The 72,089-nt window shown below is 43.7% G+C and overlaps 2 long non-coding RNA genes across 2 annotated transcripts; one reads left to right on the top strand and one right to left on the bottom strand.

Annotated features, from left to right (window-relative positions):
• The first annotated feature begins 11,844 nt into the window (after positions 1-11,844).
• LOC147029574 (uncharacterized) lies at positions 11,845-58,081 on the top strand. The gene is made up of 5 exons (XR_015055951.1): positions 11,845-11,934; positions 33,739-33,852; positions 37,719-37,809; positions 54,104-54,185; positions 57,193-58,081. It is a non-coding gene; the product is annotated as an uncharacterized LOC147029574 (long non-coding RNA).
• Positions 33,293-46,439, bottom strand: LOC147029575 (uncharacterized). Its single transcript, XR_015055950.1, has 4 exons — positions 46,311-46,439; positions 36,374-36,434; positions 35,565-35,686; positions 33,293-33,476 (listed from the first exon to the last, which is right to left on the bottom strand). It is a non-coding gene; the product is annotated as an uncharacterized LOC147029575 (long non-coding RNA).
• Positions 58,082-72,089: the final 14,008 nt, after the last annotated feature.

Below are 72,089 nucleotides of genomic sequence, written 5' to 3' on the forward strand. Positions count from 1 at the left end.
GTGCGAGGGTCCAGCGCAAGTGAACATTGGCCCAGTTCAGTCGGGTCTGACGCCGGACTGCAGTGAGGTCGAGTCCCCGGTGTGGTCGGCGGGCTCGGAGGTTGGCCTCCCTCAAGTGGTTACGCACCGTCTGGGCTGAAATTCACCTGTTATGCAGCCCGACAGTCTCATCGGCAGTCCTCGTGGCCGGTCGGAGTCGATCCCGGAGATGTTGCAGCCTCATGTGACGATCCTGACCGGCGGTGGTCACACGTGGTCGCCGGGCATGTGGGCGGTTCACGGTGCTTCCAGTCTCTCTGAGGCGTGTTCTCAGGCGGCTAATGGTGGAGTGGTGGACATTGAAGTGTGCTGCAACGGCCCGTACTGACGTCCCAGCATTCAGCCTGCCAATAGCGCGCTCCCTCAAGATTTGTAACATCTGTGGCATGTTGACATTTGGCACCAGTCCACATTTTGGGGAGGCCTTTTATAGGGCAAGCTATAGGGAGTGTTTGTGTCCTGGTCACGCTCACTGACCATCACTCTGTCAAGCCCCATGGTGCTCATGGGAAGGATTACTCAACGTGTGAGTCCACACACTCAGAGTGGTCAATTTCAATGGGAACATCTGTCTTGAGCAAAACAAAGGAACGATTGCTCAAACATATCATCGGTTTGACCATTTTCCCATAATGGCAATCTTGACTTAGATATTTAGGTTGGTGCGTTTATATTTTTGTTCAGTGTATATATATATATATATATATATATATATATATATATATATATATATATATATATATATATATATATATATATATATATATAAACATATGCATATACATACACTGTATGTATATACATTCATATACACATATATCTATATCCATACATATATACATATAAATATATGTATATACATATATATATATATACATATACAGTATACACATATGTATATACATACATATACACATATATACATATAAATTATATATATATATATATATATATATATATATATATATATATATATATATATATATATATATATATATATATATATATATATACATATATACATATAAATTATACATATGTGTATATATATATATATATATATATGTATATATATATATATATGTATATATATATATATATATATATATATATATATATATATATATATATATATATACATATACAGTGGGACCCGCTTAATAGAATCACTTTGGGCCGGACAAATTTGATTCTAATAAGCGGGTGATTCTAATATCCGAGTTCACCAGAGTTGTGGAGTATCAAGCGGATCAAATGTCGAGTACACATACGGAGACAAATACTCAGCATTTAGTTTAATTTATATGACACACTTGCTCAAAACAATGTAACTTACTACTGAAAATAAAACAATTACACGTACAGTACATATGTACTTTTCAAAGCAAAACAACATAGGTTTGTCGATGAGCCTACTCTGTAATGAAAAAATTGTCGATTGTTGCCTGTTTTAACGAGTCTGTGGCAATGGCGGTGACCTCCTTGTCAAGTTTGCGCAGGAAGGCCATGTCACTGAACCCATGTGATAGCAAACCAAGCCTGATCGTCTTAGCTGCAGACATCATTTCCTTGATGGTCGGGACAGAGATCTCCTCTTCCTCCTCTTCCTCCACTTTAGTGTCGGCGTCAGTAGAAATTCCCATTTCGCGTTGGACTGCCGAAACGATGGCTTCGTCTGTGACATCATCGTCTGTGGTTTGGAGAGTGGCGTCCATGTTGACGAACTCCTGCCATTGGTCGGGATCCATTTGAAGAGGGTTGGCTAACTCGTCGTCGTCATTGCTCTCGACCCTTTCGCCTTCGCTTGCTGCTCCGATGAAAATTCCTCCTTTGCGCCAGCAGTTCACTATGTCGGTAGTCTTCACATCATTTCATGCTGCGTCCGTAAACAGCATAGCGTCGAGGATCGTTATCTTTTTCGCCAAGTCACTCGCTGTCATTGCTCCATCCTCGTTGTCAATCTCAGTGAGCACTTTTCCTAGCATGGCACGGCGGTAATGAGCTTTGAATGAACGGATAATTCCCTGATCTAACGGTTGAAGAACAGAGGTTGTGTTCGGCGGGAGAAATGCCACAGTAATGTTCGACAGTTGAAGTGATTGGGGATGTGCCGGACAGTTGTCGATGAGAAGCAACGCTTTCTGGTCATGACGCCGAAGCTCGCGATTCCACTCATCGAACCATTCAGTGAAGAGGAAACCTGTCATCCATGTGGAGGAATTGGCTCTGTAGCGAACTGGAATTGTTTTGAGGCCTTTGAAACACCGTGGATTCTTGCTTTTACCAATACCGAAAGGAAGACGCTTAGCACCAGTCATCGAGCAGCAAAAAAGCACCGTGATTCTTTCCTTTGGCTTTTTCCCACCCCAGTGCTGATCTCCCTTGAAGAGGAACGTTCCGTCTGGTAAGGCCCGAAAATACAACCCGGTTTCATCAGCATTCCAGATCTCATCAGCCGTGAAGCCTTCTACGAGATCCGGAAACACGTGGTCCAGCCATTGTTGTTTCCCTCCTACGTCAGCCGCCGCTACCTCTCCGTGAAGTTTCTTGTGGACGATTCCATGTCTTTTCTTGAACCGGTAAATCCAGCCGTTTGTCGCACTGAACTTCTTGTTGTTGAACTTTTCCGCGAACTGAGCCGCTTTCTCCCGCATCAGAGGTCCAGAAAGTGGTGCTTCCTTTTCTCTAGAAGTTTGAATCCACTTGACCATTGCTGATTCGACATCGGGTGCGTTGCCGCTTCGCTTGCGTTTCTGAGAAGAAGACGAATCCACTTGACCTTTCAGAATGGCCTCTCGATCTTTCAGAATCTTGCATAGGATCGGCTGGTTAATTTCCAACTTGTCTGCAACTTCTCGTTGGCTCATTCTGGGCAAAGCGTCATAGTCCCTCAGGATTTGTGCTTTATCAATGTTTGAACGATCCGTCCGCTTTCGTTTTCTGTCCATCGTGGAAATGACGACACGCCTAGTGCTTAGACTGCAGCTGTCAGCCGTCTGCCTATCTGTACAATGACTACCGAAATCACTGTAGTGGCATAGCGTTATTTTTAGCGTGACGTCAGCCGCCTGGTGGCAAAAGTTGGAACTGTGCGGCCAGTAGGCGCTGAACTGTCGAAGTGGATTGCCAGCAGCTGATTCTATTAAGCGGGTTTTTGATTCTAATAAACGGGAAAAATTGTGTACATTTAGATACAATGGAATCAGTCTCAACGATTTTGATTCTATAATACGGGTGATTCTATTAACCGTGATTCTATTAAGCGGGTCCCACTGTATATATATATACCAATATATGGGTTGCCTCAGCCTGTCATCCATCCGAGGTCGGCAAAATGAGTACCAGAATACTGGGCCGGTGTATACCCCAGTTAAAATAGGTGTACCATATCCCTGTGTCATAAGAGGTGACCAGGGTTGCGTCAGGAAGGGCATCCGGCATAAAACATGTGCCAAATCACGATGCGGAGAATACGGATGATCCGCTGTGGCGACCCCTAACGGGAGCAGCCGAAAGAAGAAGATATATATATATATATATATATATATATATATATATATATATATATATATATATATATATATATATATATATATATATATATATGCTGTGATCTCAGTTTAGATTCTCATATCCAATGTCGATTGGTCAATTGTCTCATATTTTACTTTACATTTTTCCAAAAGTATGTTACGTCATTTCGCATCATCATTATCATCAGTCTCAAACTCCATACCAGAGTAACATTGCTCATAAGTTCTGAATGATTTTGTGTTTGAGAACCAACCCCAAAGAGGCTGGGTTGCCACTTTGTCACAGACTGATATTATTGTCCTGCATGAATTATGTTTGTAATTATTGTCCTACATCAGATTTGTGACATTGACGATGTGACCGAGTGTTTGAGTAAAACGTAAGCTTCCGGCATGGATGAAAAAAGACGGCACAAGCTTTTTCTTCCTTTCAAAAAAATACCCTGGCTGAATACTTTTAAATCATAGAATCAGAACATTAATACCTTCATCAAGTCCTTTTTTATTTCCTGTCAACACAATCCCAACCTGACTATCCTCTTCATGAATACTTTACAATGACACCAAGCTTCAAATGGATATTTCTCTCTTATTATTGTTGTCTCCTTTTTCTCTTTTGTTCACTTTCTGCTCAGGCTGTGCAACTCAAGCTATCTGGCTGAGGATGGTACTGTAAACAACATCCCTCTTTACCCTTTTCTAACGCGTAGTTTTATAGAGATACAATAATACACTTGTACATCTATGTATGAAGTGTTTGGTACTCTGATTCAGACAATTAGACTTTTAGCCTCGCCCAACATAGATAGACTATTGTAATTGGTGTGTGACAAAAAGAAAGTGTGTGTGTGCACGTGTGCATGTGATGCCGCATGCAGATCAACTTTAATCCAGCTCGCTGTGTGTAAGAGGTTGGCGAGACAAATACTCTAGCGAGGCTCTACATTGTTACGTGCTCTGTCTCATCATACCTGTTGTAGGCAAGCACCCAAAGTGAACATCCATGTGACAGATGAAGTGCTTGCATGAGTGAAAATTTTGTGTGGTTCCAAGTTCAATGCACTGTGCAATCCCCCTGGTGACGTCATATTCTGCCAAAGCAGCAATCATTGAAGCAAATAACACATTGATTGGTTTATAATTGCTTTCCCAAGAGGGTCAGCATTTGAACATGCAATGGGATTACAATATGTTTTCAAGAAGGTCAACCTGTTTTGATTAAGGTTACAATCCCTATTTGGCCTTTGCATAGCTCATAAAGGAGTCTGCAATTCCTTCTTTATGCCTGGTGTTGGCTTAATGGTTAGGGTGGTGAACTTGGGATTCTAGGATCCTGAATTCAAATCCCACTTGTATGCTGAATTAATACCAGGTGGGGTTGACTCTGCCTGTCATCCTTCCGAGGTCGGCGAAATGAGTGCCAGCATGCTGGTATACTGTGTTGGAGTGATGACCCGTCCAGGATGTTTTCAATCGCCAAGGAGACTGCTTCTGCAGCACCAACGCTCTGCACAGAGTATGGTCCTGATGGATAGATGGATGGATGGATGGAATTCCTTCTGCTGTCACAGTAAAATAGCTTTTTCTCTTGTTAGTTTTAGCCTTTCCACCCTAAATTCGCTCAGATTCTTGTGACTTATGCAACTCCAATCTTAATATTGTACGTCTTAGTCTATGTCTGGTGTCGGTCTTAATTCTGGTTTGGAGCCAATAATATATACTGTTGCGGATTCCGCGCCCGCCGGCGTGCTGACGGCCACGTAACTCGAATCGCGGCATGTCGCCCACCGGACGGACAATCCAGTCGTGACCCTCTCGGACTAACGCCGGGAACCAGTCACGGGTGGACCTTTCGGTCTCACCGCGATCGAGCCAATCAGCCCCCGCGTGGGATAGGGTTGCTCGCCAAATTCGACCTACCTAAGTACCCACGCGGAGGGTAGACCGGGCGACCGCACCTCGCCGCAGGTCGACTTCGGACACGGGCCACTTAAGCGACCCGTTCCGTACTATCAGAATAACCGAGCGGTGTTATCGTCGACCTCGACGGTTCGATTAATTATCGGGCGTATTCAGCCCACTACCAACCCTTTACCTGAAGCAAGATGGGGATTCAATAGAGGAAAAGACGAAGCGAAGCGGGAAACAGTTCAACACAAAGCACATTTATTCGCGGCACACGGGAGCACACATATACAATTCCACCAAATGCACACAGAAAAGACACAATGTAATTTACACAAAAAGCAAATGTAAAAGCGAAAACACAATGCAGAGCTAATACCGACTACCGAGCACACGGCAACACTTATACAATTCTACTTCACAGACGGCGCCGACAACACATACCCAAAACCAAGGAAAAGAATACCCTCAAGGATGAGGCGGGCCTGAGGCCGAGACCGGGTCGCGCCTACCCGTCTGGTGATGAGACGCGGAGCGGCGATGGCGCCTCAACCCCGCGGGCCTCGCGGACAGTGTCTGGTAGGGGGTGGGAAAGGGGCCCCCTTGGTCGCACTATCTCAGCGCGGGGGGGAAACAGGAGGGGGTTGCTGATGCTCGGGGTATAGAGGATTTTTATTATCCCGCGACGAGCGTCTCCACCTCGGCCAGGTCGCGCTGTCGGCCTCCCTGGGGTGCAGCTCCCGACGCGAGCACCCCCTCGTCTGGTGTCGCTGCCTTTCCACAGCTCCGTCCCCTCCGTTCCGACTCCAACGCACACGACGACCAGCTCCTTCTTGCCAACTCCACCGCCCGCGAAGTCTTGACTCTCTGTTTCCGACTCTCCTACTCTCCGCCTCTGGACTCTACTGGACTGACGAACACGGTCCTTTTATCAGCCCCGTAGCTTCGCCCTCTCATCTTTGACCCCCTCCCTTCGACCTTTCACCTCGCTCCCCATTGGCCCGAGAAAAAGTGGGCGTGAAGGCTTTTTGATCCATAAATTTGCATATATCGATCGCCCTGGGGGCGGGCCACCCGCCCCTCGCTCACCGATTGGACGGCAAAAAGTGGGCGTGTGTCGTTTTTGATCCGTTTTTGAAGCACAAAATCCGTGATTTTGTACACGCTGTTTGGCGCGCGCCCTGCACGAGTCCAACACCGGTACCCACAGCGGGGCAAGAACGGTGGCGATGCGACGGTTGCGAGGTGTGACGGGAAGGTCGTGGCGGTTGTGGTGAAGCGGCGTTGTGGTTGGTGGTTGATGTTGTGGTTGTGGTGGTAATCATGGCGGTTGGTCCAAAATAAAGATAGCAAAAGAAAAACGGCTATCCTGAAGAGTCGCAGCACGCATAAATGACATGTATTCCCACTAGACAACGGGTTTGGGCCTAACTACACATGTACTTACCGAGATACCTCACCTAAGGGACCTGAATGGTGGTTTGCGAATTTGGTAACCACAACAATACATTATACATATATATATATATATATATATATATATATATATATATATATATATATATATATATATATGTACATACATATATATATATATATATATATATATATATATATATATATATATATATATACACACATATAAATATACGTATACACACACACACACACACACACACACACACACACACACACACACACACACACACATATGTATATATATATATATATATATATATATATATATATATATATATATATATATATATATATATATATATATATATATATATATATATATATATATAGATACATATATGGAGCCTGGTGTTGGCGCAGTGGTTAGGGTGGCTGGCTTGGGATCCAAAGGTCCTGAGTTCAAGCCCCGTTGGCTGCTGAATTAATACCAGGGGGTTGACTCAGCCTGTCATCCTTCTAAGGTCGGCGAAATGAGTACCAGTGTACTGGTCCCGGTGTATGCCCCGGTTAGAATAGGTGTACCATATCCCTGTGTGTCGTAAGAGGCGACCAGGGTTGGCGTCAGGAAGGGAATCCGGCCATAAAACATTGCCTCAAGAAAAAGCTAACCCCTGCTGTTGTTGTTGTTGTTATATATAACGGCTGTTATATATAAACGGCTGTTGTTGTATATATATATATATATATATATATACATATATATATATATATATATATATATATATATATATATATATATATATATATATACATATACATACACACACATAAATGTATGTATATATATATATATATATATATATATATATATATATATATATATATATATATATATATATATATATATCATGGAGTACAGTCGTACTCCATATGGAGGGATGAGATGGGGGGGAAAAATGGCTGTACATTCAAATGTGTGCACAATGATAGGCTTATAAAAGACTACAGAATGAAGTATTTGCCATTGAAAAGCCATACATTTTATTCTCAAGCGTTTTCTGAACAACAAAGACTCAAAAAGATGCAAGAATACATTGCTAAAGAACATCGGGAGATCGCTAAGGCCGAAGTCACATTTGCTCTATGGCGAGGATACGGCAGCCGTACGCCCTCTGAATTGACAGAAACGTGCGGCGGCCGCAGAGTTTCTCTGGTGGCCTCAGGGTGGCCCTACGCCGTTTGGCTATCTTTTACAGGCTGTAGGGTCGCCGTGGAATTATAACGCGGAGTTATAAGTTTTTTTCATTTCTACGTTCGCCGTAGCAATTCGACAAGCCGAAAAAAAAAAACTGGTAAAAAAAAATAAAAAATAAAAAAAATGAACCCACTCGTTACCGTCCGTCTGGCCGCACGTTCGCCTTCGGGCCCCCCTGTGGTCGCCTTGCGAGCACCTTCAAGCTACCTTGCGTCTGCCTTGAAAATTCTATGGCCGCCGCAGGGCCCCCTTAAGGTCACCGTGCGACATCAAATCAAAGACCGTACGGCAACCCCACGTTTTCGGTCTCCACAATTTCTAAATACCACGTGCGGCTCCCCGGAAAAATAAAAACATATGTGACTGCTACATTGTGTGACCGTGGAAATACTGTGGCCGCCGTATAATTGCTAGTGGCCGTAGATTTTGGAGACCCCACGGCCGCCGTGGCAAATGTGACTTTGACCTTAATCACCAATTTGTACTTCTTCTTTCTATCCTCTCAAAACAATGTAAATCCTACCTCAATAACTGCTTCAGCCATGATGGTGATTCCATGGCGAGGAAGTTTCTTTGTCTCTTATCTGGGCTGGGGCACGCAACCCAAAATTTAAACATTAATCGTTCTCATCAGAAAAGAGATCTCACGTAAAGGTGGACTCAACCAAACCAGGCCAGGATTGTGATGGGTGGGGGGGTGGAAACTGACAGTGGACAGAACCATTCCAAAAACGATACATATCCAAATAATCACCCAAATCAACCAAATCAGTATAAAAACAATTTAATAACAGAGATGGATTTAATGCATACCAAAATAACAAAATATACAAAACATTATGCATTTTATCTTCAACTCACAGGATATCTATATTGGACGAATTGTCGGCTTTGATCATCACTGATTAAATCAGGCTTATTTTATGTAAGAACTTTTGGGTATACCACATTCCTGGTTCGTCCATCATATGCATGCATGAACAAACTCATTCCAGTCCTAACTCTGAAGCATTGGACATAAAGCTGGCCATGTGAAAAACATGGTCAGGTGAGATAGAGTCCTGCTTGGTGCAGCGTTTGTCCTTGTGCCTTGTGAATGACAGAGATTCGGGAATTGGAGCCGCTGAATTCAAATGGACAGTCGCTGGGAAGGAGTGGTATACGGGGAATCAACACATTCTCTCCTGAGAACTCTTCGATGGAGATCATAGCTTATATGAGATTTTTCATTAGCTGCCGCATGACCAACTGAGTTCCGATGCATAATTTTGGGCCATCCAGATTGCGAAGAAGCATGATCGGTGTACTGACTTTCAAGTTCAGCTCATGAGGTGGTACACCCGGAGGATGTAGCGAGTTCAGAAACTCAATAGGGAAGTGAACGATTTGATCCACATCTTGAACGGTGTCAGTGGATTTATTGGTGACTTCTTCACCGGGCACACATTCTAATAGTCATCGATTCAGTGTATGAACAACGTCATTTGGGGAGGGGGGGGTAGTATTGCCCGTTGCGACAATGAATCAGTGTCTCCATAATTTGGTGAAAAAAAAATAGTAAACACTTTATCAAATCGTTGTCAGAACACACCACAGCAGCTAGATTTTTGTTAATGGTGGATGAGACAGTCACTGGTATCAGGCTCAATTTTACCATCAGCAAAGCAGAAGAGTAGCAAACTGCTGCACACTATGATCTCCTCGTAAGTGCATGTGAATAGTGGTACGGAGGGTCATGATTTAAACATCTCACCACAGCACTGACAATTCGCATTGACTTGATCGGCTTGAGTACCCCACCAAATTATGGGAAAGTTTGTCTGAAATCACCAGCAAGAAGAACTGTCACTGCTCTCATGGGTGAACATGGGTGAAAGTTTGGTTAAGTGCCTCGAATGCCCGCTTGGTCGGCATGGTCCATGCATCGCACACGATCAAGTTACAGCGTTTGAAGAGCATACCAAGACTGGAATCATTTTTGCCTAATCTGGACTTTAGTCCAGTGACCTTATGCGATCGAGCAGTATCCATAGGTGAGTTAGTTTGTCAGTCAGTCAGTCAGTGAGTCAGTAGACATTTCAATCATTCTCACCAGAACCAAACACACAATTTTCATGAAACTTGGCCACAAGCTAGGATTTTGATGTTGATAAAAATCGCCCCAAAAAAACTTCATCATTTGTGATGTACCAAAGTTTGTTCATGGCATAAAACACAATCAGGGTGTATGTATGGGGGTTTGCAGGGGTTTGACCCCTCCCACCAAAATAGGTATTTTCTCTCTTCTATGAAACAACACACACAATTTCAATGAATCTTGACCACAACCTTCATCGCCCATGATGTACCAAAGTTTGTTCATGTCATTAAAAAAAAAAAAAAAAATCAGGGTGTGAGAGATCTAAGGGGGGTTTGAGTGACTGTAGCTCCTGATCCAGGTGAGCTTCAAGACTCGTGGTCTATTTTTCACATTTCCCTTAGCTTTGTCATCCGTAGCCAGATTGAGGGGTAATTGAAGTTGGAATGTGCCGTCCTCCCGCCTTTGAGCAGCATCGCCGCAATACCCGACGATGCTGATAGGGATACAAAATCAAATACACACACACACACACACACACACACACACACACACACACACACACACACACACACACGACTAATTTTCCACCTATCTGGATCATCAGCTGGGCTTCCACCTCTTCATGAAGGTTTCAATCCCTAAAAACACAATTGACAACATAATATAAATTTATCAAAAACGTGTCCAGTGGTAATAATAAAACAACCTGGATGCCAAAGATCCTGGATAATTACACAGCTGTCTACCCAGATGATTGTCGGAAGCACCGAACTAACAACAATTGCAGTGAAAGGGTTGAGCCTTATGCTCCAACACCAAAAGAGTATCAGAATAATGGGAATAAAATACGATTCGTCCTGATAGTAGAAATAGAAGAAAATGTAGAATGAGCGTTTTCCATTCCCTGAAGAATTTTTCTTTACGGGTCCACATCGAATCGCCCCCTGATCACGTGGTACCTTCAAACATGATACCCGGTAAACCTGCCGAAAACATACTCTCCTCAAGAATCGAGGTTTTCACATCGTGATGTTGGCGAATTAGCAGCGATAGCTTAGGTTACGATGAACACACAGAAACGCCTTTGTCTTTTTATATCGACATGAATAAGTGTGTGTGTGTGTGTGTGTGCGTGTGTGTGTGTGTGTGTGTGTGTGTGTGTGTGTGTGTGTGTGTGTGTGTGTGTGTGTGTGTGTGTGTGTGTGTGTGTGTGTGTGTGTGTGTGTGTCAATGTGAAAATTTTCAATTTTCCACGATCTCCTCTCACGGACTAATAAAAGTAAATCATCAAAATATTTTTTATTTTGGTTCGTTCGCTTTGTGTGTGTGTGTGTGTGTGTGTGTGTGTGTGTGTGTGTGTGTGTGTGTGTGTGTGTGTGTGTGTGTGTCAATGTGTCTCCTCCATAACTCCAAAACCATCAAACCTAGCAGCCTGAAACTTTGCACGCACACTAAAAAAAAAAACTCCAAGAAAGTTCAAGAGTGAAAATTGGGTGTTTGTGTTAATTAAATCATCCCTTTTGAAGGTAATTACGGCCTTATTTAATTATATCCTTCATCAGGCGATCCTTGGCCACCTCATTCTCGAGGGTCTTAAGGCGTTTCCTTGGTAACCTCGCTGGGGTCTGAAGCCGCCATGTTATTTCGCCTGCTCAACCATGCCGTGACTTGGAACAGACTGCAGTGATTTCTTAATGATAAAGGTTTATTTTTTTTTTCACTTTCCTCACTCATATTGTCTTATTCTTATTTTATATTCATATTGCTTTTGTTAGTGCTGTAGTTTTCAAATTAGGAGCTTGGGGGCGATTTCATGCATTATTATTATATGATACAATTTTCCACGATCTCCTCTCACGGACTAATAAAAGTAAATCATCAAAATATTTTTCAACCAAAACGCTTTGCGATTGGTTCGTTCTCCGTCACCCTGAGCAAGTGGTTCGTGCTCCGTCACCCTAAGTGAGTGGTTCGTGCTCCGTCACCCTGAGTGAGTGGTTCGTGCTCCGTCACCCTGAGCGAGTGGTTCGTGCTCCGTAACCCTGAGCGAGTGGTTCGTGCTCCGTCACCCTAAGCGAGTGGTTCGTGCTCCGTCACCCTGAGCGAGGGGTTCGTGCTCCGTAACCCTGAGCGAGTGGTTCGTGCTCCATCACCCTAAGCGAGTGGTTCGTGCTCCGTCACCCTGAGCGAGTGGTTCGTGCTCCGTCACCCTGAGCGAGTGGTTCGTGCTCCGTCACCCTGAGCGAGTGGTTCGTACTCCGTAACCCTGAGCGAGTGGTTCGTGCTCCGTCACCCTGAGCGAGTGATTCGTGCTGCCTCACCCTGAGCGAGTGATTCGTGCTGCCTCACCCTGAGCGAGTGATTCGTGCTGCCTCACCCTGAGCGAGTGATTCGTGCTGCCTCACCCTGAGCGAGTGATTCGTGCTGCCTCACCCTGAGCGAGTGGTTCGTGCTGCCTCACCCTGAGCGAGTGGTTCGTGCTGCCTCACCCTGAGCGAGTGGTTCGTGCTGCCTCACCCTGAGCGAGTGGTTCGTGCTGCCTCACCCTGAGCGAGTGGTTCGTGCTGCCTTACCCTGAGCGAGTGGTTCGTGCTCCCTCTCCCTGAGCGAGTGATTCGTGCTCCCTCACCCTGAGTGAGTGGTTCGTGCTCCCTCACCCTGAGCGAGTGGTTCGTGTTCCGTCACCCTGAGTGAGTGGTTCGTGCTCCCTCACCCTGAGCCAGTCGTTCGTGCTCCCTCACCCTGAGCGAGTGGTTCGTGCTCCCTCACCCTGAGCGAGTGGTTCGTGCTCCCTCACCCTGAGCGAGTGGTTCGTGCTCCCTCACCCTGAGCGAGTGGTTCGTGCTCCCTCACCCTGAGCGAGTGGTTCGTGCTCCCTCACCCTGATCGTGTGGTTCGTGCTCCCTCACCCTGATCGTGTGGATCGTGCTCCCTCACCCTGATCGTGTGGTTCGTGCTCCCTCACCCTGATCGTGTGGTTCGTGTTCCATCACCCTGATCGTGTGGTTCGTGTTCCGTCACCCTGAGCGAGTGGTTCGTGCTCCCTCACCCTGAGTGAGTGGTTCGTGCTCCCTCACCCTGAGCGAGTGGTTCGTGTTCCGTCACCCTGAGCGAGTGGTTCGTGCTCCCTCACCCTGAGCGAGTGGTTTGTGCTCCCTCACCCTGAGCGAGTGGTTCGTGTTCCGTCACCCTGAGAGAGTGGTTCGTGCTCCATCATTCTGAACGAGTTGTTGTGAAATAACTCCCGATTTCCAAGCAGTTTTCCGTATTTACATGTTTTCTAAATTACTGAGCCAATATTTTTTCCATCCGTCACACACAGCTCTTTATGAAGAATAATGTTTGTGAACATATCCGTGAAACGTTGATATAAATGCAACGTTGTTTTTTGGTGAAAACTACTCAAGGTTTCTGGGTTGCATGCAGTGAGTACTGTCGTTGGTAATCAAACTGACTCCAACCTGCTGATTCCCGAAAGATTGCCGATATCGGCCAAACACGTGTGTGTGTGTGTGTGTGTGTGTGTGTGTGTGTGTGTGTGTGTGTGTGTGTGTGTGTGTGTGTGTGTGTGTGTGTGTGTGTGTGTGTGTATGTGTATGTGTATGTGTATGTGTGTGTGTGTGTGTGTGTGTGTGTGTGTGTGTGTGTGTGTGTGTGTGTGTGTGTGTGTGTGTGTGTATGGCATAGTTTTTCTCTCTTAATTACATACGTCTATTAATTAATTACGCAGTATTGAAATGTACCTTTTGACCTTTTAGACTGTTGTGACCGCTTCGACCTCTGAAGACCCCAAAAGATCCAAAACATCCAGAAGACCCTGAGGACCCAACAGACCCTAAATAACCAAAATACCCTGATGACCCAAAAGTCCCCGAGGACCCAAAAGACTCAGAAGAAACAAAAGACCCTGATGACCCAAAGAAACCAAAATACCTTGAGGAGCAAAAACACCCAAAATACCCTGATGACCCAAAATACCCAGATGACCTAAAAGACCCCAAAGACCCACAATACCCTGAGGATCCCAGAAGACCTAAAAGTCCCTGAGGACCCAAACATCCCCAAGGACCAAAAAGACCAAACTCACCTGGAGGACCGAAAAGCCCACAAAGTCCCTGAAGACCCAAAAGTCTCCAAGGACCCAAGAGACCAACAAGTCCCTGAGGACCCAAAAGACCTAGAAGACCCAAAAGTTCCCAAGGACCCAAAATAACGCAAGGTCGGCAAAATGAGTGCCAGCTTGCTAGTCTCCTGTGTCGGAGTGGAGACCAGCCAGGATTGTGCTTAATAGCCAAGGAAACTGCATAGGCAGCAACAATGCTCTGCACAGAGTATGGTCCCAATGGATGAATGGGTGGACCCAAAATACTCCAAGGACCCAAAAGACCCAAAAAGTCCCCAAGGATCCAAAATACCTAAAAGTTCCTGAGGACCAAAAATACTCTCGGACCTCAATGACCCAGAAGACCCAAAATGACCCAAAATATAAAGCAGCTTAATATGTCCATCCTTCCACCATGGCATGGCATTCTAATTACAAGAAAAAGAGCAATCAGAGATTGCAGACCCTTGCTTGGACTTGTTTTGTGTGGTGTTTGTGTTGTTATGTGTGGTATATTTTGTGTGGCGTTTGTGTACTGGTGTGTTACGTAATTAATAAAAGACATAATTAGAAATTCCACTTTACACCTGCTGGCAGTGATGACGGGGTACCAAGACGTTCCACTTTGATGCAACCCCGCTTTGAATGGACACCTAATTCTGACCCATGACGTTTATTATTATTATCGAATTGAATTAAGAATGGGATTAAAATAAATTCAATTCAAATGAAATGGAAGACCAAAGAGGTACAGTCCTGCATTGGAGTCATCAGAAGGAACCCAAACAAGCAAAAAGCAAAGATGGAGTTATCACGAGGAGCCTGGATAGGATTCGCATTTCAACTGTTACTCCTCTACCATAAAACCCATTCAATCACAGCCAAGTGAGCCTCACTCAAAAAAAATTTTTTTTTTTTGTTTTTAAACCAAGATCAAAAGAAAAAAAAATTTCTGGCCGCCAGACCATGTGTCCGATCAAGTTCAAATTTAAAACATGTATCCCCCATCGTTATTCGACCATAATTGTGAAGTTTAATGTCAATTGATGAGGTGGTTGGAGAGAAAACAATTTAATATTTTTCTTCAATCAAATATGGCTATCAAACCATGTGACCTATCAATTATTCCGAAACAAACGTGTACAACCATGGCTTGGGGAACATTTGCGTGAACCTTCCCCTCGATCTGTCAAGCCGTTCTGGAGAAAAAGATTTTTTTTTCATCAGTTTTTGGGTAAATCCAACATGGCTGCCAAACCATGTGATCTATGATGTCATATGCGTGATCCTTTTGTTCCACATGATAAGGTGGTCATATGGCTTAAGTTTTGCCTCGATCTGTTCACCCACTTCAGTGAATATGTTTGAAGGTTTTCTTAAAAAAACAAAAAAACAATATGGCTGCCAAATCATGTGACCGATGACGTCAGCAATTTCTTTTTTTCTGTGGACCATTTTATCCCTGTGTGACCCACAAAAATTTTCATCCTCATTCGATGTAGAATTTTACATGTGCAATTATGACGTCATCATGAAGACATCTTTGATGTAATTTCAAAAAATCACACTTATTCGCATGAGGAGTATTTGCCATGTGCCAAGTTTCAATTTTTCTCATCGTGCGGTTTCAGAGATACAGAGGTCGAAAGTTTTTTTTTTTTGTATACCTTATCGAGGATCGTATGAGAGTTAACACACAACACACAGCAAGGGGGGCATGAGACTAGGGAGGCGGGAGTGGGAAAGACAAAGCAGTGGGGAACAGAGACATTAGGAATTCTGTGGAGTGAGAGGGATGGGGCGGGGAACATGTGGAAAACAAGATGGATATTACAGGGACTTTCAGGGAGGAAAGCAGGGAAGATGAAGGAGGTGGGTTTGGGGTGGATTAACGGGGGTAGAAAAGATCGAGGATTTGGATGGGGGATGATAAGAGGTGGTGGGGAACAGCTGGTTTAAAGGCTTGGAGGGAAGAATGGGATTGAAGACAGTGAGGGAGTTTATTCCAAAGGCGGGAAAAAAGAGGAATGAAAGAGTGAAGGTGAGCAATGATTCGTGTTTTTGGTAGTTTTACCAGAAGGGGGTTGTTGGCAGTCCTTGAGCACCCTGCAGAAATATGGTGGGGACAAATCGCAGACAGAGTGGGGAGGGGGGGACGAGACCAGAGAGGAGACAGTGGAAGACAGAAAGAACACTGACCTGCCTGTGGTGAGAGAGTGAGAGCCCCAAAGACTCAGCCTCATCACTGGAGATGCCAATGATCTGAAATGCCTTGGTTTCCACAGCGTGAAACCAAGAAAGGTGGGATGCAGGAGTACCAGCCCAGAGGGGAGAACAGTCCTCCATCAGGCTGCAGACGAAAGCTTTGTATGTGGTCAGGAGCTCAAGTGGGCCAAAGAAGGACTTTGCACGATGGAGGACTCCCAGTCGGCGACTGGCTTTGGAGGCCAGAATGGAAATGTGGCTTTCCCAGGAAAGATCATGGCAGACAGTGAGACCCAGAAGCTTGAAAGAAAGGACTTCTTCCAGAGGATTGTTGACAAAGTATTTTGGGGGGGGGGGAGGGTGTTTTCCAAATGGTCCTTTCAGAGAGAGAAAGTGAGAGTGTGAGATTTGTCTGGATTGAAAGACATGTTCCACGTGTTGGACCAGTTTGTGATTTACCCAGATCTGCCGGAAGCCAAGAAGCTGCTGCTTGCTGCTCTGAGGGATGACAGATGGTACGGCAGAGGGTGGAGTCATCAGCGAAGAGATAAAGAGGATTTTCCAGAGAATCGGAGAGATGATTGATGAACACCAGAAAAAGAACAGGGCCCAGAACGCTGATTTGAGGAATTCTAGCCTGGACAGGAAGAGGGGATGAAAGAACTCCATTACGGGCCACACGTTGACTGCGACAGGAAAGGAATTCTGAGAGCCATGAGTGGAGATGGCCTTGGATACCATCGGAAGAGAGTTTGGTGAGCAGGGCAGGGTGCCAGACAATGTCAAAAGCATGTGATGTATCTTGGAACATGGTTCTGATTTCATGTCTGGCATTGAGGACCTCCATCCATTGTTGGGACAGCAGAAGCAACATATCCAGTGTGGAGTGACCTGGTCTGAAACCAAATTGATGATCGTAACTCAAGCCATTGGAGAAGAGGAAGGATTTAACCTCTGAAGCAATGATGGATTCCATAACTTTGCTGATGATTGGGAGAAGGTTGATTGGTCTGAAGTTGCAGGGATTTGTTTTTGCACCTTTTTTATGCAAGGCAGTTATGTTTGCTGATCTCCAAGCAGATGCCAGATGACCTTGAGCAATTGAGAGGATGAATAGAACAGAGAGAGGGTGAGCAAGAGCAGAGGAGCAGGTTTTGTGCACATGTGGGCTGATGCCATCTGGACTGGTTGCAGAATATGGGTCGAGTTTTGACAGCAAGCTCTCCACTTTCTCAGATGAAAAGGACAGAGTCTAGGGACAGTTAGGTGTGACTGGGTAAGGTGGGTACAGAAAGCGATGGGTTTTGGACACAAGATTTTGTGCAAACACCGAGTTTAGGCATTTAGCCTTTTCACGTGCGGTATCAGCAGTGCGGCCATTTGAGGTAAGAGAGGGGATGGAGGGGAACATACACCAGAAACAGATTTGATTAGATGCCACCAGGATTTGGAGGAGGAAGAGGTTTGAGAGTTTAGACTTGAGCTTAGAAAGATGTTTTCTGGCTCTCCTCAGGGTAGCTACACACTTGTTCTGAGCTTTTTGGAAGTAACTGAGATTGCCCTCAGTTGGGATTGCTTTCCATGAGGCAAAGGCAAGTTGTTTCAGGACAACTGCCTTGCCACAAGCTTCAGTGAACCATGGGCGGGAGGAAGGGTAGGACAACAGAAGACAAGAGGGGATAAATCTGTGCATGACGGAGAGCAAGTTTCTTTGAAATAATTCCCAGGATGAGTTTATGTTGGAGAAAGTAACGATGGGAGACCATTCGAAAAGGTTGATGGTTGCTTGGCGACCCTGCCAGTCGGCTTGAGTGAAATGCCAGACTCGACGGTGCTGAGGTGGTTCTCTGAGAATAACCACAGATGTTCACTTTGACAGGCATGTGGTCATTAGTACCGGTTTGAGCGGAGGAAGTACAGCAGATGTTTTCAGGGAAATTTGTCAAAATCAGACCCAGAAGAGATCGAGTACTATTGGTTGAGATCCGGGTCAGAAAATTGACTGATTTAATCAATCCCAATGAGTCACAGAAGTCTTTTGTTGAAGTGCCGTGACAGGTGAGAGAGGTACCCACACCCAGCCAACTGGCTTGATGACAATTGAAGTCACCACACATGAGGAAGAGAGAGTTCGGATGAGAAGATAGAAGTTGGTTCATGTTTTCGGATCGTGAGGTTTAAATGGAGTCATCACTGTTTGGTGGATGGTACAGTACACATATAAACATGAGTTGAGAGTGGAGGGAAGCCGTAGCCAGAGGTATTCCTGGGGGTGTGGGGGAGTGAGGGCAGTGCATGGAGAGTGAGGAATAGAGTCTTTGATGAAGAGAGCAACTCCTCCACCAGGACAAGGCTCGGGTCTGTCCTACCAGAGGAGGGAGTAACCAGGGAGAGATATGTGGGAGTCAGAGAGTCTTGAGGGAGGAAAGTTTCTGTTAGGCAGCTTATGTCTGGTTTTTCAGTTGCAACCTGTATCGAAAGATCTGTAAGGTTTGAGCGAAGGCCCCGGATATTTAAGGTCCACACTGTTTCTGAAGAGGGAGGGGACGAGGCTTTGGGTGCAGGGGATGGGAGAGGAGGGGGAGGGTAGGACAAGGGAGGAGGGGGGGAGGTAAGGAGAGTTGTTGAAAGAGTGTGGGGGATTGCAGAATAGCTCGGTGAGTGGCCGTATGAGGAGGAGAAAAGGCTCTGTGGTGCTGGGGGAGAGGGGGGCAAGAGAGGGGAAGAAGGCAGTTGAGGATTTGAGGAGGTGGAGTGATGAGATGGAGGTGAGAGGGCAGGGGAAGGAGGCAGCTTTGTGGATGTGAGGGGGAACTTTAAGAAGGGTGAGTGAGGGGGGTGAATGGTGGGAGAATGGTGAGTGGGGAGAGTTGGGAGAGAAAGGTGAGGGGGGAGTTTTTGAGAAAGGTTAGAGGGAAGCTTGGAGGGAGAAGAGTGTGATGGTTACTTTGAGAGGGAGGGGTGAGTTGGCACTGAAGTTGGAAAACAAGAATGGTTGATGGAAAGCGAACATTCATAGCAAACTGTGGTTTTAATTTTTTTTCGGTCAGAGACGCGATGAAAGACATTTCTTGATGGATGCACAAAAGGCAAATTAAGAGAATGGAGAGAAGAAACGCTGTAACAGTTGGATTTTTTTTGGCAATTTATGAGGAAAAGGTCGAATTGAGAGCAGTCTGTTGAAATAGAAAAGGGAGAGAATACAAATAAAAACGATCGTACACCAAGAGGGGAAAGATGGGTAGGCCTCAAAGAACCCGTAAAGACAAGGTTGATGAAAACTCACAAAACAGCACGATTTTTGAAACAAAACCGAACTAGGAACACACACAGAATCATGTACGTGAGAAAATAAACAGTTAAAATGGGACAGGTAACGACCAGAAACTTAACTTTGAGAAAGTCGGCAAAGACCCCCGAGAGAACCTGCCGTTGCTGCAAACCCAGAACCGGAACTGAAGTTTTTCCATTTTTCCAACATGGCTGCCAAAAGACGTGACCTATGATGTCATAATTATCAACAAAACATTCTACATTTGTTGTTGCTCCTTTGGGGAAAATTTTGTCTCAATCCGACAAGCAGTTGAGGAGAAAAACACTAAAGTTCTGTGCGGACAAACAGACAAATACACAAACAAATGGATCCAAATGCAATACCATGTCCTCCGGCGAGGATAAGAAGAAAAAGACGTTGGGCAGAGCATGATACTTGCAAAATCCACTCCTCTCTCCTAAGGTTGCCATGGATACATCAACTTGTCCATTTCATTAACATTAAAATTGATAATGTTAATCAAAGCTCAGGTCAATCGGATGAAAATTGACGATTTTTCAGATGAAATTTGATGATTTTAGAAGTTTGACCTTGAGTTGACCTTTCACATTTTAACATCAAAAATATTTGTTTTCCAAATTCAGTAATGTACTATGCAAAGGCTGTTTAATCTTCAAATTAACAGGATGAAAATTGATGATTTTTCATTTGAAGATTGATGATTTTAGATGTTTGCACTTGAGTTGACCTTTTGATCTCAAAAATAGTTTGTTTCTAATTTCAGTAATGCACAATGCAATTGCTGTTTAATTTGTTAAGTCAATCGGATGAAAAATGACGATTTTTCAGATAAAAATTGATGGTTTTAGAAGTTTGACCTTGAGTTCACCTTTGACCTTTTGACCTGAAATAGTTGATTTCCCAATTCAGTGATGCAATATGCAAATCTTGTTCAAATTCCAAGTCAATCGGATTTTAGAAATCTAAAAGCCAATTTTAGAAAAATGACTATTTTAGAAATTCGACCTCAAGATGACCTTTGAGCTCAAAATCAATAGGCTTCTCAGTTGAGATTACCTCATCAACTTGGTAAAGTTTCATGACGATCGGTTTGGAATTGTGACCTGTTTGGAATTAGAAATCTCACCTAAATTGTTGACATTTAGCCTATGTTGACCTTTTGGTCTCTGTTGACCTCAAAAACTAATTGACTAGTTGAATTCATTGACCTGATGTAAATCCTCTTCAAATTTCAAATCAATCAGATGAAAATTGAGGATTTTAGACATCTCACCCAAGTTGTTGTCCTTTAGCTTATATTGACCTTATGACCTCCAAAACAATAGGCTTTTTCCTTATGACAAACTTCACCACGTGGTGAAGTTTCGTGAATATTGGTTTAAAATTGTTACCTGTAGATGATAGACAGACAAACAGACAGACAAAATAACAAAATCGACAGACCAATATACTTGAAAAATGTTCGATTTTGCAACTAACAAACAAACACACAGTCAAACGGACCCAAATGCAAATCCCTCTCCTCAGACAGGGTCATAACACAAACAATGATAATATTGTAACAAAGCAGATATAAATTTATGCATATATTTTCAACAATAATAATAGTAGTATCATATGGCAATAATAATAACGAACATATAATCCCCATGCTGGTCCCAAGCACATCTGGGCTTGGTGAAAGGAAAGCTAATACTCCAGCAGTACAGCAGGCGGGTACGCAATAAGGCTGGGAAGACCAATGAAAATGTGGTCCATCTGACCAGCTAGTTACTGAAAAAAATTGCAGAAAAAATAAAAATAAAAACAGAGATGAAATCTCAAAAAAAACAACCAAATAAGGTCAGAATGATACCACATAACAATGCCACAATAAAACATCACAATCCTCTTCTGGATTTCCATCACGACATCTTTTGACATTTCACTTTTGTTGTGGCATTGTGATTTACAAAGAAGAAGAATAACAATGAATAATGACACCACATTATGATTCCACAATACGACACCACAATCCTCTTCTAGTTCAGCATCACGATAACTTTTGATGTTTTACTCTTGTGAGATTGTGATGAAACAATGTCAATAGATATTGTGATGCCAAACCAGAAGAGGATTGTGGTGTCGTATTGTGGAATCGTAACGTGGTGTTATACTTACTGTTATTCTACTTCGTCATTCTTTTTCTTCTTCATCCATCAGAATCCCAAAACAAAAGTAAAATGTCAAAAGATGTTGTGATGGTAATCCACAAGAGGATTGTGGTGTTGTGTTGTGGCATCATAATGTGGGGTCATTCCTACCTTGTTTGGTTGTTGTTTTTTTGAGATTCTATCCCTCTATGTTTTTACATTTTTTTTTCCATGTTTTTTTTTTCTTCGAAATAGTATAGTACAGAAAGAATAGATAGAATAAGATAGATAGATAAATAGATAGACTCAAATAGAAGATAGATGGATAGATAGAATAGATAGATGTGTGTGAAAATAATACACAATCATGCCTCTCACCTGTAGTTAGATGGAATAGCCAAAAAACTGTCATCTGAGCAATTACCCCAGGTGGCTCGGATTATAAATAAGTTGACTCCTCCCATGCTCTTCTCGATGAAGAAAACTGCATAGAGCAACCATGAAAATCTACACATGGTTTGCCCTTTGCTGTTTCAAACACTACCCACATTCCTCAACAGCTGCAAAACATTCACAAGTAGTACATGCATGAAAATCCCAATGCCACACAGTACACACCTCCACAGTTGCCAGACCGGTTACATCGCTTATTGGCGAATCATCCAGGACAGCGAAGACAGAAACGCACAATACCGAGGCTCCCAAGCATGTACCACATGCAATATCAATAGCAGTCAACATAAAAATAACAAGACCCAATCATCTCTCACCATAATTGCATTGTACCAGAACGTACCGTGTTACCCTCCCTGAGTATAATATCAATACTCACCTCCATTCATTCATGATCATCAAAAGGATGTTCACGCCATTGTTGTGGAGGACTTGTCCATCAATGCCATAGCTGCTGGCAAGTCACATGCTCACAATTCCCCATCTTGGTCAGCATATCAGGAACCTCTTCCATCCCGGCCACATGCAAGCAGTGCATCGCAGGGCCAGCTACAACAGCAGTTTTTGTCAGGGATGTTGTAGTTCGTCAGTTAAAAGCTCGACAATATGGCCAGCAAGCATTGGTTGTGGTATTTGTGGATAAGCATTAGTGAATGCCTCTAAATGAACAATTAAAATTGACGGTTACATGTTATAAGTTTGTTGTTGCATGAATCGGTGAATTGTATGAAAAACCGTTTGATGTAATGAGCTAATTTTGACTGTTGATTGACAGTATTGTATTGAAAACTGTCTGGTGAGATTCGTGAAGTTGCTGGAATGTTCTGAAACGAAACTTCCAGTATAGATGAGAATCACATTTGCTGGAAGGCATGGGATCATTCTGTTACTAAAGAAACCCGCAAGAGGGAAGTGCAGAGAGACAGGTGATATGTGACGAGACGTGTGCATCAATCATTCCGTGCTAGATTTAACACTGATGAGTGAATGACGTGTTAATGTCCGGAGTGGTTGTTAACGCGTGGAGCCAATTATAATCAGGTTTATTAAAACTCATTAACATTATGTATCGGGAAAGAATTCCTTTGAGCTCTTCAATTATCTTGAACTGGTCAGCGTATGAGAGAGAACAACGCGACATGAGTCGATCGTTGGACAGCCCCGACATACGCTGCAAGGACACCGAGTGAGAACGACGCATCAGGACTCAATCGTTCGACACCTCGGCAGATGTGGTGAACATGCGTGAGTTGAGTCGGCAGGACAGGGACACTAGGCAGAAACAACTTAATATGGAAATCTGAGTTGGACATTGTATGTAATGGTGAACTTCTCATTTGACGTTGTATCTGTTTATTTGAAATACAAGTTTCAAAAATGTTGTACTGTTGATGTGGTAACTGTAACGTCACTCAGAAGTCACAGACCTCAAATGACAAAGATCCATTTGATTGATAGCTCACCTCTATGATCGTCAGACTTGGGAAGCACAAACCTTGGATTGCAGTCGTGAGAGAACGAGCTGGGTTCGGCACCACAAATAACATACGTACACCAAAGGGAAGGAAACCCCAAGGTGTGGACATCAACTTGGTTCACACTCTTGGTGGAACTGTCCATTTTGGATGCAGTGTGTCACTGGTGTGGTAGGACAGGCCAAGCACCATCATTGGTTTATGTGATCAAAGCTAGCAGTGAGGTTGATCAACTTGGCATATTTCGAGTGACAACAGCTGCAAATGATCCATTTGAGGTGTCCGTCAGTTTGAATGGTGGTAGCCTGAGTGCACCCTCCACTTCGTGCCTACATTGGGGAGTTGATCAAGATGTTGGGTTTGATGGATCTCGTGGTTCATTATTGGGAACAGCAAGCAGTGTTGCCCTTGCATGTGCTTGATGGTCCTGGCCCATCTCTCCTTGGTCGTGAGTGGTTGCACACAATTCGTCTCGATTGGGCAGACATTTACAGTGTTCACATGTCCTTTCCATCTTCCCAGTTGGATTTGATGGAACAAGCAGCATTCGAACGAGTCAAATTTCACCTGACTGCAGACACAGTTCTCGCACATTACGAAGCTTCACAGCGTCTCATTCTTGCGTGTGACAGCTCGTGGTACGGCATCGGTGCCATGCCGTACTTGCGTGTGTCTCAGGTAATGAGTGATGGTACTGAGCATCCGGTGTGTTTTGCGGCACATGCTGTGACGGCTGCAGACCAAAATTATGCTCAAATTGAGCATGATGCGCTGAGTCTGGGAAGGGGCATGTTGAAGTTTTGTCAGTACTTGATAGGTCGACATTTCCTCCTCCAAACTGATCATCAGCCACTTCAGTTCTTGCTCAACCCTCGGAGTGGCATTCCAGTCATTACTGCTGCTTGGAAAGAAGGCATTGCACACAAGCGACTGTTTCACTGTGTGGTGCAGTGAGGTTTAATTATCAAGCCACGTGGTGGTTTCAGCATGCACGTGGTTTAAAACGGGAGTTCCATTTCACTGGAGGATGATCCTGCAGCTCAAAATGCACAGATTTATATTTTCAAAGGAACATATTCAATAAATTATGGAGATCAAGACGCAGGAAGCAACCATGAATAAAAATGATGGAGAAATGTGATCGGGCATGCTTAACTGTGACGGTAATGGTTTCAACAGCTCTTAAACTATTCTTCAGTGGACAGACTCGGTCAGGGACACAGCATGAACAGAAGAGTTGAAACCTGGGTGGTGTAGGTGTGTGTGGTCTTCTTTGTGGTGTAGCGCTGGGAGGCATGACATGGGTTGAGCAGAGACGCCAATGGTGCTTTGCAGCAGGCTCACTCTTCAGACCCTTCTCCATCAGTTTGGCATGTCTCATCTGACGTGCCTGTCATCTCTCTCCGTATCTCTTCACCAAGGTGTTTCCCTTGGTCTCTGATGTGTGTGCTCACCATGTCATCTCTCCCTGAATCTGTGGTGCATGTGAGCATGGCTACCTTTAAAATCCCCCACTCCCGACACTGTGAGCGTTTCACATGTGCTCTCACAACGCTGAAGTAGCTCATGTTGACACATTATCTCATGAGAGCTCATGCGGGGGTTTGCAGTAACTCACATTGACAGGCCACGTAGAAGTGCAGTTGTTTAGTGGAGAAGGACAATGGGGGTGATTTGAGAGTTAAATACAGAGGGGAAAGAGGGATAAGAGACAGACACGAGGGAACAGCCTGAGAAGGAGCTCTCTCGACAGACGATACTAGTCGTTGTTTTGGGGGGTTACAAACACTTATGTGCTAAAATTCATTGAGATGATTGATGAATAATTTACCTCTCATTAACCCCAATAAATTTTCATCACAATATATGATGATGATGGAAGTCACGTCGGTCCGATGAAGACTGGTGGGTTATTACGTCCTGTGGCGAGCACGAAAATGCGCAGCAAGGCCAGCCCCAGTTGCACACACTCTCCCGCACTTGTTTTACTGGAATCTGGTTGATGCCACTTGGTCCAGATTCCTACTCCTCAAGCAGACCTGGTGGATATGCTTATTTCTCACCTTCTCAAATTTTGTGACTCCTTTGTTGACAATCCTTCTCGAAGACGAGCGACCTGCAGTTTGGTGTTCCCACTTGGCCGGGTCAATATCACAGCTTTTTTACAAAGCGTTGAGACAATCCTTGAAGCATTTTATCAGAGCGTTGAGACAATTTCATTGCAGTGAGGCTGTGTCTTTGGGCCTCTCTCAAACACCACAGGCAGGCCGGTGGTCTTTCTGTCTTCTACCATCTCTGCTCTGGTCTCACCCCCCCTCCCCTGCTCTGTCTGCGATTTGTCCCCACCATATTTCCGCAGGGCACTCAAGGTTCGCCAGCAACCCCTTTCTGGTAAAACTGAAAATCACGAATCACTGCTCACCTTCACTCTTTCATTCCTCTTTTTCTCCACCTTTGGAATAAACTCCCACACTCTCTTCAATCCCATTCTTCCCACCAGGCCTTCAAAACAGCTGTTTACCACCATCTTTTATCTCCCCCCATCCAAAAGCATGATCTTTTCTACCCCCGTTAATCCACCCCAAATCCAACTCCTTCAAATTCCCTGCTTGCCTTCCTGAAAGTCCCTGTAGTGTCCATCTTGTATACCTCGTGTTCCCCACCCCCATCCCTCTCCCTTCTGCAGATCTCTTAATGTGTCTGTTCCCCACTGTTTTGTCCTTCCCTCTCCCGCCCCTCTTGTCTCCTGCCCCCATTGTTGTGTGTTATGTGTTAGCTCTCATACGAGCCTCGTCAATGTATACAAAATAAATCAATTACTAAAATGTAATTGGCTTGTTCTTGTCACCTAACCAACTCATCCACCAAGTTTCGTACGAATTTGTCCATAATTTTTTGACATATCATGCTTTTATCATTTTAGCCCTCTCACTCAATGGTGAAGAATTACTTTAAAAATTCTCGGATTGGATCTTCGTATCTTCACCAAAATATAATAAATTCTTCCTTGTTACATACCCAACCTGTCCACGTTTCGTCCCAATCTGTCCTCAACTTTTTGAGATATCCTGCTACATGCTGTTTTTTGGCCCAATCTCTCAATGGTGAAAAATCTCGAATCCAGATCCGGATTTGGATCTTCACCAAAATCTAATGATTTCGTCCTTGTTACATACCCATGCTCTCCACCAAATTTCGTCCGAATCTGTCCACAACTTTTTGAGATATTTTGTTCACAAACAAACAAACAAGAAAGATGTCATGCATAGCACGATACTTGCGAAATCCATAAAACAAATTTGACCTAAAAACGAATTGGTGGTTGAATTAAATGACCAAATACGCAACTCCTTCAAATTTCAACTCAATCAGATGAAAATTGACAGTTTTAGAAATTTGCCTGATGTTGACCTTTGGTGGATGTTGACTTCAAAAATAATTGGCTGGTTGAATTAAGTGACATGAAATATAAATCCTCTTCAAATTTCAAGTCAATCAGATGAAAATTGAGAATTTTAGAAATCTCACCCAAGTTGTGACCTTTGGCCTATGTTGACCTTTTGGCCAAAGTTGATCTCAAAATAATTGGTGGTTGACTTCAGTGACCTCATATGCAAATCCTGTTCAAATTTCTTGTCAATCAGATGAAAATTGAGAATTTTAGAAATTTGACAAAGTTGATGACCTTTGGACGATGTTGACCTTTTTACCTCAAAAAATAGGCTTCTTGCTTATGACAAACTCTACCATGTGGTGAAGTTCCGTGAAGATTGCTTTAAAATTGTGACCTGTCGGCAATAAACACACAAACAGAGACCGAGACAGAATAACACACACAACTAACCAATATTAACGCTATATACTATAAATGGATGAGGTGTGTGTGTGTGTGTGTGTGTGTGTGTGTGTGTGTGTGTGTGTGTGTGTGTGTGTGTGTGTGTGTGTGTGCGTGCGTGCGTGCGTGCGTGCGTGCGTGCGTGCGCCCGCGTGTGTCATACTTTTTGTGTCGATTAATTATGCACATACAGCATATTAATCAATTATGCATAATTGGAATGTACCTTTTGACCTTTTAAAATGCTGAGACCCCTTCAACCTTTGAAGACCTTTAACCCCTCCCCCCCCCTAAGAACCTTAAGATTCCAAAAGACCCTGGAGACCCCAAGGACCGAAAATACCGAGATGACCCAAAAGACCCTAGGACCAAAAATATCCCAGGGACCCAGAAGACCCAAAAGATTCCGAGAACCCAAAATTTCTCAAGAACCCAAAAGTAGCCGAGGACCCAAAAGTCCCAAAAAGTTCCCGAGGACCAAAAGTCGCAAAAAGTTCCCAAGGACCCAAAAGTGTGTGTAGTTTTGTGTCATGTATTTTGTGTGGTGTTTGTGTACTGCTGTTACCCAGATTCAAAAAATTAAATAATTCTGGCTGCTACACCATGTGTCTGATCAGGTTGAAATTTCAAACATACATTCCCTATCACTACTACGCCATTACAACTCTGAAGTTTGACGTTGATTGATGAAGTAGTTCCAGAGAAAGATTTTTTTAAAGATTTTCGCTCAATCCAATATAACTGCCAGACCATGTAATATCAATTATTAGTGAATACCCTGGTACCTCCAATGCTTGTGGAACATTTATGTGAAGTTTACCCTTGATCTGTCCAGCTGTTCTGCAGAAGAAGATTTTTAGGTTTTAGGGTAAATCCAATATGGCTGGAAAAGCATGTGACCTATGATGTCATATTTATGAATGTTTTGTTCCTCATGGATAGGTGGTCATACGTGTAACGTTTCAGCTCGATCTGTTCAGCCATTTCAGAGAAGATGATTTTTGAAGCTTAAAACAAACAAACAATATGGCTGCTGAATCATGTGACCAAGGACATCATCAATTTTTTTTCTTCTGTGAACAATTTATCCTGAGATGACACTCAAAAATTTTCATACTGTTCAGATGCAGCATTCTACATATGCAATTATGACGTCATAACGAAGACACCTATGACATCATAAAAAAATTCACATTTATTCCCAATGAGGAGCACTTGCCATGTGCCAGGTTTCAATTTTTTTCCTTGGTGCAGTTTCAGAGATAGAGGTCCAAAGTTTTTTTTCCGTTTTTCCAACATGGCTGCCACACCACTTGACGTCATAATTATAATTGAAACATTCTACATGAGTACTCGCTCCTATGGTGAAAATTTCGGCTCAATCCGACAAGCGGTTACTGAGAAAAACACTAAAGTTCTGTGCGGAAAAAAACAGACAAACAAACGGACCCAAATGCAATATCCTCTCCTCCGGCGAGGGGAATAACAAAAACAATAACATTGTCACAAAGCATATATTAATGAATACGAATAATATTTACAACAATTATAAGACTAGTAGTTTCACATGGCAATAATAATAACGAAAATATAATCCCCACGCTGGCCTTAAGCACATCAATGTGGGCTTGATGATAGGCAAGCGATTGCTCGAGTCGTACAGCAGGCGGGTATGCAACAAGGCTGTGAAAACCAATAAAAATTTGGTCCATCGAACCAGCGGGCCCATTAGTACTTGAAAAAATCTTCCATTTTCGCAAGTCACAGACAGGGGTGAAAGCATAACCTCAGTCCACCTTCAGTGGGCAGAGGTAATGAGGCACGAACCGCAGTTGCCTGCCCATGAGCGAGAGGTTCAGATGCAATATTAAGAGAACAACTCTCAATTTTTAATGTTCACTGCAATGGTACGTCCCAAACTTGTGACACTTTCCCAGATTTTCCACTTCATCACTACAATTCGGTATAACAAATTGATTGAATGATCATGTCGCAATGAAATGAGATATAATAACGAGGTGAAAGCAAACAGAGGAGGAAGAAACTTCCATTTGAGGAGGACGCAGAGCCCTCAGCAATCAGGGTTAAAATTACCTGATGGGAAGCAAAACTTTGAAGAGAAAACACAAAACCTCCATATTATAAGATTTTGCTACAAATTAAGCTGCAAATCAGCAATAACATCATCGGCCATTGCTGACGAACATGCCATAATTGCCCTTCGGATGAGTATCCGACTGAGAATGGGACTTGATGAGATATGTGTGTGGAAACGTAATCCGAGATCCGCGGAGTGCAGCTGCATAGGATGGAGAAAGAAAAAATGTCCGACGGTCGTTGTGTGAACAGTGTGAGCTGGGATTAGAGCAGTCGACGGACAACACTTGTTGCAACATGCGAGGTTCGACGATTCCTGCTTGTACGTTCCCTTAGGGATTCCCAGTGTAATTGGAAAGGAATCTTGACACAATCGATTTCAATATCTCAAGCCCAAACTTTATAAAATGAAATAGATTCTTCATAAGAGGATAAATTGTCTGCACAAAGCAATGGAAATAGCGATGGTTTAGACAATAAAAACAGTTTAGACAATACAGATGTACAAAAGTGAACCCATTTGTACAACATCAACAACTTATGAAAAATAATTATTTGTAGACAATGGCTTGAAACAATTAAGGGTTAAATTGTTTAAAAATATATCCTATCTGTGCCACTTTACAACTACTTAGGGTGGTGGGCTTGGGGATCCGAGGAGCCTGAGTTCGATCCTGAGTTCAAATTCCACTTGGATGTTGAATTAATACGAGGTGGGGTTGACTCCGCCTGTCATCCTTCCGAGGTCGACAAAATAAGTGCCAGCTTGCTGGTGTCCAGTGTCGGAGTGGCGACCGGTCCAGGATTGTACCCAATAGCCAAGAAGACTACTGAGGCAGCACCAATGCTCTGCCCAGAGTGTGTGGTCCCAATGGATGGATACAACCACTGATATTCAATGATGTAAATTATCCTTGTGAGTCAAATATCAAAGAATGTGTCACATGATGGTCGTTTTAAATATAGAGTCGAGGCTCGTGTAAAAATGTAATGTTATTCTGTCGGTTGAGCGGCGTTCAGAAATTTCTGTGAATGAGATATACTCACTGTAGTATTCGTATAATAAATGTCAACGATTCATTTCTTTTTCAATGGATGGGTGTAGAGAATACATGCTGCCAGGATAGCCTGTAGGTATACACACTGACTCGCCGATGAGCTGCTTACTCTGGGTTTGAATCCAGACCCAGCAATAAGCTGTCATCCTGGTTCTCACAGGCAGAATGTTTCATCGATGTGTGCGCCGTCCCTTGTATGGACAGACGTTAAACTGGGTGTCCCATCTTCTAGTATTATTTGCTGGACGTCAGAAATCCTACACTATTCTTCACAAAAAGTAGGTGAGCTATCACTGGCACGATGAACAAATTCCAAATTTCTGTTGAAAACGAAAGGGGGCACTGCATCAGTAGCAGAGCCATACCCGTGGAACAACTGATGCTAATCCGCAGCCACATCCTAAAATATCGTAAGAAAATAATTTGTCATAGTTGGTTTTATATATATATATATATATATATATATATATATATATATATATATATATATATATATATATATATATATATATATATATATATATATATATATATATATATATATATATATTGTTACGGCTGTGGAAATTTGCAATACTCCAGAAAGGTCCTCAGGTTAGATATATCGATAAGTTCATGTGTAGTTAGTCCACACCCGTTGTTTAGAGGGAATATGTGTGATTCATCCGGGCTGCGACGCTTTGAGTTAGCCATTTTTCTTTACCTGTCGTTATTTTGGAACAACCATGCTATCTCAACAACCACGCCATCTCAACAACCACACCATCTCAACAACCATGCCATCCACACCACAACGCCACTAAAGGAGCAACGGAACCAGCCCCACCCCAATTTCTCCTCCGGTAAACAAGTTTGACGGTTGGAAACCAACTCCCGCCCCAATTTCTCTGGAATGTTCCTCCCCCCACCCACGTGCCGCGAAGGGCGGGGCGGGCGCAGGAGAAATAAAAGGGCAAGAGGAGCGCCTGGAAAAGAGCGTGGATAGCAGAGACGGGGCAGTCGTGTGGAAGTATTGGTCCAAGTCTGTCATGGTCCAAGTCTTCGTCTTAGACAGACTTGGGGCAGTCGGGTGGAAGTCTTGTCCTAGTGGTCGTGGGGAGAAGGCGGCACGACCTGCCCACCGTTGCAAGGCCCGAGATCAGGCGCGGCTGTCCTAGTGGTCGTGGGGAGAAGGCGTCACGACCTGCCCACCGTTGCAAGGCCCGAGATCAGGCGCGGCTGTCCTAGTGGCCGTGGGGAGAAGGCGTCACGACTTGCCCACCGTTGCAAGGCCCGAGATCAGGCGCGGCTACGCTAGTTGCCGTGGGGACGAGACGTCGCGACCTGCCCACCGTCGCACCACGAGGGTGCGGGTAAGACCCTTCGGTCTCGTGGGGCCTTTCGGTCATCCACGGCCCACGACCATAAAGGTCTACGGAACCCGTCTACCCCATTGCCTGTGAGGGAGGTCTTTCTTTGTTTTTGTATGCATGCTGTGGCACCGTGTCCTGCCAAGTAGAAACTGTGTAAGTGCTTGTAAATAATAATTATAGTCGATCGTATTGCTTTTGCATTCTGTACGCTACCCGCACGGGTACTTAGGTATATCGACATTCGGCGATTCACCCTATTTCGCACGGGTAGAATGCGGACTGGGTTGTGGTGAGGTTAAACCCCCACCCGTGGCTTGCTCCTTGGCGGTAGTTCCAAGAGGGTCACGACTGAATTGTCCGTTCTGGTGAGCGACGTGTCGCGATTTGAGTTACGTGGCCGATCGCACGCTGGGCGGGCGAAATTCGTAACTATATATATATATATATATATATATATATATATATATATATATATATATATATATATATATATATATATATATATATATATATATATTGTTGCAGGCCGGGGGTAGGTGGCGAGAACGACCACTAGGTTGGGGGAGGTTACGTCATCTCCACAAGACTCCCCGGAATTGGAGGCCGTCGCTCTCGGATAACTCCGTAAGCTGGCAGGTCACTGAACTGACCGTGGACGCCAATATCTCAACCGCGTAGCGTAGGGTCTTTTTGTCGAGAACCAATTTACCTTATTAACTAAGCGATTTCGACGACCGGGGAACCACGCCCTCGGAACGTCTTGCTCGAACCGGGTCACTACCAGCTACAGTAGAGTTCCAACTACCAACTCCTGTTCGGGTGCAGTCGAGCGGAAACTGCCAAAGCCGTGCCGGCAAGGATGAACGGATTATCAGGTATAAAACCCCGCCTAAACTCAGATCCGAACCATGCTGGACCAACGCACGAAGGGACGGAAACGAACTGGGGACATTTCTACAATTGTTTAGTTACAATAAAAAGACACAAAGAAGACTTAACGCAGATATGCAAGTAATATTTACAATGATCAAAAACAAACACTTTAACAGTTCCTACTTATAAGATGGGCCCACACGCAGACAAACACACAAATGAAAATAAACCCAGAGTTCTTTATTGGACCCTCGCAGCCGAGGAGAGAGACAAGCTGGGGGTCAGAGTCCAGTTGGGTACCTGACCGTCAGAGGAAGAGGGTGCTCCATGGTGCGGCACCTGACAATGGTCGTGGGTTTGGCACCTGACTGACAAAAAAACACACACAATTAAATCTTCCACATTTGTGAATGTGGAAGATTCGATTCCTAAATTTGCTTTACATCATGGTGGGAACCCAAAAGTGAGGCAACCAGTAGTAACATACTGCCTCTATGACAAGATGTGATATACAAGGTGTTCCATTCAGACCTGGACAACTTTGGTTGTTTTAATATTTCGAACCACAAATGATACGATACCATTTGTTTCATACGATGCAGAAACTCATAAAGTTTTCTTTTTTTTCAGGTCTGATGGTTTAATATAAAAGAAAATGGCAACTCCATAGGAGAAAGCTCAGGAGGTCGAGTCGTTCATCGTGATGAGATCCGACCTGCGAGTTCAGCATCATTTCCGCACAAGGTATGGAAGGAATCCGCCATCGCGGACTAGTATCAAAGAGTGGTACAATGGGTTTAAGTAGATTGGAAGTTTTCAGAAACAGAAAAGCACCAGTGGACCAAGTTCAATTGCAGCAGACGTTGAATGAGTGCGCAAATAATTTCAACAAAGTCCCAGAAAATCAATGTGACACGCATCCAGAGAACTGAGACTATCAACTACCACTATACGCAGGAGTTTGCATAAAGGACTGAAGCTTTATGCCTATAAGGTGCAGATTCTGCAGGAACTCGAACCAAATGATGGACCTAAATGCAAGGTGTTTGCCTTGGAAATGCTCAATCGCATGGAGGATGACGAAGATTGCCTGAAGAAGGTAAGGTTCACAGATGAAGCTTGCTTTCATGTATTGGGGAATGTCAACCAGCACATTGTGAGGAGCTGGGCTCTGTAAACCCCAACGTGATCATTGAACACATACATGACAGTCCAAAGGTCACTGTGTGGTGTGGCCTTCTCCATGACCGCTTGGTGGGTCTGTTTTCCTTTGTAGAGGATAGTGACCTCAACAATTTGCATGAGCATGTTGGAAGGATTTGCCATCCCACAGATTGAAGACCTGCAACCCAATACCATTTTTCAACAGGACTGCGCTCCCCCTCATTGGGCCCTAGTTGTTTAAGCCCTCCTGAATGAAAAATTTCCTGGTCACTGGATTGGCCGAGATGGACCAACTGCTTGGCCCCCACGATCACCAGACATGACCCCCCCCTTGATTTTTTTTCTGTGAGAGTTTGTCAAATATGTTGTCTACAACACCAAGGTGGCAAACCTGTATGATCTTCATTTTCCGATCACAGCTGCATGCGCACTGGTGGACACAAACATGCAAAGCCAACATGGCAATAACTCATGCACCAACTTGATTTCCTGCGTGTGACAAATGGAGCTCACACTGAAGTGTATTGATGATGTGCACAAAACTTTATGAGTTTTTGTGTCATATAAACCAAAGGGTGTCATTGTATCATTTGTGGTTCAACAGATATTAACAATCAAATTTGTCCAGGTTTTTTTGGAACACCATGTTTGTAGGTGAAGGTGGTATAAGGTGAAGGAAACTACGTGTCCTCATCAACTAAAACCTTAAACAATGGCAAATTGCCTTTTGAACAGATCCAAACTGATTCAAGAAAAACCCTAACAAAAAGGACAAAGCAATTTTTCAACTTTTTCAGTAATATTGAGGAAACGTATAATTTGATTTATTGAGAATTTCCTGTCACATTATCACAAGGAAGTTAAATATTGCTGGAGCTTGGCTAATGATGAAATGTAAACAAAATTATCCAAGATGGATCAATCCTCTTCACTTGACATAAAAAAAAATTAATGATTAGGGGCCTGAATGTATAATCGTGAACCCAAATGACAAAACATACTCATACAATCATAACACGCAACATTCCAAAATTACTTTACTGTCTCAGTAACTTTTCCATGAGCAGTTTCCTCTCTTGAATGGGTTTCATTCTCGGCCTGACAATAAACTGTCGGATTAGTGATTCATAGGCAAGGCGTTGCATCATAAACTGTGCCATCCTTCAGATGGAAGTTAAGCCGGGTGTCCCATCAGCTAGCATAAGTTGATATATGCTAAAGATCCTACGGTTTCTTTCACAAAGAGTTTACGAGTTATAACCGGCACATTTAAACAAATTACAAATTCCTACCACTTTTTGGCAAACTTCAGTCCTGACAAGCTTGTTTGTAGAAAAACCTTCCCAGGCTGACCGCACGAGAAGGTGGGAAAAATTTTGGCCATTAATGTAGTTGGCGTAGTCGTAGTTCTTTCCTGAAATAGAAGCAAGGAAACGTATACTTTCGGCAGAATAGTACATCAGGTAATGAAATGATACAATTTATAGAATGTTACAGAATTATTTTGTAAGATCTCAGACTCGCAATGGTTAATAATGGGCTTGGAGGACCCCACTGCATCACCAAGTAGCAGGGAGGCAGGCGCAGGTCGGTGTCCTCGACCTGACGTAACACCGGCTCCTTTCCATTAATAACAATACAGGAAATGGGACAGGGTGCCTCGCCTGTCAGCGCTATAATACAAATCACTCTTGCACGCTATGCTGTCTCCCACTCCCCACACTCTTCCCCACTCCCCACACTCTCCCCCACATTGCCCCCAGACCCAAAGTTAACCCTATATGAGCAGTTCTCAATTAAAACTTAATTCCCCCAAAGTTATTGGTCTCTGTCTGAGAAATTGTGACAAATATAAAATTAAAAACAAACAAACAAACAAAAGGACCCAATTGCAATACTCTCTCTGAATCCTTCGGCGAGAGAAATGACATGAACTGACGTGTATATATATATATATATATATATATATATATATATATATATATATATATATATATATATATATATATATATATATATATATATATATATATATATATATTATGAATATAAAAAGCTCTTTCTAACCATTGACTGACTGACTGATATTAAAGATTGGTACCTTCCGGGTGGTGTAGAAAGTTGAACTGTTGTGTGCTGATGGACATCAAAACCAATATACACTGGAGGAAAAAAAAATCACAGCATCATCGGACAACATTCAGTAATGAAAATATAAATAAATGAAAAAGAAATAAATGAAAAAAATAATGAAAAAAAATACAGGTAAGTGACCCGAGACAATGGTGAAGCACGGTAATTTTGTGTGCCGACGGACATTGAAGCCGATACACCAGGAAAAAGTCACAGAACCGTCGGAAAGCATTCGTCAATGAAAACATAAATAATTGAAAAAATAAACGAAAATAAATAAATGAACAAGCCGGTAGGCGACATGGGTGGTCGCTACATAATTGCATACGAGTCATACAGTTTTTGACGGATCGGGCTGAAAATTTTTGAGAGGTTCATTATAGTGTGCATAAAAGCGCGGAAGCCGATTTTTGATTTCGAAAAAAATAAATATAAAAATATTTTTGGGATTTTTTCAAAAATTTCAAAGTCCCGTTGCTAGGCAACGGTGGCGTCCATAGCAACGGTGCTCAAAATCATACAACTACATCCTGGTATGAACCTACCAGTCAAGTTTCATCAAAATCGGTTGACTCCTCTGGCCTCCAGAGCTGTCCATTACATACAAACATACAGACGGAAAACCTGAGAATAACGGTAGTCTCGCAACCACCCAAAAATCAAATGCAGGTGAGCAACCCGAGACAATGGGGAAACATTGTCCGTATGCTTACACAATGTGTAAGCACACCCCGCTAGTAATATCTATCGCTCTTTCAAACCACTGACTGATTGACTGATATTAAGGATCCCTACCAGGTGACGTAGAAAGCTGAGATTTTGGGTGCCGATGGACGTCAAAGCCAGTACACAGGGTGGGGGGAAAAAAAGCCAGTGCACATGCGTAAAATCTGCAGTTCCAGAAGGGATGTTATATGTATATGTGTGTGTATGTTTATTTATATACACATGCACATATAACATCCCTTCTGGAACTGCAGATTTTATCAACTAAAAGCCGATAAGAGTATGTTCACCACTATGGGAAGTGAAGTGTAGCTGATATTTTGAGTGTTTAGCCCTTCGCTTATAGCAAGGGATCCCTTTTGAAAAACGAATCCAACAAAACGGAAGCATTTAATGCATAAAAATCCCTCCCCCCCCCCCAAAGAAAAAACAACTCTTTAAACTGCGTAGCTGAGAGTTATTTTTCATGTTTATATCAACATGAGTTGATAAGGCAAGGGCAGAAGTGTTAAGAAAGTGTCTTGGCTGACCAAATGGATCTTGCACTCCATCACCCCCACCTGAATCCTCTTCCTTGTGTTGGGCAGAGGGTGGCAGCTGAGCAAAAAGACCAAAGCAGAAATATGAACAATTGGGTGAAGCAGGTGTGACCTTCCTGGTTGTTTAAACAAGAGGCAGGTAAGTTCCTCTTTGCAAACATGTAGATTGTCATGCCTTCTTGAAGTGTAACTTTACTTAAAACGATTGATTCAAAGTGTTTAAGGAAAATGTAGTGTTTCGTAGCTCACGTGGAATCGTTTATCATTTTGAATTTTCCTGGGTGGACAACATTGATTTCTCACCAAGGTTATACTGTATTTGGGAAGTGAAATGTTAATTCAATGAGATATCAAATCAAGAACTCCAGCATAAATGTTGAAGTCATTTTGAAAGCCATACATCATGGTGAATTTTTTGAAAGGAAAGCTTAAAACTTTCTTCTTCCAGTCCTCAGAAAATAAGGTCTGGCAGGATAGTTTAGAAGTAGTGTACTCACATATGAGCTATCTACTGAATGGAACACTAGTCTTTGTAATGCCTCGAGTTTGTCAAAGTCATTGTAAAAATAAGGACAATTCGTTTTCTCAACCAAATGTTGAGAGACCTATGCCTCTCATCATTGGAAATGTAACACAATAGGGGTGTGAGTCCTTCATAACCATTCAACCTCTGCATTGCTTTGAAGAAGACCTCATTCCCAAAACGTTGCTTCACTTTTGAGATGTCTAGTCGAGGTTCCATTCCTGATCCAACGATAATCCTCCCATCACCATGACGTTATGCAAGCATGGCAATGTGTCAAGGAGTGCACCATTCCACACATGGATGTTAAGATGGGCACCTGTCTTCCAGCATCGTTTGCTGGTGAACATTAAATATCCCACAGTGGCTTTCGAAGATGAGTCGGTGAGATATCGCCAGCACCCTGTCCAAGTTTACCATGTCCTGCCATAACCTGAAGGGGGCATTTAATCGCCAGCATAAATCTACATCCCCAAAAATGATGCAACTGGCAGCCACATGAGCTGCAGAATGCTGGTGTTGATATCAGGGATGTTTGTTTGAGAAATACCTGGCAGGATAAGCAAATAAACTTTTCCTTTGAGATGGGCTTCAAGCTTACATAGGCAGACAAAATTAACCCTCAAGTAGCAATGAGGGTTAAGACAGCACAGAAGTGTACTCACAACATGAACATCAGAATACATTCTGTTATACACCCATAATGTCAATTTCATCAGTTACTCACAAGTTTAGTTTCACCTCCACTAAAAAAAAAGGTTTTTATGCATTTCTCATGGAATATGATGGGGGCTCTCATCGTATTTCTTCAGATCCCATGAGACATCATCGGGAGATTTGTGTTCGAGCCGATAGACGATATCATTCCCTCCATAACCACGATTAAAATTGCTACGTTACTGGTGACCATGAGTTTTACAGAAACTGTTTATCCAATGCTGACGAAACCTACAAATTAATGTTTCATGAGGTACAACTACGATCTTATTTATTATTTGAGGCTATCATGACTGTTTTAATTGAAGTCCTAAGGAGGCAAGGTTGCCAGGCCTGTTCTGGGCATATGCTGAGATTGTGGACATCGTAATATACCATATGTTGTGTCATCTTGTTCTATTTCATCAGGAAATATATAGGATATTCATTTGCCACATATGTAAATGCCATAAACGTCATTGGCCAAAGAGTAAGGGTGCAGGGCATAATTGTATGGAAGTCGACGGGATTGAGAGGTCATTGTAAGGTCTGCAATATATAGGTTGTCTTGTTGAGAACAAAAATTTTGAGCTCTTTGGGACAGACTGGACTAATGCGTTAGCCAGTGTCTGTCAGCCATTAATTTTGAGCAAACAATGTGTGCCCCACTATGCAATGCCCTCTCGTGGTTCTGCATCAGACAGCATCAATTTGATCTGATTCCACCTCAAATCGACTTCAAGACGAAACAGCTCGACATACACGTTATTTTTTTTTATGACTGACGTCATTCTCCCATTTATGTAATGATGGGGGGAGCGCTTACTCCTATACTAAAATTTTGGGACACAACGGGTCCACACAAAATCCAATTACCCGACTTCGTTATTCCAGCAGCCACAGACATACAACAACGGTACAAAGGAGGGGCATCCCTATTCTGGCAAAATCAACAAAAACTCATTTCTCTGTTGTCATTCCACTCCTCGCCCCCCCCCCCCCGCCCCCCACTTACAGTGATTCTCTGCAACCAATTTACCCATCATCCCACGTGTTGATGTATGGCATCTCAGTGGCTTGTACTCCTTGGGACTGACCAAGTACCAAGTAATAATAAAACTCTCTGATGTAATGTACTTTAGCTGTGGAAAGTGAATTAATCAGATTGGTTTAATGGTTAACTCAAAGAGTAAGTTTAAATAAAATAGAACCAAGTAATATTGCAACAAATGGGGTGTACAAGGGTGTGAAGTGAACGGTGGATAGAATTAGAAATAAATTGTTTCTCAAAGGAAAAGACTTGTCTGTGGACATTGGTTATCGGTGTCTGTGATTTTATACAGGATTTTAAAACCGAATCGGACAAACGTTTAAACCCTAGAGAAGTTAAATAGGATTCCACAATCAACGAGGAACAATCCAACAACGATCACTACGAGGTCCGAGGTTGGGTGAAAAATCCACATCACATGCTTGTAAATTTGTAACAGCGTGCCTTCTTTATCGCTAATACATATTGTTGTAGATTTCCCGCCCGTCGGCGTGCGAACGACCGCGTCTAACCAATAGCGGTCGCTTCGCCCACCGAACGGACAATCCAGTCGTGACTTTCTGGAACAACGCCAGCAACCAGTCACGGGTGGGTTTTTAATCCCACCACAACCTTGTCCGCACTCTAACCACGCTACAGGGTCCGATCGCCAAATCTTTGATTTACCTAATTATTTGCGCAGGTAGGTTACCGAGAGATTGTCCCTCAACGGGACCGCTTGGAAACGAGCCGCTTAAGCAGCTCGCTTCCTTTTGGGATAACCGAGCAGGGTATTATCGCACAGTCCCGTTGGACCCGATCACTTTACCGGCTATTTAAAAATCAACTATATTCCGAGTGCAAGATGGGGCAGTTCAATGAGGGAATGGACACAATGAACAGGTTTACATTCACACAAGGACATTTATTATAATAAAGCACGTATGCAATTAAACAAGGCAAAACACGTATGCATTTATACAAGCAACAAAAGCACGACAAAATAATTACAACCGTCTACTTATTATATACAGTCACTTGCACTTAACAGCAGTCTCTACTTATTAGACGGGCCCACGGACACACGTACGCACACACACACACACACAATAAATGGTGGCAGAGGCCTTTAATAACGAGCTTCAGCTCGGAGGACAGGTTAGCTGAAACCCAGAGCCTATCTCGAACCTCTCCACCTCGTGTGGTCTTCAAGTTGTTCAGACCCGGGCTCCAGCGAGAGCGAGCTGGGTCCAATCGCTGACCACAATCCTTCCCGAGCTCCCGCGAATCCTTCCGCACTTCTCAACACGTGCTGGTGAGACGAGGCACCGATCCTTCCCGTTGATACGTCGCTTCCCCGAGGAACCACCTCCCGCACTTCTCAACACGTGCTGGTGAGACGAGCCGCCGATCCTTCCCGTCGATGCGTCGCTTTCCCGAGGAACCACCTCCCGCGCTTTTCAACACGTGCTGGTGAGTTGTTCAGACCTAGGCTCCAGCGAATCCTCCCGCGCTTCTCAACACGTGTTGGTGAGACGAGGCGCCAAACCTTCCCGTCGATGCGTCACTTCCCCGAGAACCACCTCCACGAAGAGGTCGATGAGTTGCACCAAGCCGGGAACCAAAATGGAGAACAAAGAGCTCCACGAACCAAGAAGAAGAAGAAGCCACCACTCGCAGCTCGAGCCGAGCGACCAGCTCAACTCTCTTCCAAGCAAAGCAGCTCGAAGCAAAAAGCTCTCCCAAGCCAAGCAGAAGCCGAAGCTCACTGAACCACCAAAGCAAAAAGCCTCCAAACAGCCTCCTCCCGAGCCAGGCCTCAGCCAAAGCTCACTGAGCCAGCCGAAGCAAAAAGCTTCCGAAGGCCTCAACCCTAACGCAAGCCAAGCAGGACCCGACGGTTTGCTGAACGACTACCCTCAACTCCCTCCTCCAACTCTGCCCTTCCAACTGTGCCCACGAACAAATGAAAAAGATCTTCTCTTATCCTTCTCCGCCCCCCCTCCTCCACGCCCGGCGTGACTCATGCCCTCGTGATCCATCCCCCCCCCCGCTCAACCACGGGTGGGAGGGAGTTGTTGACATCATGAGTCATGGGACGGCAGGGTTCTTCCTCTTCGCAGAAGAGGGGGAGGGATGTCTCCATTGTTCGCTCCCTAACTATTAAATCGATCCGCAGCGCATCTTATCGATTTCTGAACATTTAAACAATGGAAGGTGAGCTATCTAGGGAACAAGCACTTATCTACATAGCTGACTAAAGGAACCTGTATGTTGTGTGCAATCGAATTCCCAAATTCGTAACAATATATTCTCAAGCTCACAAGTGGGAACCACAGATAAACATGCTGGCGAATGCACCTGTGACCCTGCTTCCTCTCCTGTTTTTAGAGGATTTGTCAGCACTGCTTCTTTCCAATCTGTCCATACAATCTCTTGTCCATCTCACCACACTTACAAACAATTTGTGGGAACTGTAAAACATCCTGGCTTCTGTCCTCCACAAAGAATGAATATAATAACCTCAAATAAATACTTCACTTTGTCCTGAATTTATGGATCATTGCTGCCCAGTTCAGGTGATCCAGAGTGCAAGTGTTAGCATCCTATAATCTGTAAATAACAATAAAGAAACCCTGAGAGGGACTGATTACCACCCTTTGTGAAGGTGCAACAACCTCCAGGATTTCCATGGTCTGGCAGAAGCTGTATCATTTTCAGACTTTTGACACCTGTTTTGACAATCATCATGTACCTCACGCATTTGAGGAGTCCACAACCATGTCAATATCTTCATCCTTCACCAATTTATTATAAATTTTTATTGTGACTTTACACTTCCCCATGCTCAGCCAACCTCTTGAGATGAAAGTTCTTAAGCAGCCTGTTATTCTATTGGACCTCTAATGTCTTACCCAAAAAGAAAACAAAAAAAGGGATGGGCAACAACGTCATTAAAAACATTGCCACCTGGCAAGATAAAAAGAAAGTCCAAATGCCACACTCACAAAAAACAACTTTATTATTTATTTTAAACTGCACAGCATTCCTTGGTAGTATCATTGGATTTTTAGCTGATGATGTGAGCAACTTGATCAAAAACTTGCAACCTGAAATGTTTTTTTATGCAAGCTTCTCCCATTAATTGAAAAAGATAGTTCATCCTGTTTGCTCATCTGCTTGTAAGTAACTAGGCGAACATCACCAGGCCACTCGAAGCGACAGTAAGTAAATAATGCCTTTAATATACCACAACTCATAGATTACATTTTGCGCATTTCTTTACCACGTCACCGCATTCAAATAATCTTGATTCTTGTTACATACAAAACAGATTAAAGGAATCAACAAAATTGCGAAAACAGCTGAGCAGAAAACACAAAAGCACAACTAACTCGAGGTGTTGTCAAAATCAACACATAGGCTCGGAAACTACAATGTTTTCAGCCGAGAGAGTGGCAGTCATCAGGGATGAACACAGGCCATGGATGCTCAGATCATAAATACACTTCCTCGAGGGGTGGAGTGACAGAAAGCTATAATAGACCACAAGACCTGCTCCACAACAATTCTCATCAACAGGTGTGTGTAGTGTGTAGATGGCTTTTCATAATGGGAATAAGAAGATCAACATACCCACAATGAAAGCAGAAAATGGTCATTTATTTTCATTCATTAATTTCTTTTTACAATTTCTTGTTCCAGACTTAGTATTGAATTCCATTTGTTGAGTCTCATATTTGGTTGATGAGTCTCATCTCAATGGTTCAGTTTTAAGTGAAATCGACTTGTTAGGGCAGCAGTGCAACTTAATATAAAGCAATACGGGATTTTCAAAATGACGTTTTTCCACCCCCAATTGCTCGGCGTGCACGTGCAGAAACCCCTCGTGACAAAGTTAATCAGGGCAGTCTTGGACATATTTCATGCCTCCCAGATAAGGATTGAAGAATGAAATGACGAAAAAAAACTTTTAAAGAAGTCATAAGAACTCGTAAGCGTATCTGTGAGAAGGGGTGCGGCTCCTTCCCTCTACACAATGAAAAAGTTGGAGAACTTCCTGATCAACTGTCCGAACAGTTGATATGTTACAGTCCGTATTGCAAAAACTCCTGGCGGTATGAGCCCATGAAAGACTGAAGATGGTGCATTCTAACCAAGCCTTCATTCTTCTAAACACAATTACTTTTTCACAGGGGAAGCCAAGATGAAGTTCCTATTCAAAATGGCCACCATCAACAACAAATATAACTAAAATTTTCACTTCTGAGGAATGTCATGGGTTAATCTTCAGACAAGCATTGAGACAAAAAGTACTAAAGTTTAAATGTGATCTGGGGCATATACCTGGACCCGATTAGTCATCTGAAGGTTAAATAATATAGCTATACGTGGATTGTTTCACCTAAACCGTATAAGCATAAGCCTTCGCCAGTTATACTATTTTCCTTTCAATATAGCAATGTTTTATGGAAAGGAATAGCATTGAAGGAGTTCTCATAAAAGGATTATTTGAATACACAAGCAGTGCAGGTTAAAGTACAGGAAAGCCAAACCCCAGAGAGCACAGAAGCGGAAATTTACAGAGAAGAATGCTTCTAGCTTGGAGGAGTTATCCACACTCCGATAAATCAAGCAGCAAGGAAACAAAATGTTTCTTCTGTGTCAAGAGTGACATACGAGACTCACTTCAAGAAGATTGTACTTTTGTCATGGGAACAAGTGCTCACAGGGGTGCGCCCCAATTACAAGACACTCATTTATTTGCCGACTTTCATGCCAGAGATCTTGCAGCACAAGAGGCAAAGTACCACGCTCAATATCTTTTGACTTTTACATCAAGGCACAACAAACAATCATTCAGATAGACACACAAGTGTGGCCATTTTGAAACACACATTGTTGGCTGTAATGAGGTTATTTCAGGTTGGCTCCCTCCTTGAAGATTTCATACATATACAGTATTTGTTAAATTCTGTCAAGTTTCATGCTTTCATCACAAAGTGCACAATTATTTTTCATATCTGCCCCCACTATTTCAACAATTATAATAAGACTTCTAAGGCACCACTGCAAAGTCAAATATAGTCCACATGACATGAACTCCACCAACCATGCCAATAAATACACATTTCTGCAAGTGGACAAAACTTGTGGAAGTGTGGTTACCAATATGCAGCAAGGTCAAACAACAATTCTCAACATTCAAATTTCCAAAGTCAATAACATTGTGGTCAATAAGGAGAGAAATTAAAGTAGAATTGAATTTTCAAATTTAACAGATGCCGATAGATTCCTGTTGTACCATCATCATCAATGTATCATACTCTTGACAGAGCATCAGTGCTGGTGAAGTAGTCTCTTGGCATTGGTTAATTGCACTGGGTGGTTTGCTGTTGCCTTCCCTCCCAGCATTTAGTCAGTACAAAAACTTACAATTAGTTCAGGGTAATGGTGATAATTTGCTTACTCTAACACCGTGGGATCTTTCATGTCCACCAATAACTAGTGCTGGCAGATGTGTCATCCCGCATAATGTCCCTCCGATTGACGATGATGCATTTCCCTGCTTGCGAAACACCGGGATAACAGTTTATATCTGGGTTGAGATTTTTGACCCAGGTCTGACAGTTCAAAGGTGAATGTGCATGTCTCTACACTATTCTGCTCGCCCTCTTCTTGTCCAAGCCTGTTTTGAATTTGACTGACCCCATTATTTCGTGGGAGCTAATCAAAGTTGTTTTTTCGTATGGAGCTTGTGGCTGCTGGTTGCATCATTTCTGGAAGCACAGCTGTGCCGCTGATGTGGCGTCCATTACCAGTAAGCTGATACTCATTTTGCCGACCTAAAGGATGACAGGCTGTGTCAACCCACCTTGTGTTATTTCAACGGAAACACAGGGGCTCGAACCCAAGACCCAAAGAACTTAAGCCAGCCAGCCACCTTAACCGTTAAGCCAATACCAAGCTTGCTAAGCAAAATCAAACCTGGTTAGTACTTGGATGAGAGAGAGAGAGCATGACAGGTTAATCTGACTTGGTTGGTTGCCTGTCTGTTTCTGGTCATGGAGATTCCTTCCCTCCTCATGCAATATTTGATATACTAACATTTTCAGTTTTTAACTTCACTTAAATCATAATCAGGGTGTTGCTCACTAAGAAAATAACTTGGAGAGGAATTTTTGGCGAAACAGTCGGATTTACGAGAATACTGTTTTCAGATTTTTTTTTTTTTTCTTAATCTTGTCACTGGGTTTTTCAATAAGAGCAAGTATAAGAAATATTTTTCAGTCACAAAGGAAAACCCAGTAGGTTATAAATAACCATTCACATACAACACACCTCTAAAGTTATTTTGAATGGAAAAGCTGCACAAAACAAAAATACACACCGGCATCACTTTCTCTCTTTTCAAAACACCACGTTGTGTCTGTATTGATAAGGAGACAGTGAAGCAACTGTGCCTAAATCGTAAGACAACGACTTGTACAGTAAAACACCAACTTTCACGGCCTTTGGTCAAAACAAGCTCCCACCCTGCGCTCCCAGGGCACCAATAAAGGCCTGTGGTGAGGGGAGCCAGGCGCCTGGCAACAAATTCCGGCCTTTCCTCTGGGCGTGCCAACTACGCTTGCTCTTCAATGCCATATAATGTTTCACAAATCAGCAATATTCATTCATGTTTACTGTTCAGAGGATGAGGACTGTATATTTTATTCTTTGATACAAATTTGTTCATTTGATATTTCTATTCTGGAATTTTTTTTTCTTTGTTTTTGGATCATCATGGTGGAGCGAAGTGACATCGATGTTCGCTTTGAAACTCAGAAGCATCTGTTATGTTAACAGCATAACCAAGGAGCACACATTTTAGGTGACCTTGTAAGTTGACTCGGTCTGATGCCTCGCACCCAATCTCTGTGGAATAACAAAATGGCTGCCAAAAGAAAAAAAAACTTTTCCGTACTATAATGAGCTTTCAGATATTCCGCGTTGTGGTCGTATAATGCCATTTCATACGTACAAAAAAACAAAAACTGACACACATGATTCAGTGCAAATACACAGCTCTAATTTGGAAGTTTAATGAACAGCAACCTTACAATAAATCTCCACACTCTAAACTGCACACTCCTGTTGGTTATAAACTGATACGGCTGCTTTCCTGTGGCGTGTTGTGCTGCCACCAACATAAAAATAGAATTCTCGTTCAATGCCCCCTATAGTGGCTGATTATTTTCCTGGCTCCAAAATAGCCCTTTCCAGCAAAAGGCGAAACAATAGCAAGGAGCCTATTGAAAATGAAGTTTTTATTTTATTTTTTCAATTTGACGATAAAACCTGCAGTGTGTTTTTTTGGGGGGGGTTGTGTACGTGCGTGCTCTCGTGCAAGTGTGCTGTGCTTTGTAATGATGAATAATCACTTCCTTTTCACACCCCCATCGTGGAATGAACAAATACAAGACATTGCTGCCTTAACAGAAATTACTGGGAAATTGACAACTTCCATTTGCTGCCTAATGACGTGCTTTGTTGACAGAAACAGATGGAAAGTGAATAATGTAATAATGATCAAATATTGTAAATCTCAGTGATTGAAATTTGAGTTTAGGTTCCCTTGAACAGACTGCTACACTTTGGGGGTATCTCTATGAGAACATCATCAATGCCACGTCAGTTTGGTGGTAGAAAAGCACAACTGGTGGTACTTTTCTTCTTTTCAGTTTCTTTTTTTTTTTTTTTTTACAGATGTATGGTCTATACAGGAAGAACAACTTAAATTGGCAACGTTGGTATTTCCGTTTGGCTAATATCCTGTTCCTGTGTTATCTTTTTGGGATGAAGTACCAAACTATTTAGTTAAAGGGATATACAAGACCTGTTTTGGGGTTCTCTTTTCTGAATGTCGTTGTTTAGCTGGGGGTAAGAATGATGATGGAAATCCTTTTTTTTTTTTCATGTGACTTTCTTACAGTACAGCCAAATAGGCAGGATTCAAATTATAATTTTGCATGTCTGGTTATACCTTGCTCCCTTAATGATGATAATTTACTTCATATGGTCTAAGAAGATTCCCCTTGTAATAAAGTAATCTTCGACTTACTGCTCCATGACTTCAACAAATACACTCATAATTTAGGTTTACAAATAAGCAGAAGCCATTCGCCATGACCTGTCTTGGTCAGATCAAATTCCAAAGCTGCCCTTCAGAGGTAGCTATGATGGGAGATCTCCATAGGGTTAAGTCAGCCATCTTCTGCAGGATCAAATCCTTTCTGAATTATTCCTCACTTTTCACACCGTGCAGGAACCCTGTAATACCTGTGGCTCTTCTCAAATGGTGTTTGTTTATGGAGAACAAGTAAAATATTACATTAAATTGCAGATGACACAAAGCTTGGAGGTGAGGTAGATAGCAGAGGGGGTGTTGATCAAATTCAGGAAAGTATTGATACTTGCATAGATTTGGCAAAGATTGACAGATGGAATTTAACTTGAGCAAGTGTAAGGTGTTGCGGATGGGGAAGAATAATGAAAATAGAGATTACAGGATGCAAGGGGTAATTTTGGAGCGTGTTACACAGGAGAAGGATCTGGGGGTGGAAATAGATATGGGAGATAAGCAGGCAGCACAGTACCAGGCAGCTAGAGGTAAAGCAGATATGGTTTTAGGTTGTATTCGGAGGGGGATCATTTATAAACAAAAGAGGTGGTGTTAACATTGTACAGGAATTTAGTGAGGGCAACAACTAGAATATTGTGTGCAGTTCTGGTCACCACAGCTCCAGAAGGACATAGATGCCATAGAGAGGGTTCAGCACAGGGCTACGAGATTGATTCTGGGCCCAGCTAGACTCAGCTATGAGGAGCGGCTGAAGGAGACAGGGCTTTATACACTGGAAAGGAGGCGGTTACGAGGAGATATGATGGAGATGTTTAAGATAATGAAAGGTATTGATAAAATAAGTGCAGATTAATTATTCAACCGAGTAGACAGTGATAGAACCAGGGGCCATAGCTTGAGAGTAAAGATGAGGAGAGTTAAGACGGTCGCAAGGTAGGGGACTTTTACTCAGAGAGTAGTTAATGCATGGAATGACCTCCCTGGAAAGGTAGTGGCAGCAGAAAAAGGAGATAAGTTTAAATTAGAATTAGATAGGAACCTGGAAGTTATGGAGATAGAGGGGTATGAGGATGGTAATAAGACTTTTAGGGAGTTTGAGCATTGATTGGTGATTGTGTGCATGTGTACGGAGTGCTGTTGGTGGGGGTATTGTCAAGGGGGGTTGTGTGGTTGATGTTGTGTGTTTTAACCAAGCCAATGCCCCCTCCCCTGAGGGGAAGAAAAGGAAAAAAAATAAAACAAATACAAAAAATACAAAAAAAACAAACAAACAAAAAAACCCAAAAACAAACAAACAAACAAGAAAAATTGTTTCATTCATTAAAAACATTTTTTTGCATTTTCTTCCTTGGATCCTGTGTAGATAAATTAGTATGGTGTTCACGCAGGCATGGTGGGCTGAATTGCATTCACCAGTGTTAGATTTCCTTCTAAATTGTTCTGGTGCGAATAATGCACAGTCATGATGGGCCAGATTCACCTGCTCTTGTAAATACTTATTTATCCTTGAAAATAATTACAGAGAGAAAAATCTAAATTAAAGCAGAAATGAGTTTTGTAAGATTGAGAACTTGCTTGATCTTGTTTCTATGAAGTAGTGTTCACAAGCCTTCAGAAAACATGCCCAGCATGGAGGTGAAATTATATTAATGCCTTTTAAAATGGGGTGTATTTAGAAATGACAAGGTACTTTATTTGAATATAGACACAACTAAAAGGCAGTAATAAGGTTCTTCAAATGGAAACTCCCATGGATTCATTCCTTAAAGTATCATCCGATTCGATTTTGGTTCAGGTCTGGAATCAGATCCAGCCCATCAGTGGGATACAAAATGTTAACTGTTCAGCCTGGCGGAGGTATATGTTCTACCAAGTGCCGTTCTAATTTCAGTGATTCTTCACCATTGAAAGATGGGGCCAAAAACTATATATAGCACGATATCTCAAAAAGTTGTAGACGAGTTATGACAAAACTTGCTGGATGATTTGGGTAGGTGATAAGAAGAAGCCGATGAGAGTTGGGTTAAGGTCCAGATCCAGATCCAGCCTATCAGTGGGATACAAAACAAAACTCAACTGTTCAGCCAAGCTGGCTTGAACAGTTATTATAAATCTGAGCAAGCTCGTCGAAAAAAATACAATTAAGAAACAGGAAATGCAAATATAATTATTGCAATTCATGATTGTTATTCCCCCACATGTATTGCTTTTCGTCGAAATTATTCCTTCTGTAGGTATTATTTAAGAGGATGGACATGCTTCTGGACCCTGTACTGTTTGGAAATGATGGACCAATGTTGTGGACCCACAGTTTGGGGAACTTCTGGGCAGAAAGGGATGAAACCTCTATGAACCACAGAGCCCATCTGATTAATCAGGCAGTTAGAAAATCGAACAGCCAGTTCCAATTGTTTTTTGTATACAGAGTCAAAGCTCGTGGAAGAGCTAGTACACTGAATGGATCAGAACGTAACAGGATAAAGGAACAGTAGAGAGGGGGGAACATCAATAACAGAATTTAGGGTGGGAGACTTGGACAACAATGGCTGTGGGGAGGAATGGGGGGCAGGAATGGATGCATGGAATGGACAAGGAGGATACAGAGGGAAAATCCCAGGAGGGAAAAATTGGAAACCTGGAAAGAGGAGGGCATGAGGAAGGGCAACTGAGTGTAGAAAAGATCATGGTTTTGGTTTTAGGGATTATCTGAGATGGTGGTGAACAGCTGTCTTGAAGACCTGGAGGGATGAATGAGATTGAAGAGAATGTGGAAGTTGGTTGCACAGGCAGGAAAAAGAGAAACGAATTAGTGGAGGTGAACAGTAATCCTGGATTTGTGTAGTTTCATCAGATGGGGGTTGTGGGTGGACTGTGTGTGCTCTGCAGAGACCTGGGGGGTTGGGGGTGGGGTACAAAGAATGGAGAGAGCAGAGGGAGCAAGAGCAGAAGGGAGGCAGTAGAAGACATAGAGAACACCCACCTGTCTGTAATGGCAAATTGCTTGGCCCAGAGACTCAGCTTCATTTGTACTTCCAACACTTCATTGATACTTATCTTCTCTTGTCTTCTTAATTTCCCTGATCTACTTTTCTTTGTTTATTCTGAGACAACAATATCAAATAATCATGAAGATCTATCTGATACACTTTGAAAAAAGAGGATGAAAATTTCTGATTCATTGCATTTTATTACAATCCTCTTAAATTATATCTAATTGCTATTTCTTCTTTCATATTTATTAAGGTAGATGGAGCCTGGTGTTGGCGTAGTGGTTAGGGAAGCAGCTTGGGATCCAAAAGGTCCTGAGTTCAAGCCCCGTTGACCGCTTGAATTAACACACACCAGGAGGTTGACTCAGCCTGTCATCCTTCCGAGGTCGGTGAAGTGAGTACCAGTGTACTGGGCCTGGTGTAAGCCCCGGTTAGAATAGGTGTGCCATATCCCTGTGTCATAAGAGGCGACCAGGGTTGCGTCAGGAAGGGCATCCGGCGTAAAACCTGTGCCAAATCATTATGCGGATCATAACGGATGATCCGCTGTGGCGACCCCTAACGGGAGCAGCCGAAAGAAGAAGAAGAAGAAGAAGAAGAAGAAGAAGAAGAAGAAGATTTATTAAGGGAGATGATGACTATCATTTATATATTTGATTAAAATGATTGAAATGGGAAATATTTCAAATGATTATTGTGTACTGGAAAGGTACCCGGCATTGCCCGGCAACTGTGAGTCCCACCCCACCTCTTCCCCTCCCTTATCCCATCCCAACCCCCTGCCTCCTTCCACCCATCACCTCCTCCAGACCCCCACTCCACCCTTTCCCCTCCATCCTCCCACCTCTTCCTACCCCCCCCACTCCCTCCTTCCTCCCACCCTACCTCTTCCCCTGCCTCCTCCCACCTCACACCTGCCTACAAACTCTCACTCCTTCCCAATGACAGGTGGTGGCTCGTGTGTTTGTAAGTTATGAATTATGAGAAAATGACTGTTTCAAACCACAAGTAAGGTGTATCATGGTTTAAAAATGTGATCCTATAAAAGTTTTGTAGCTATTAACCTTGGGAGCTCATCCCAAGGTTAATAGCTACAAAAACTAGCTAATAGCTACAGTAACATCCCAAACAAATAATCTCATTCGCTTTTATATGGAAGATAACATCACTCCCAGCTCCAAGTGAAATTAAATAACATTCTAAATAAAAGCAGATCACCCAAAAAGGTGAAAATTTTGAACCCACGCTAGATAGCTTCAAGTGTGCGTACGTACCTCTCAGCCATCCTGCCATGGTGTGGGGATTCATTGCTCTGTAGCCACTGAAAACATTTTTCAATTCTCTCTTGAACTTCACTTGTCACATTGCTAATTTACTCATTCCAATTCTCTAATTTATTTTCCTTCCTAACTCCGGAGATTTTCCCATTGAGAACTGAGCCGCAGTCGCCACGCCCATACCCATGCCACGGGAGCCTTCACCTGCTAAATTATGCACTCAATGAAGTTACACTTTGGGAAAAAAAAAGATTCGAAAAACAGAACAGTAGAAAAAGTTAAGTTTAATGCTTTAGCAATTTCACATTTTCTCAATATCGCGGGTTGAGAGACATAATGTTGTAACTGCATTTTTAACGAGGTTGAATAAAATGGCTCTCATGTCTTTCAACACCATATTTCGTGGGTTGAGAGACATAATGTTGTAACTGAAAATTTCCCATTTCCTGCAAATCGCTAATGAAAGATAAATATGGTGTTGAAAGACATGAGAGCCATTTTATTCGGTTTCGCCAAAAATGCAGTTACAACATTATGTCTCTCAAACTGCGTCATGTAAATATGGAGAAGGAGAGCCTTGCTTAAAGCTTATAAGATACTAGTGGGGTGTGCTTACACATTGTGTAAGCATACGAACCATGTTTCCCCATTGCCTCGGGTCACTCAACGACATTTCATTTTTCATTTATTTATTTATTTCATTTATTTATATTTTCATTTACAGATGCTTTCTGACGGTACTGTGATTTTTCCTGGTGTATCGGCTTCGATGTCCATTGGCACACAAAATTACCGTGCTTCCCCATTGTCTCAGATCACTCACCTGCATATTTTTTTCATTACCTTCGCATTCTGCGAAAGGTTATGTATTGGTCGCTGTGTATTTATTTATTTATTTATTTGTGAATATGTGTGTGTGTGTGTGTGTGTGTGTGTGTGTGTGTGTGTGTGTGTGTGTGTGTGTGTGTGTGTGTGTGTGTGTGTGTGTGTGTGTGTGTGTGTGTGTGTGTGTGTGTGTGTGTGTGTGTGTTTGTTTGTTATTCGCATAACTCAGAAAGTATTAAACCAAATCACTTGAAATTTGGTGGGATGATGGGTTATTATCCAAGGAACATTTGATTATATTTTGGGAGCGATCGGGTCAAAGGTCAATGGTCAAGGTCACGGAAAGGTCAAATTCGTATTTTTACCATAGCGCGGTCAATTTTGATCTAATTGGCATGCAACCGATGCCAAAATGTTCAGAATTCATTGCCCAATCTTGTGATGGGCGACATGACACAATTACGTCATTACCCTTGTTTTTAAAAGAAAATGTCCCAAATCCTGGCATTATAATCAGTACCAAAATATATGTTTGTGGGAGATGCCAATGATTATTTATTTGTTTGTTATTCGCATAACTTAAAAAGTATGAAACCGAATTGCATGAAATTTGGTGGGATGATTGGTTATTAGCCAATGACCATTTGATTAGATTTTGGGAGAAATCGGGTCAAAGGTCAAGGTCATGAAAAGGTCAAAATCGTCTTTTTACCATATAGTGGTCAATTTTTATCCAATTTGCATGAAACTAATGCCAAAATGTTCAGAATTTAATGCCCAATCTTGTGATATGCAACTTGACACAATGATGTAATTGCCCTTACTCGCGGTTGGGGGTCAAAGGTCAGAGGGGTCACGACCTTGCAGATGTGCATATTTTTATCATAACGCAGTCAATTCTTATCCGATTCGTATGAAATCAGCACCAAAATGCTCCTTGTTCTGTTCCCCACACTCTTATGCCAAGAACAAAACAGTAGCGGCGGCGAAGGTATATGCTCTCTACGAGTGCCCGTTCCAGTTACCTTCGCAAACTTCATTTGACGAAGGTATTGTATTGACCCCTGTGTATTTATTTATTGGTAAATATGTGTGCAGACAACATTGCGCAAAAACTGCTGGACCGATTTGCATTAAATTTTCAGAGATGATGTGCAGTTACTCAAGGATGTCAGGCGAAGCTTTTGGGAGCGATCGGATCAAAGGTCAAGGTCAAGGTCACAAAAAGGTCAAAATCGTGTTTTTGCGATTAAAGTGTCAATTTTGTTCCGATTTACATCAAATTAAGTCCAAAATGTTCAGTATTCAAATCCCGATCCACTGATATAGCGTATGGTATAGTGTTTGCAACCCGAGTTAGTCTGTGGAAGTCAAAGGTCAAGGGGTCACCAAAATGAAGTTTTTGATTGGGAAGCGTTGTGGACAACATTACACAAAAACCACTTCGCAGATTGTCATGAAATTTTGTGGATGTGTTTGGCATCACGAGAGGACAAATCGATTAGATTTTGAGAGCGATCGGATCAAAGGTTAAGGTCAAGGTCACAAAAAGGTCAAAATCGTTTTTTCGCGATGAAATTGTCAATTTTGTTTTTATTTACAGCAAATTAACTCCAAAATGTTCAAAATTAAATTCCCCATCTTCTAATATGACACATGTTATAGTACTTTTGTCACCCAAGGCAGCGGTTGGGGGTCAAAGGTCAAGGGGGTCACACAAATTCACATTTATATCGGAAAGCGTTGTGGACAACTTAACGCAAAAAAACAAAACGCAGAGAGGCTTTAATTGTTTTGGATTTGTTTGGCATCATGAAAGGACAAATCCATTAGATTTTGGGAGTGATCGGATCAAAGGTCAAGGTCACAAAAAGGTCAACATCGTTTTTTCATGATGAAAACGGTTAATATGTTTCCGATTTACATCAAATTAACTCCAAATTGTTCAGTGTTCAATTCCCCATCTTCTGAAATGACACAAGGTATAGTACTATTGTCACCCTAGGTAGCGGTTGTGGGTCAAAGGTCATGGAGGTCACGAAATGCATATTTGTATTGAGATGCGTTGTGGACAACTTGATACAAAGGTAACTAGTGGCTGCGGCGAAGGTATGCGCTCTACGAGTGCCCGTTCTAGTTTATTTATATTTTCATTTATGGATGTCGTCCAATGATTCTGTGATTTTTTTTCTGGTGTACTGGCTTCATTGCCCATTGCACGCAAAATTTAAGTTTTCTACGTCACCCGTAAGGCACCGATCTTTAATATCACTCAGTGAGCCAGTCAGTCACTGAGTCAGTGGTGAGAAAGAGCTTTATCGATTAGATATGCTTAGTTCTAAGAATTGGAAATTTCTTGAAATTTTCAGATTTAAACACTTATTTCATCCACAATATCCGATCCGAAATCATATTTCGATTGTACACTTTAATTAATCCATGAGAGTAGATGTTGTTCCCAAGGCAAGTCATTTTTAGTAGGCCGAATCAAAATGGTGGTTGAGACCCCTGCGAGGTGAAGTTGGGCTAACCAAGGGTAAGCCTTTCATGAAGGTAAGCCATTAATTATCTTCAAAAGTGGTGTTTAAATTTACCCAACAACCCAGTTTTCATTTATGCATTCCATTTGAGTTCCCTTTGTATGCATGCAAAGTGTCAGGCCACTCAATTTCATGGTTTTGGAGTTATGGAGGAGACACACACAGACTTTCAAAATAATACTTTTTTTGGTGTGGAGCTGTTTGCTAATGATCTCACAGACGTTCATAACATTTCAAACAATGAAGCAACATGTGCATACCTGCATGAAGACCTTGATCATATCCAGGCTTGGCCTGACAAATGTCAGGTAATGACGAGCTCCACAAGAGATTTCAGATGCAGCTGAATGTTTCTGACTTTCAATTGGAGCAACATCACTGTGTCCTTCATAATCCAACATCCTGGGAATCATAATTGACCACAAGTTTAACGAGGTTGGCCAGCTACCTCAACACTGTGGCTATAAGAGCAGGGCAGAAGATGAGCAAGCTTTGTTAACTCTTCTAACCTGACCATTTGCATTTGGGAAATGATGACATTGTCATTCAAAAACCAAATTTTACAAGGGATTTCTCCTTATATGGGGCCAGATTTATCTCATGAAATGTACAAAGAAGCTAATATAAAGCTCATTTGTAAGAAAAGCATAAACTATCTCATGCATGGAAAAGTTTGATACAGCCACCATGTATGAATGGTCAGTTTTTTTATGTGTAACTGTGGCCTTCCATCATCGAGAGAATAAACTTCAAATAGCCTTGCCAAAAGATGCAATATGGACCAAGGTGGGGAAAAATGTTTCCCTCCCCCTCAATGATTTGGTTAGGGATAAGCATCAAGGATGTAGTAAAATAATATATGGACTCAAAGATGTACCTACTACCCTGTGGAGTTTCAGGGTGTCGACCAACAGCATCACTGCGATTCTTCCCATGGGTTCTCGTACATATTCGGGAGGGTTGAGGGGGACGGTTGGGGGATTCGGGTCCACCTTTCTCAACTGGGGCATTTTACCCACCCGACTCTTCTAACTCGGAGCATGCTACTTGTTGAGCCATTAATGTTTGCTGTTGTGCGTTTGATTTTGTTAATGTGAAACACTAACATTTCAAAAACTCAGATTTATGAGGAACTGATCATTATTTTTGATTGCGTCAATTTACATGCTTATAATTTCATGCACTGATGCATTCAAGTATGTTAGGCAAAAAACATAATGTATTTTCACTTTACCATACAACCTTGGTGAATGTTCCTGATTTTACAATAAAATTTAAAAAAAAAACTGGATGCCAATACTGCATCTGGTCCATGATAATTAAATAGCCAATGATGTGTGGAAGTTGCCAGTCAGTAATAATTGTCTTTCCTGTAGATTACTTTAACTTATATAATTATTTTGAATAATATTTCTGTCACAAATTTTATTTATTATCTTGATTTAATTATTTTTTGTCTGTTCTGTTATCTTGTAAAGTCTGCATGTCTCCCTTGCGTATATTTCCCAACACCAAGTGTATACTCAAGTCCTGCCTGAGCCACAAGCCATCGATGCAGCTGCTTAAGAAATACATCATTGAACATACGCCGCTTTGCAATGATGCCAACTCAGGAAGTTTCGTGTAAGTGCATTTCTTGACACGCTCCAAGAATAGGTGGTGTGCAATGGACCGCAGTAGACAAGCAGCACGACAGACAGGCCGACACGGATCCCGCTGTGCTACAGCACAAAGCCTTGCTTGTGCCGCGACTCACTGCGTGCAAAGGGCGCGCCAAGGGACGCGGGGTGGTGTCGCGGCCGCAGCCCTGGCGACCGTTGCTGGGTCGCGACGGACCTCAATGGGCGCACTGTCCACTCAGCACGGTCACTTTGCCACCACACACAAAGGCTGCGAGACTACCCGGGCCGTCGTCCTGTGCCTGGAGACCGAACGTTTTTCTGCCCATCAATTCCAAATCGAACAAGATACTCGTCCTTCTGCAATGTCTCATTGGGTTTTCAAGATTTGTTTCCGAAGAATTCCCTCTTCATCATGATCTTCATCTGGACATTCTGATGCAGACCATCCTGCGGTCTTAATGGCCTTGCCCGTTCTAGGAGAAAGAGGAGAGGCTAGGTTATTGGTGTGTGTGTGTGTGTGTGTGTGTGTGTGTGTGTGTGTGTGTGTGTGTGTGTGTGTGTGTGTGTGTGTGTGTGTGTGTGTGTGTAAGCAGAAACATGTTTACATTAATTGATGATTTACTTGTCATTAATGATGGGTTTACATTTCATCGACTTCATGATAGCATCTATCCAAAAGAGCGAGAATTATAAAATGAAAACCAAACTTACACCTCTTTATTTTTTCTTCTTCTTTGAATTACACATACATAATAGTAAAAAGAAATTTCACATGAAATTATTTTGATAAACGAGATGCTTTTCCATTCCATTTTGTACAAATGCCTTTCTTGAACAGCAACGCTCCTAAAAAAGCTCTTCTATGAAACAGTTGCAGGCAAAACTAGAATGGCACTTCACTTGGTAGAGTCAGTGCATACCTCTGCCGGTCTGAACAGTTCACGGTTTGTATCCAACTGATAGTCCAGGTCTGAATCCGGACCTTGACCAACATCTCATCAGCTTGTTCTTGTCACCTACCCACTCATCCACCTAGTAATTTGTCACAACTCGTCTTCAACTTATTGAGATATTGTGCTGCAGGATATATTGTTTTTGGCCGATCTCTCAATTGTGAAGACTCACATTAAAAAAATTATTGGAACTGGATCCAAAACTTCACCGAAGTCGATTCAATAACCTGCTCACAGACAGACAAACAAGGAAGATTTGCATAGTATAATGCTTGTGAAATCCAAGTAAATAATATGCTTCTAGGTTTTGATTGGTGAACCAATTCAGTGACCCAATATGCAAATTATGTTCAACCGAGCAGAGTACCGAAGTCGGTGGAGATTGCGTAATACTTGCTGAAAAAAGGATAGGCTGTGTATTGCAAGAAGACTCGATAGATGTTTGGGTGGTGTGCATTTAAAGGGGTCCAACAGGTATAAAAGATCTAAGCGGTGTACTAACTAAAGGGTCTAAGTGGTCCAAAGGGTATATAGGTCTCTCTAAGGGTCGATAAGTCTTAAGGGGTCTAAAAGTCTAAAGGGTATGTTGCAACAGTCGTTACAGGTGTAAAGGGTCGATGCTAAGGGGTCTAAGTGGTCTAAAGGGTATAAAGGTCTTCAGGAGTCTAAAGGGTCTAAAAATATTTAAAAGGGTCTTAAGGGTTAAAAGGGTTGTAATTCAAAGTCCTTTCTTGACACACATGAACTATCCACTGAGAAGGCCTTCATTCGCAGCTTGATGGCGTACTGCTCTTCCCTCTGGGTTGGCTCCCCTGTCTCACATCTTGCTCAGTTTGATGCCGTGGAAACCAAGGTCATTAAGATCATTGGAATTTCCCACGCTCAAGCTGCGTCTATGGGTCTATCACTTCGCCATTGCAGACAAGTCGGTGGTGTCTCTGTCTTCCACCACCTCTTTTCTGGTCTTGCATCCTCTCCTCTTTCCATGCTTTCCCCCCCCCCCCCCACTGCCAAGCTTTCTGCAGGGCTCACACGGTCCACCACTGGTGAAACTACCTATATTCAGGATCACTGCTCACCTACACTCATTTGTTCCTATTTTTCCCACCTGTGGAATCAACTTCCACATCCTCTTCAATATCCTTCCTCCCTCCAGGTCTTCAAGACAGCTGTCCATCACCATCTCAGATCATCACCAATCCCAAGCCATGATCTTTTGTACCCTCGTTAACCCTGCCCAAATCCCTTCTCCTTCCAATTTTCCAGGTTTCTCCTCCTTGGTGTTTCCTTCTGGGTCCATCTTGTCCACCCCATGCATGCATGTTTTGCATCCTGTTTTTGTCTGTTACATCCTGATCGGTTCAGGCGGAAGCTCTTCCACGAGCCTCAGCCATATATACATAAAAAGGGTCTAAAATCTCTCGAGGGTCGAAGGGGTCTAAAGGGTCTTATAAGGTCCAAAGGGTTTAAAAGGAGTGAAGTGCTTAAAATGGTCTAAACGCATCTAAAAGGTATGTTCCAACAGTAGTTACAGGTCAAAGGATCCAAGCTGGAAGGGGTCAAAAGGGTTGAAGGAGTTTAAAGGGGCTTAAGGTCTCTAAAGAGGGTCTAATGGATCTAAAGGGTCAAGGGGTATAAACAGTGTACAGTGTGTAATATTGTTAAGGAGTCAAAGGGGTCTAAAGGGTCTTAAGGTGTCCAAAGGGTCTAAATGCTCAAGGGGATTAAGTGGTATGAATGGTCTAACGTGTCTTAAAAGGTCCAAAAGGTTTAATTGTCCAAAGGATATGTTCAAACAGTTGTTACAGATCTGGCTCCTTTGCCAACTCAAGTCATTGATGGGCGTTAAAGATCATGCGGTATCTTGATGAAGAGGAGGTGAGTTATCACCAGGACCCTGGATAATGTACAAAACAAAGACGAGTATCCTAATTCAGAATGGTGAACCATCCAGAATTGTATCCCTTTCAAAGTGACGGCTTAGACAAAACTTACTGGTGTGTTTTGTTGGTCGTCATCTCCATATGCGGGTTTCAGAATGTAGAACAGAGTCATCCCAGATATATGTTTCAATACCCCAAATGCAAACAGCGTACACACACCATCTAATCAGGGAAGTACCATCATAAAGGTGGGGGGAAGAGAGGAGGGAAAAAGAAAAAATCCATTAACAGGCAGCAATCCACACCCTTCATCAATGGCCAGGATGTGGTAGGAAGTTAAAAGATTCGTTTCTGAACCAGACATGCCGAAGCACGCACATCTGGTCCTCGCCGAAGGGGTCCAAAATGGCCTCGACAAAAGATATATAGTGTTGCGGTTCTGAAAACCGCATCCCTCCCACACTAATAGCAGCCAACATGCAGTGGTCCCCAGCCAGTTATTTCATTAATGTACGTTCAGATAGTCCCTTCCTCCTTGTCTAGTGGGTCAAACGGGATAGTGCATTGTGGAAATCTCATAGTTAGGTGTGATTAAATCTCTGAACTTCATTCCTGCACTGCCTTTTTCTCCAGTCCTGAGGTAAATCCAAGCAAGGGGTCCTTGCGTGAGTCAGCAGGCACTTCGCTCGGACACCCATCTGTAAAAACCACAGCCGCGCCCTTCGCGTAAGAATGCGCCCTCACAGAAGACCAAGGGCAGCAGGAGAAGCCAACAAAAAAACACCAGCGCTGCACGGAGAACGTGCAGCACAATGATAACCCCCCACCCACTGTTCAGGTGACTCGAAGCGTAACCAACACAACCACGTTGCTGCAGGAATGCCATGCCGAGACCAGAAGGATAACCAACACAACCACGTTGCTGCAGGAATGCAGTGCCAAGGAAACAGATGGAGCGGCACACCAAGTGTTAACAAATTACAGTGCACGCGTGGTGCACTCTTCTTCAATCCACTGATATCTATGCTCTTTCCTTCAATTCATGGCGTGGATCGTGGTTGGCACCGTGCACCCCATCGCCTCTGATAACTGTGAACACGATGCTCCATCATGGGCAGACCCGCGCGCTGACAACGTGTACAATGATGGTCTCACGCACAGCCCGTGATACTTTATCATTGTACAGAACAGGGGCACGAATAACACACATCTTTGGTCAGGTCTGCGCATGGGGTTACAATAATGTCTTACCATCAGACTTCGCTCACCATGACGGCCACAAATGTCTCCCGCAGATGGCAGACATCCTCCCGCACATCCGCCTCGATGCAGCTGCCACCTGATCGCTCGGGCCGCGTGGCACACCACGGAGCAGGCACATTGACCAGCGCCAACCGCGGATCGCCGGGGCACGGCACGGGGTTCGGTGGAAGACGATTCAAATCATGGGGTTTGGGGCAAGGCGATTCATATCATGGGGGTTCGGAGCGAGACAATTTCGCAGCTTGGAACCATCTTGCCGGAAGTGGAGTGGAGCCGCTTCTGCCCATTACAGCCAGGCCACGCAGTGGCCGGGGCCAATCAGAGCGCCCGATTCAGGTGACGACACATCACTTCGGGGTGGTGCCCCCAACCTGCACCGCAGGGTTTATAAAAGGCGGATCGCGAAGCCATCCGTCCTCTCACTCGCTGGATCTTCAACACGTCTTCTCCACCTGCCCTTCTTCACCAACCCGCTTCCTGACTCCGCCCTCTCCACCTGCCCTTCTCCGCCGACTCGCTTGCTGACTCCATCCTTTCTTCACTGCCTTGTCGCTGACTCCACCCACCCACCTGATCCTGTCTGCCACTCTGCCCATTTCCTTCAGACTCTGCCTTTCTCTACCCACTCGCTGCTGGCTCCGCCGCTTCATCACCACCATGCCACTGACTCCATCCACATATCCGCCCATTGCTCTGGACTGTGCTTCTGACTCCACCCAAAGTCCTTCCTTCACACCTGTCTGGTCGCGCTCATTCTCTGGACCGAGGCTAGCTACACAAAGTGCCACAAAGCAAGAGACGACGCGCCAGCTGCCAGGGAGGTATCGCCCAGCAGAGCATCTTCCCCAAAACGTACTGGTGGCGCGGTCGGGCAATCGTGCAAGGTATTGTGAGACCATTAGCCTCATCTCCTCTCCATTTTCCCTTCATTTACTCCTCTTCATCGGGTTGTGTGTGTGTGTGTGTGTGTGTGTGTGTGTGTGTGTGTGTGTGTGTGTGTGTGTGTGTGTGTGTGTGTGTGTGTGTGTGTGTGTGTGTGTGTGTGATAGATGGCGCCTGTCCTCGCTTAAGTTAAGATTGTAGAAGAATTATATCGGGATAACTCTGCTCTGTGTCTGCTTTTGTAAGTTGCTTGTATTATTGCCGCACCTCTCACATTTCTTCCTATCCTTGCTCACACACAACAATAAAAGCTATATTCACTGTGACACATCTTTCCTCTCCTGCCTGTTAATAATTTATTTGTAGAAATGTTCCCTGCTCGTTTTTGTCTTTTCTTTCATTGATACAGAATGGACGTATCCTAACCTAACCGGGATTTTATTCCCAACAATCCGTTACTTTTAGCCAGTATGTCCTTGGCAGTGTCACTCGGCTGCATCTGATCCGGTAAAGTGATTCAGTTCGGACAAGGCGTACTGAGGGTGTGTCCCCCGGAAAATAGGTCACGTGATTAATTAGGTAACCCGGTTAACCCATAGACAGAGGACCCTAGGTCACGTGGTTGAGTTATTGGTGTTCATGGTCGTTTAGCGACCCTCCGCGTCACTGAATTATCCATGTGCGACGGCCCGGGGTGTCTGGGAGGAACCCGAGATAGCTTCCCCCCTCGTCGTCTTCTCACCTGACCCCCCCCCAGCCCGCAAATATGTGTGTGTGTGTGTGTGTGTGTGTGTGTGTGTGTGTGTGTGTGTGTGTGTGTGTGTGTGTGTGTGTGTGTGTGTGTGTGTGTGTGTGTGTCTGTGTGTGTGTGCGTGTGTGTGTGTGTGTATTAAGCAGAAAATACAAGCTCTTTGAGTTTTATTGAATGATTTGTTAAATGTGACAAAAATTACTTCATTGGCCAAACATTTCTGGCGCATCATTGTCTTTGTGACATTTACTATATCCCTTCCAAGATTAGATGCTCCTTAACACAATTAAATGTTTAGCCAATGAATAGAATTTGTTCATTCATCCAATTCTTGTTGGTGTAATTGTTGTTGATAAATACAAGGCGCAGGGTGGTGAAATTCACTGCACATATGTAACGTGCGCAGAGTATCCCTGTGTCCTAAGAGGAGACCAGGGTTGCGTCAGGAAGGGCATCCGGTGTAAAACATGTGCCAAATCACTATGCGGATCATACGGATGATCCGCTGTGGCGATCCCGAACGGGAGCAGCCGAAAGAAGAAGAAGAAGATGTAACGTTCGCAGAGTAAAACGAGTGTTCATTTACGTCTGTAGGATGTCTAATAAATAAAGAAGACTAGATTACCCGTGAACCCGTTGGGTTCCCGTTGTGACAGCGGTTGATACAAAAATTTCAAAAAAATAATAATAATAATAATAAAAAAAGATGGCTCCAGCGAACTATACCGCGGAGGTTGTTTGCATTTATCAAATAATCCCGAAGAGTACTTGACTGAATTGTGAATTGATTTTTTAATAATTTCTTTCATTGCCCAATTTTAACGAAACTTGATATTGCACGTCAATGTGAAAAAAAAATGGAGAAAAGAAAGTCGAAGAAATATTTGTGCTTAATCTTCTAAACACAATTTTATTTATTCATGAACACGGAAGTATCAGATCAAAATGGCGATGTTTATTTTATGCTTAAAAATAAATCGTTCTTTGTCTATACCAAATGTTTGAGATTTTTAAATAAATCATTTAAAGAAAAAAAAAAAGATATCTCCAGCGAATTATACCCCTGAGGTTGTTCGCATTGATCAAATTCTCCCGGAGTACTTGACTGAATCGGGAATTGATTTTTTAATAATTTTTTCGTTGCCCGATTTGAACGAAACTTGATACTGCACACCGCAGGCGAATGGTGATTAAGGTGGGACAAAATTTTTGTGCTATCGTTTACCGTTTTGACTGTATTTCGAGAGCATACATACTGTTATGGTTGTGGAAATTCGTAAACCACCATTCAGGTCCCGTCGGTGAGATATCTCTGTCAGTGAAATGAATGCGAGGGAAAAACCTTCGGAGTGTTGGCTTTATTTCACTTGATTGAAGCCGCTTCTACAGACACATCAGGGAATACATGTGCTGCAAGGAATACATGTGTAGCAAGGAATACATGTGCAGCAAGGTATACACGTGCAGTCGATCACCGCAAAATAAATCAGCAATTAGCACGGAGTCCGGTATACTCTCAATTCTTACCATTCAACGAGCACCGAGTGAACCACCGCCGTAAATGACAATGCCCCAGGGACAATCCCACCGACCGCGCGGAATCTCGGTTTTATCTGTCCCGTGCGCGAGCCGCGCGACATGTGATCACGCGTCACATCCTTCAATTCATCACATTCTCCCCGTCTTTAAAATGTAACTAGAGGCTCAACTAACGCACCATGATTACTTCAACGCTATAGGAGTATACATTTCAAGCAGCGCGAACTATTTAAACTACAGAAGCATACATTCCAAGCAGTGAGGATTATTTTGAGTTATAGGAGCATGGTAAGGTGCCATCGAGGGATGCCGATAATCCCCTTTACAGATCGAGTCGGCGAGGTGGTTTTATCCGTCGACCTCTCCGGGAGTAAATGGTGGTTTCACTTGAGGGAGGCTTCCGATCCTCTTGGGGAGCCTCGACTCGTGCCGGGGATGACTCCTCGATCGCTCTCGGGTGGAACGCGGCAGCTCCGTCGCCACCATTTCCGGGTGGAGTTCCTGGGGGGGGGGAACACCTGGGGAGGGAATGTCAGAGGGAGGAGTACCAGATGGACGAGCACCTGCAGGAGGAGTACCTGCGGGAGCCAGATGGCGAACCGACACAGTGGTCTCCCTGCCATCAGGAAGTCTAACGTGAGCATACTCTGGATTAGCATCGATGAGTTCGACCTCCACCACCATTGGTTCATACTTGCTTTGTCGTACCGGGCGCTTCATGAACACTGTTCCGGGATAGGTTAGCCAGTTGGGCACCGATTGGCCGTCAACATAACATCGTTGGTGAGTAAACATTCGTTCGTGAGGAGTAGCATTGGTGGACGTACAGAGCAAAGAGGGTGTGGAATTCAGAGCGTCGAGTAGGGTAACATCCCACCGCTCGGGGCCCAGTCCTCTCGATTTCAGCGCCAGGGTTACGGCTTTCCAAATGACTCCATTATACCGTTCCACATGCCCATAACCCTGTGGGTTGTAACCCGTCGTTTGACTAGTTGCTATGCCGTGCTCAAATAGGAACTGTTTTAGCCCGGCCGACATGAAACATGGCCCTCCATCTGAATGTATGTACGAGGGTTTCCCAAACATGGCGAAGAGGTCAGACAGACATTTCACGACAGTGCCCGAGGTCATATCCGAGCACGGAAATGCGAATGGGAACCTTGAGTATTCATCAACAACAGTGAATATGTATCTGTTGTCTGTCTCGGTCGGCAGGGGTCCTTTGAAGTCGATATTTAGTCTCTTGAAGGGAGAAGTGGCCTTGATCAATCTGCCGGGAGCGGCGCCATAGAATCTGGGTTTTAGTTCAGCACAAGCAGGGCAAGAAGCATTCATTTGTTTAATATCTTTGATAGAATAGGGAAGGTTTTGTCTGCGCACGAAATGTGCCATTCTGGTTACCCCCGGGTGGCACAGAGACCCATGAAGGTCTTGCAAAGCCCGACTGATTGTCGCCGAACAGTAGACCCGAGAGAAGGTGTCTGCAGCAGGGTTTTCCCTCCCGGGCCGATAAACAATGTCGTAACTATAACAAGATAGATCTATCTGCCATCTCATTATTTTCTCGTATTTAATTTTCCCATTATTTTTCCCATCAAACATGAAGGCAACGGATCGCTGGTCCGTGACGAGAGTGAAGTGATTGCCCAGAAAATAATTCCTCCATTTACGTAGGGCTTCGACAATAGCGTATGCTTCCTTCTCTATAGCCGAGTGTCTCTGCTCGCTTCCTGAGAGAGTTCTCTAGAAGAACGCGACAGGTCGGCCGGACTGATTGAGCGTTGCGGCGATCGCGTGATTGGAAGCGTCCGTTTCCACCACGAACGGCACCGAGCTGTCGATCGATAATACCACGGAATTACCGATATCATCTTTGAGGCTGTGGAAAGCTTTTACAACAGTGACATCTGGTGGGAAGTTTTTGCAATGCACTAGGGGATGTATTTTTTCAGAGTATTGGGGGATCCATCTCGCGTAGTAAGCGAACATCCCGATCACCCGACGCATTGTCTGCAGGTCATGAGGTGGGGGTAGCTCACGAAGTGGGCGCAATCGTTCAGGATCGGGCTTTATCGTGCCGTCGGCTATTGGGTAGCCGAGAAGATTAATTGACCTTGCCGAGAATATGCATTTCTCTATGTTGAGAGTCAGATTATATTTTCTAGCAATGCTCAAGAATCTGTCCAGATTCATATCATGTTCCCCCCAATCCTTACCACACACCGTGACATTGTTCACGTAAACAAAAGTGTCTTTGAGGTTTTCATCCGAGATGATGTCGTCCATAACTCGTTGGAAGCAAGTGACTCCATTTGTGACACCGAACGGAATCCTCCTGAATTGATAGAGGCGTCAACCTGCCTGGAACGCGGTGTAAGGTTTGTCTTCCTCTCGAATGGGAATTTGATGATAGGCGCTTTGCAAATCGATGGTGCTGAATATTTTGTAATTGGCCACGCGTTCGACCATCTCGTCTATGCGCCACAAAGGGTAGGCATCGAGTTGGGTGAAGCGATTGACCGTTTGAGAGTAATCGACAACCATTCGTTTCTTATGGTTCTGGTTGGTGGTCACCAACACCTGCGGGCGCCATGGCGAATCGCTCGGTTCTATAATACCTTCTTCCAGTAATCGCTTGGTCTCAGAAGTGATGAAGTTCATATCGGCAGTGGTATATCGTAGCGATTTGATCGCTATCGGTTTACAGTCCGGCGACAAGTTAGCAAACAGCAGGGGGGACGATACCTCTGCGGTGGTCAGAGCATTTAGAATTAGACGAGGTTTGCTTCCTCCAAAGGGTATTTCGACGCTCGTGTGCTGCTTGAGGACATCCTGACCCAGAATTACATCTGCGCATAAATCACGAAGCACCAGTACCCTTACATCCCGATGCGTGTACCCTTTTACGTCCAACTCAACATTGCAGTACCCTCGCACATGGGACTGTAGTGATGTGGAGGCCATGCATACCGTATTGTCTGTCGGGTGGATCTTCCATTTCCTGCCCTTCACTCGCGAGCTGTTGACGAAACTTTCAGAGCAACCGGTATCAATCAGAGCCTCAGCCATATGCCGGTTAATTCGTACGTTGATGATAACTTTGGATAGATTCCCCGGTGAAGCTGCTGTTACTTTCTTTTGTGAGTAGAGAGCCGCAGAAGTGGGTTTATTTCTTCTAAGATTATATTTGCATACCCTGGCATAATGCCCTTTCTTGTCACAATTCATGCATGTGGCATCCCTGGCGGGGCATTTGTTGCGGAGGTGTCTTTTATACCCACAAAAGAAGCATTTACCAATCGAAGTAGTTGCTGAGGAGTTTGTCGAGGTCTGGGTATCCGATTCCTCGGGTTTATCTCCATCCTCAGTGTCGGAGGTGCCCCGGGGGTTCCTTGAGTTTCCGCTGTTGCAGCGTTCATTAGCAACACCGGTGTCACATATGACTCAGATTGCTGCTGAGCCGTATCCATAGCTCGGGCCTGGTCAGCTACCATTTCAAGAGTGGGTTGTGCTTTCTCCAGTAAGCGTTGCCGAATGGGGGCTGACCTGAGCCCTTGGATGAACGCCTCTCTGGTCGCTTCATCTCGGTGTTCCTCGGCGGTTACAGCCCGGAAACTGCAGTCTTTGCCCAACTGCCTCAGAGCTTGCAGGAACTGATCGATTGTCTCCCCGGCTGCTTGCCTGCGTGTGTTGAGAAGATGTCGTATGTATACCTCGTTCTTGCGCTTCACGTAGAGCGCCTGCAGCACGTCGATCGCTGCGTCGTAGGTATCACACTCTGAGAAGAGCCTGAATACACTGGGCGATAAATGGTTTACAAGTGTGGCCAATTTGTCGGCTCCCTCTTCAATAATGGTCAGATCGTGTGAGAAGGAACGGAACCAATGCGACCATTTCATTTCCGAGTCAGTAGCGTTTGGGTCTGCATCGAACCTCTCTGGCTTGTAGATCTTGTCCATCATCGGTTGAGGGAGCCGAAGGGATCAAGCGAAATAAATTGAAATGAATGCGAGGGAAAAACCTTCGGAGTGTAGGCTTTATTTCACTTGACTGAAGCTGCTTCTGCAGACACATCAGGGAATACATGTGCAGCAAGGAATACATGTGTAGCAAGGAGTACATGTGCAGCAAGGTATACACGTGCAGTCGATCACCGCAAAATAAATCAGCAATTAGCACGGAGTCCGGTATACTCTCAATTCTTACCATTCAACGAGCACCAAGTGAACCACCGCCGTAAATGACAATGCCCCAGGGACAATCCCACCGACTGCGCGGAATCTCGGTTTTATCTGTCCCATGCGCGAGCCGCGCGACATGTGATCACGCGTCACATCCTTCAATTCATCACAGTAAGTGCATGTGTAGTTAGCCCAAACCCGTTGTATAGAGGGAATTTATTTGATCCATCTGGGCTGTGACGCTTTGAGTTTGCCATTTTTTCTGTTCTATCTTTTATTTCAAACAAACAGCATCTCAACAACCACGCCATCCCCACCACAGCGCCAACCACACTACAACCACGCCACCTCCACCATCAACGCTACCACATCTTCGCCACTTGCCATTCAGCAGGCCCTGTGCGGTTACGATCTCCGGGCACAAACAGAAACCAACGGCTATGCTCGGGGGTTTTCCCGCCTGTTTTTCCCGTCGAGGTTTTCTGCGCTCGGTGTGGAGGAGGGGCGATGCAGGGGTCGTGGGTGAGAAAGGGTGGGGGCCTCTTTTTGGGGGAATGGTTCCCTGGCTCCACGCCAAGACTGACTCCCCCCGGCCCCCACACGGCGCGGGGTGGAGGGAAAGCGAGAAGTCACGCCCCCCTTCGAGAGGCTTCTCCAAGAAGCTCGAAGGGAGGCGAGGCCGAAAACGGGGCGGAGCGAAGGGCAGAGCCCCGTGCTACAAAAGGCGAACAGGACGGACCTTGAGGGTTGTTGGGTTGGTTGGTCGAGAGTTGGAGTGAGTGGTTGGTCGAGGGTTGGTCTTCATGGTCGTCTTCTGGCTCGAGTCTCGAGCTTGTGGTTCCTGCCTTGCTTCGTTGACCCGTGCGCGAGCGCGGAAAACAGCGCCGAACGAACCCCGTCCGTTTCCCCAAAACCCCGTCCGTACACTCGAGCGGACCACACGAGCGACACACGGCACGAGCTCGTGGAGCACGCCGGAGGGGCTCGGAGTTGCGGTCGCAGAAGGAGGACTCGACGGGATCAGGGAAGTCGCGACTTCCATTTCTTTTGGGGTTTGGTGTAAACGTGTGTGTGTGTGGCACCAGTCTTGTGAAGTAAAACAGTTAAGTGTTGCCGTGTGCTCGTGTAGTCGGTCGTAGATCTGCATTGTTGTTTTTGTTTTAGTTGCTTTATTTGTGCATTATGTTGAACTGTTTTCCCGTTTCGCTTCGTCTTTTCTTTAATTGAATCTCCATCTTGCTTCATGTTACGGGTTCGTCGTGGGCTTAATACGCCCGATAATTAATCGGAACCGTCGAGGCCGACGATAACACCGCTCGGTTATCCCGAAAGCACGGAACGGATCGCTTAAGCGGCCCGTGTCCGGAGTCGACCTGCAGCGAGTTGCGGATCGCCCGGTCTACCATCCACGTGGGTACTTAGGTAGGTCGAGTTTGGCAAACAACCCTATCCCACGTGGGTGGTCGATTGGCACGATCGTGGTGACGCCGAAAGGCCCACCCGTGACTGGCTCCCGGCGTTAGTCCGAGAGGGTCACGACAGAATTGTCCGTCCGGTGAGCGACGTGCCGCGATTCGAGTCACGTGGCCGTTCGCACGTCGGCGGACGCGAATTGGCAACAATACATACATACATATATACATACATACATACATAATTTTATGTGCAAGATGAGAGTTTTAGTAATATATAGAAGATATAAGCACACCTGACACGAGGCTAAGGCATCAGACTTTGGCACGCTCATGAGGCTGTAAATCAAAATGAAACGTCCCTGAAGATCGAGAAAATTCAATCATATTTGTACATGTATAGTTTTTTGTTTTTTTTAAACATTGCTTTTTCTTGCTACAAAACATCATATCTTCCAGTCTCCTTGAATATTTTGAACAAAATAATTCCAACCTGTCATCTTTGACGGGCTTTGATACCAGTCCTTACTATAATTCAGACCGGTTCTTTTGTATTATAATTCTTTGTCATGCTTTTCCTCCTCCAGTTCTGGGCTGATTACCTACAGCATTGCTACATAGGATCAGCATGACCCGAATTAATGTATAAGGGTGTTTTTTGTATCTTTGCCAATGGTCTTGAGGGTGAAGTGTGTGGGGGGGGGGGGGAGGAGGTGATGCAAATTCTCTACATAAATGTGTATCATGTCGCGCCATCGCCAAGTTGAGCGTATTTGCTTGAGATTATTTCAAGTCTCCACCTTTTACAGTACAGTAGAGTGTTCCTGTCCCCACATTTTAAAATTAAGGTCTGCATCATAAGAACGTGTTGCATGCTTGGAACAAGATTGCCCAGAGGGTGGGTGCTCTGCTAGTAATAATAATAATAATAATAATAATAATAATAATAATAATAACAACTAGCCGAAACCCCGTCACAGACAGATTCCGTTCCATGAGCCCAATATGACAACCAGTGGCGGCTCTTTTAAGAGCCGGATCCCAGTCGATGTACTCCATGGCCTTACCTAATGAGGCCTACAAAACTTCCTTGTACATGACATTTTTGGTGTACACTACTCCTTGTGAAGATGTCCCCTGATTTGTGCACTGTGTCTACTTTGACGTACCCCGTGTCAAAACTTCTCAGGTCACAGTACCGAGAAAAACGTGACGTGACCGCTCGGAGGAGCACAAAATTGGTCCTTCAGTATTAATACATAGATGCTTCAGAGTTGAAGGTTGACTATTGCCACTATGTGCGATGCACTCTTACAGGTATGAAGTTTCTTTCAGTCTGGGTCACAGTGCCGAGAAAAACGTGACGCGACCGCCAGGAGGAGCACAAAATTGGTCCTTCATTATTAATATATAGATAATAATAATAATAATGATGAAAATTATTTTAACATTATTAATTTGTCTTCTCCATATTCTCATAATAAAGCTTTGTTGAAAATTTGAGAACAAAAGCTCAAATTATAATTAAAATTTTAGATCATTTGGATGAAAATTGATGATTTTATGTCACGTTGATCTTTGACCTTTTGAAGAAATTCTTAATTTGCCTTCTCCATATGCTCATAATAAAGCTTTGTTGAAACTTTTATGACAAAAGCTCAAATGGTAAGAAAGTTACTGCACAGACAGACACACAGAAGTGATTACAAAACCCGTTCTTCCGTTGCGCAGGGGATGGGCTAAATAGCGAAATACCAATATCTTCCCAATATGCCATTTGCACATGGCATACTGACTCCTTTCTGTGAAAAAAATAATGAAGAATGATCATGTGCCTTGTGGTTTAAGAAAACAACCTAGTGGAAAAAACAAAGTAAACATGGGGGATGTATACTGTTAGAACCCGCTATTTGTGGATTTACTATTC

This window comes from Eptatretus burgeri, chromosome 3, assembly GCF_056783735.1.
Source record: "Eptatretus burgeri isolate ZD-2024b chromosome 3, Ebu_testis_v1, whole genome shotgun sequence".
NCBI classification, from domain to species: Eukaryota; Metazoa; Chordata; class Myxini; order Myxiniformes; family Myxinidae; genus Eptatretus; species Eptatretus burgeri.